Here is a 70,427-nt window from a genome sequence, read left to right on the forward strand (position 1 = left end):
GAAGTGCCCTGGTCTTCTCGCTCTCCCTCCTGGCCCTCATCATGGTTAGCCTATTTTATAACACCCCCCATCTAGCACTCCTGGAGAGGACCAACTGTGTGGGCCCAGGTTCTCTGGTGTCCCAGCGCGGAGAACTGACCCTGAAGGGACATGGAGGACACACCAGGAGGGGTCAAATAGATGTGCACCTCCCACCTGGAGGGAGATGGGGGCAGCGTTGCCACGGTGGTCCCTTGCCTCCCCCGGCCCCTCATGCTGCGCTGTCCCCATACTTCACTAGCAGCATAGCTTCCTGGTCTCTCTTGAACATACACCCCATTTCCTGGTCTTTGCTGCCGACTCCCCTCTGGGCACCTGACGGCCCTCCTCCCTCCTGAGGTAGCCGCTCTCACTGCCGAAGGTTTGGCCCCCACGTCAAACTACTAACCCAGGGAGGGAGGTCTTTGCTTTGAGACCCATGTTCTGACCTAGCAATCTAAATCACTACGAGGGTTTCTCACTCCATTTAATTTTTTTTGTTTTGTGTTAGTCAATGTCTTAATTACTATAGCAGAGTACGTTTCCTGCAGCAAGTGAAACAATGCGATGAAGAAGTTACCATCTCCCTCCGCGTCCCCAGCCCACCTCTCTGAGTGCCCTGTTAGAATCTCGTTAGCATGCCCTATATGTTTCTCTATGCACACACACACACACACACGCACACACACACACACACACACAACTTAACTTACACGCCTCAGTGGCCTTTTTTCTGTCTGGTTGTTTTTAAACAAAACCAGGACCCACATCCCATTTATGTTCAGCTCTTCCTTTTTCTCTCAGTGCCCATCTTGGCTGCTTCCGAGTCAACACCTCTCGCCGAAAGTCACCCGTCAGCAAAACCTGTTGAAAATGCCTGTCTGCCCATCAACACCGGGAAGACCACATTCTTACCTGGTCGAACCTGCTGTCTGGAGTGTTGACTCTGCTGGCTCTGTTCTAACACTGTACAGGAATGGAAGTTATTTCAAGAGCTACTTCCAGTTTTTGCCAAATACAAACACTGATCTGAGAGACACCCCAACACTTGTCTCATCCCACCTGAGTGCGCTCATTTCTGTATAGCAATCCCCCAAACACGGCTGCTGGGTAAAACACACCCACTTCTCATTTAGGACCCACCCACCACCTGATAAATAATCTCCTCAGAGGGCCGTGGCCAGAAACACACACGAGCCGGACGTGCCTGGGTCCTGCTCAGCGGGTACGGTGCTGTGAGTGCCGCCCTCCCTGGAGAACGCGCCCTGCGGTTCTCGGGGCTGCATGTCCTTCACCTGGGCGAGGCTGCATATCTTCTCAGTCCTTGTTCTCGGCTGATTTCCCATCGATTGCTTGTCTTTTTCTAAATAAGAAGAGGGTTTTGTATGGTAAGGATATTAACCCTTTGCTTGCCATATGATCTGCAAACATGTTTCTCGGGCTGAGTACTCTGGATTTCTGTAACGTGTCCTGGCTGTACAAAAATACACAAGTTTACAAAGTAAAATGTGTCTGATTACTCCTTAAGGTTCTGGGTTACAAAATATTACTTTGTAAATTTCCTTTGGTGATGTCATTTTTTTGTCTGCAGTCTGTGTAATAATCTTTCTGCCACTGCGTGTTACTCTGTAGATGGAGGTTCAGCCTCAGTGTTTGTCTCAGACGGAAATCACCTCCCGCATCTCTCCTGCTGTTTCCCGATCTGACCCTCGGCCTCAGTGCACAGGCAGGTCAGGGACTTCAGCACCAACTCACTTCACCCTCATTTGTCTGTGATCCACATCAGGCCAGAAGACTACCTGTGGGCCCACGGTCCTTCCCACTTTGCAATCTTCCAAATGCAGGACCGTATACTCAGAAACTAGTAAATCCGTAGCCACACTGGAAAGCGGAGCGGCATATTCTGCCTGAGAGTTGTGACTCCTTCCCAAACCACGAGGAGAAACAGAACTAGACTGAGTTGAAAAAGAATTCACAGCCCAGAGTGAGGTGGGAGCAGAGCCCACTGGACGGTTGGAGCCGGCGGGTTGAAAGCAGCCTTGCGTGAGCCCCTAAGACAATGTCCTGAGTGGGGGACATTGCAGCAGGCAGACGGAGGTGTCCCCCTTCTACAAGGGCCGCTGGTGGGAGCAGAGGGCACTCGGGAGCAAAAAGCTGCATGGGGTCATTTTGACCTTTGACTTTCCCTGGAGTCCCAACCGCTATAGTCTGTCCGCACGGGAAGGCGGAGACACCTGGGAGGAGGGATGAAGACTCCTCGCAGAGCTCACTCGAGTCACCCCTGAGACTGACCCTACAGGTGCTGCCTTGTCCACGCTCGGCTCCCCTTCAGGTAGAGCAGCTAGTGTCCCGTCCTATCTACCTGCCCAGGCACCTGAGTCTTCAGGTGACAGAGACATCCACCCTTGTAAAGCAGCAGAAGCCAGATGCACTGCTGCAGTTACGGGACTTAGTGCACACAGCAGCGTCTCCAGGTTCTCCCTCACACCTGAAGCGCAAAGGGCAGGGATGAGTTGACTGGCAGAGTGGATGATTCTGGGGAACCAATAATTCAGGGACCTAAAAAATCATTACAAATATTATAATTATTATCTACAGTGGTATCAGAAAGAGTAATGCATTCATAGAATTTTTAAAAAATATTTTATTTATTTATTTTTAGATAGAGGGGAAGGGAAGGAGAGAGAGTGGGAGAGAAACATCAATGTGTGGTCGCCTCACATGTGTCCCCCACTGGGGAACTGGCCTGCAACCCAGGCATGTGCCCTGACCGGGAATCAAACCGGCGACCCTTTGCTTCACAGGCCCACGCCCAATCCACTGGGCTACACCAGCCAGGGCCATAGGAATTTTTTGAAGACCCCACCAAAGAGAAACAAAGAGCAATGAAAACCTATTATAAATTTAAAATATGATTCCCCCCATCCCAACACAAAGTTCGAGAAGAATGCAGATCAGTATATGGACGTGGCTGAAGTGACATTAGTGAGCTGGAGGGTGCCAACAAGGGATCCCACAGGACACACAGGTGTGAGTGAGAGGATGTGGACACTTAGCCTGTGGGGTCAGCACTTCCCCAGGATTTCCAGGAGAGAAAAAGGGAAGTAGACAGAAGATGGCCGAATAAATCACAAAAGTTTTCTGAGCTGAAGAGCTACAAACTATCAGCTTTGACTCAACAAAGACTCAGAACACCGAAGACAAAGAGAAAACCCCAGTATCTTCCAGAGAAACTAAGCAGTTTACTACCAAAAGGAGGAAATCCAAAAATGCATCTGACTTTATCAGTGACCCTGGACACCAGAAAAATAGAAAGACTTTTGAGGGGCAAGCCTAGCATGAATTATAGTGAAATCAATCTCATCTTTGACCTAAGCATTTTATTTCTAGGTAACTTAGAAACATACTCAAACACAGCACAAAAAGACATGGGTAGGAATGCTCTTGGAAGCACTGTTTACATGAGTGAAACACTAGAACACAAATTTCTGTGCTAGGGAGAGAAATAAGTTTTGCTAAAGCTATGTGATGGGGTACTGGGTAGGCATTTACAAGAATGTGTATGGCTGATGTGAGGGATCGCCAAGACAGTAAATAAGTGATTATAGAATGGTGAGACCCCATTTGTACTGGATGATATTTTGACACACACAAGCACACCCACACAAGAAGGGCCGGAAGAACAAACATGCAGCTGTCACTAGACATTACCTCTGAGGCCCACGGGATTTGCTGGGGGTGTACAGATGTGCTCTCACTTCTTTTTTAATCCTCACCCGAGGACCTACTCATTGATTTTTAGAGAGAGGAGGGGAGGGAGAGAGATGGAGAGAAACACTGGTGTGAGAGAGAAACATATATTGGTCGCCTCTCACATGCAATCCCAACCGGGGACCAAACCCACAACCTAGGTATGGGCCAGGACTGGGAATCGAACTCGTGACCTTCCAGTTTACAGGATGATGATCCAACCAACTGAGCCACACTGGTCAGGACATGCTCTCACTTTTTATTTGGTAAACTGTATCTTTCAGGTTTTAGGCTGTGGAAAGAAACAAACTATTAGTAATTTAAAAAATTCTAATAAGCTTTACCCCTGCTCTGCTGAGGCTGAGACCGGGAAGCATGTGCACCACCTCTGAAATCAAGGGTGGCTGGAAAAGCAACTCCTGGCCGCGCGGTGGGGCCCACGCGGCGTGGCCCACATAGAGCGGCTCACCACCCTAGCTCCGCACGGCTGGAAAGCTGGTTCCTCTCCAGGACCCCCAAAGTGAGTTGCCGCTGTGACTTTACTCGGCTCCTGTATGAGAAATTGGAGGTGCTTGTTTTTCACGTGTGGTCCGAGACCACACATTCCCAGACATGTGAACAGATTTCCGTTTCCCCAGTTCCTGTGTGACTGACCAAGGGACTCACCGGATGCTGGCTGCACAGCCAGCCTGCAGGACTCTAAGCTCTGCTCCCTCTGGGCCTGGAGAGCTGTGTGCATTTCATCGTCGTGATGGTCAAAGTGGATGTCAGCTCTTCCAGAGTCTAACAGGAAGGGTGATCACGGAAAACATTCTTTTCTTGATTTGGATGGTTGGGAATTGTGCTGGGTCTGCTGCAGTAAGGAGTAAGTATATCCACACATGTGTCTGAGCATCTGTGTGTGTGTGCCTGCATGTGTGTGTGTCAGTGTGTATATGTTGGCGCATCTGGGTATGGTGTATGTGTGCCTGCACATGCATGTTGTATGCACGTGTGTGCTTGTGAGCACACACAAGACACCACACACATATGTGTTGTGTTTGCACACGTGTGTGGCTGTGTGTGCAGATGTATCACATGCTATTCCTCTCACCTGAAGTCTCTAGCTGTATTCTCATTAAAATGCCCTGGGGAGGTTTTAGGAAATGCCCAGCAGTCCACACTCTGGGCACACTGCCTGGAATCCGATGAACTTGCTCAGTGGCGGCCTGTGACTCCCAGTGTGTGCTGGGTATAGACTGACCTGGCTTTGGCCTCATGGCCTCATGGGGGAGTCAGGTGGGACACAGGTTCTAGGAAGAGGCAGAGCCCGTGTCTCAGGGGTCTGAACCCTGCCTGTTTTTGTAAATATCATTTTATTGTCACTCAGTCCCTCTAATTCATCCACAAATTGTCTGTGGCTGTTTTTAAGCTACATAGTGAGTGGAGTGGCTGTGATAGAGATTGTGAGGCCCACAAAGCCGAAAATATCTGCTTTCCGGCCCTATGAGAATGCGTTTGCTGCCCTCTCTCTGCACCCCTGTCCTGCCTGCTGCCCTCAGCTGGGCCCTGGTATCGAAGGCTTCGGGGCCTGGTGGGGAGTGAGTGGAGGGGGCCCAGGGAGGAGCCTGCAGCTCTCCAGGAGTGGAAACTTCTGCAAGGAAAAGTGACTTTATGCTGTTTTACGTAGGAGGGCTCTATAATGTACCTTTGATTATTCTACGCAGGTGGTAAAGCCCACATTCTTGGCCCATTCTGAGAGCGCTGCCTGTCCATTCTAATGACAGCGTGCTTATTGTGAGAAGTGCAAATTCGTAATAAAAGTATTGAAACTAATATTAAGTTCAGATCTGAAAGAGATTGTTCCCCGTGCTCAGTAAACTCCACATTATTAGAACTCTTGAGAGTCTTCTTTACTTCCAAATACGTCTTTCATCCAGAAAACGAACAGAGTGCTAACTCTTTACAAAATGTTGGTTTTCTTTTAGCTAAAGAGTCCCTTTTTGTACCTGGCAACAGAACAAAGTGAAACCCCATCCGAATGACATAATTTACCGTGTTCAGCTCCCTGAGAAGCCAGTGGAGCAAAGTGAACGGGGCACAGGGGGCAAAAGCCCCATTCGGTCTAATTTATAAGGACAGAATCTAATCCAATGCGTTTTCAGATTAATGAAATCCTGATACGCAGATGTGCATGCCAGTTACATGTTGACGTCCCAGCCCATAATACTCCTCTGACTTAATATTTGGACAGCGCACACAACTGAAGTGGCTTGGGAAAAGTAATACTAGTTAGTAAAAATCAGTATAGAAATGTGTCGAACTATAAAGGGGGAATCAAAAATGGGCTCCCGGCCAGGTGGCCATGACAGGTCTGCTGGCCGCGGGGCAGGGCCTTGGGGACCGAGTGCGGGAGCAGTCGTCCGATGTGGCCAGGGACCCGAGGGTGTCTGGTAACAGGTGCTCTTCACTGTTTGCTCCCTGTGTCTGTCTGTTAGTGGAGCTCAGATAAGACTCCTGGCTTCCTCTTTGGGTAAACATTAGGATGACCAAGGTCATTGTCAACTTTCTCCTGGCTGCTCAGTCCTTTTGATAAATCAGGCATATCTAGCCTCTTCCAGTAGAGGCTGACCTCGCTCCTGCAACTGGGATTTGGGGAGGGGCAAGACCTCTCCAGCTTAGCTCAGGCCCAGGGTAGGGTAGGGGGTTCATCATGTTACCACCTGGGTGGTTTAACTTGCTCTCCTGGGCAGTGGGAGTCCTGTCCTCGGTTCTGCAAGTCACAGACACTTTGGGGAAGCCTTCAGCCCTCTGCCACTCAAAGGCCATGTCCGAAGAGTCTTGAGGTACAGAAATTTTCACAATGGCCTAGGGTGCCCCTCATCATCCCACAGTGGCCCAGTGCCAGTGACCTCATCTGGGTGGGAGCTCACCAGGACTGCCCACTAGGACCCCCAGGCAGGCAGTCCCAGGCTTTGCTGCTCAGGGTGTGTCATGGGTATGGGCTTGTATTACCTGGGATACCTGTGGAGTCAGTTTGTAAGTGACAAGGTCCACTCCCCCGGTGCAGAGTGCAGCCAGGCACACTTTGGGGCTGTGTGGGTCATACTCCTAGACTGTTAAGTGGGGGCAGAGACAGGAGAGGCCCAGCCAATCCGGAACCCCATCAAGGAGAGTCACGCCAGGAGCTTCTCCCCTGGGGGCACAGAGCCTACCTAAGGCCTGCTCTCCTAAGCCTGTGCCCCTGGGTGACAAGGCTGTGTGTTGGGCTCACATCCTCTCCTTAGGTATGTTCCAGCAAGACAGTGTTTCTCAGTAGCTCCCCACCCAGTGTGGCCACCAAGCAGAGTGTTCATTCCTCTTAGAGCATTAAGAGCATGCGAAACTGGCCACTGAGGATCTGCACCAAGATAACAACTTGGCTTTCGAGTTTAACAAGAGGGACTGATTTCTAGACTTCTCTGCCACCGAGATTAATGGTGGCATTTCCTCCTTTCCCATTGCGGGCCCTCCTTCCATTGCCCGTTTAAGTCAACACAAGGGGACTGGTGCCGGCTCCTGTTTCATGGTATCCCCCCTTCAGAAAGGAGAACTCCTGCTTTAAGAGCTTGAGGACAGTGGGAGTCAGCTGGGGGCAAGCCCTGAGTGCTGGCACTGGCGGCTAGTCACTGTGGACCACGCACCCCTGGGGCCCACTGGGACACGTTTCCTCTACTGTCTTGAGTGGGGGTCAGATCTGCAGGAAGCCCCAGAGGGGGGGAAGGAGTGTCGCCATGGCTGGGAGGCCGCTCTGGCAGCTGGGAACGCACTGAGCCAGCCCTGCTGCTATTTAGAGTCTTGTCCCCTTGAAGGGTTATGAAGAGAAACAGACAAACAGTCGGCCTCAAGTGTTCCTTTCTTGCAGTTATTGATTAGGAAAGTGTTCACCAGGACCTTTCTCTATTGAGGAAACCTGAGTCCAAATCCCTGTTTCCTCATCAGATCACCAAGCTGCCCTTCTCCTTGAGGCCAGTGGTGGGCGTGGCTGACCAAGAGCCCAGTTGGCAGGCCACACACAGAGTTGGTGGGTAGGGTTGGTGCAGACTTCCACTGACTAACTGAGAATATTTGGGAAGTAGGCTTTGCTCAGGAAGTAGGTGGTCCCAGAGACAGAGATGTGAGCGGGTGAATTAAGGCTCCTGCCCCTGACCCGGCAGGGTCAGCTGAGCCTTGACCAACTGTAACCACGGGGCATTTGTGACTCAGGTGTGAACTTGAGAGTCAGAGTCTCAGTCCTAGTTGCAGCTCTCATTCTGTCTTCCTGGAGAGCCTCTGTTGGGCATGTTGAAAGCATGCTGAGCACCCTGGGGGAGGCGGGGGGCTGGGCCTGACGTCTGTGCAGCAAACTCTCCCCCCGTGTTTTGAAAGGCTGTCACTGGTGTCTCAGACCTGTGCTGGGGTGGCCGCTTCCTGCCCACGGTTCCCGGTGAGTTTGCAGGTGGCAGGGAAAGCTGCTTTTCTAGCCCTTTCATTGTGTAAGGGCGCCTTCCACCTGTGCATCTCGGCCTGGCCTCGCACCTTGTTAAATGGCAGCCCCTTGGCAACTCTGAAAAGCTGCCGTCGTGGCCCAGCTGCCTCCTGCCTTCTCGTCGAGTCCCCCTGACTGAAGGGGTCTCCATCTGACCGAGGTGGAGGAGGCCAGCTTTTCTCGGCCTTAGGGGCCGTTCACAAGTACCTGTTTCTCTCTGCAGCAGTTGGCAGTTCCAAGTTCTGCTGCTTTTTGAGAGTCTCTCACCCCTTTGCCTCGGGAATGTCCAGGGAATCCTGAGAGTTAGTTTTGGAGCCCAGCTCTGATGGAAATGGATGGAGAACTCATGCCGCCCGGAGCTGCTGGGAGGTGGGAGACAGGAAGGAGCATCGCCTCCACTGAGAAGTGGAGGGCTGGTTAGTCTGGGGAGTGGCCCTCGTTCCGCAGGTGCCCGAGCAGCTGGAGGGCAGGCCGGGTCCTCGGGAAAGCCCGTGTGTCCATAGAGGGCAGTCTTGGTTTACAGAATGGATACTCAAGCCTAGATGTGTTCATTCTCACTTAGCAGAAAAATATGCTATAAATTTGCCATTACAACAAAATCAACATGTCTTTTTTTATTAAGAATGTTACAGAGCCAATTATTTGTGTTTATGTCATGGCTGGGAATGTCGTTCCTTTAGGAACAAACAACAACCCCTGCTTTGCTGCAGCAGGAGCATGTGCTGGTTTGAAATGAAACCGAGGAGCTAAAAAAACCAAACGTTTCTGGGCAGTGAGGACATGTACAGTGTAGCCGATTCTGAACAGAAGGAAAGGAAGAAACAGGTGTGCCCTCCTCCTCTGGTTTCCTGACAGGAGAAGCGAATCCCCGTGTGCAGACACAGAGACGGCAGGAGGGCTCCGCGTTCCCGCGGACAGTCAGAGGGCGTGGGGGAACGGGACCTGTCCTTTCTTCTCTCAGACTCGGGGTGAGAGTTTGCTCCCCACGTCCACCGAGACTACCACCACCACCATGCTGCACTGGGGCCACCGGGCTGAGGACAGGGTGGCTGTAGGACTGCTTCATGGAGTCAGGGGTTGCCTGACCACCAGTGTGAGTCCTGTGAGCACAGACACTCTGCTGCTACAGGGAGGCTGCCCATTGACTGAACAACCATATTAGACCCAGCCCGTGAACTTAGTCATTCAGAAGAAGTTCATGTGCAAAGAAGAAAAGGGGAAGAATGTGCTTGCTGCTGGGAGTCTGTACAGTGCTTGGGTTGCCTTCTGTGGGACAGTGTCATCCGAGTCATCACTGATACTAGAGGAGACAGTCCACTGGCAACACCAGGGCTGTAGGCTCAGGTGTCATATGTGATGTTTATGATTCTTTGCACAGTGTGGTCCCCTCAGTTCCCTGATACAGGTGCCACATGTGTCCAAGTGTAGTAGAAAGGTGCTCTCTGGCTTTGAACAGGTCCCTGGGATAGCTCGGTGGGTAGTGCCGGCTCAGCGGCCAGCTTCTGGACAGCTCGTCAGGCCAACACCCGGACAAGAAGGACCAGCTGTCAGCACCAAACCTCATCCCAGAGCCGTTGCCATAGCCTGACCCTTCCATCATCTTGGCATTATTAGTAAGGTCAGTGCTTTAGTTATCTTTTGATGACTCTAGTAGCTGAAAGGCTTCCAGCGACCAATCCAGCAGAGCAACTGGACACACTGTGGTCTGTCTCCTTTCTACCTGCAGGCTGGAGGCAGGTCACTGCAGGTGTTGTTTCATGTGCTCAGTGACTTAAAGGCTACTGCTCTCTGTCTCTCAGCCTTTCCCTCATCTTCGGTTCTTCATGGTTGCAGAGTGGCTGCTGGAGCTCCGGATGTGGGCTACATCTCTGTGATATCAGAGCTTGTGATGATTAATTTTCTGAGTCAACTTGGTTGGCTCATGGTGTCCTGTTGTTATGTGAAACATCAGTCTATATATTGCTGTGAAGGTGTTTTTTTAAGATGTGATTAACACTGAAACCAGTGGACATACGGTCTATGCTGCGAGGGGTGGGTCTCATCCAATCAGCTGAAGGTCTTAAGAGCAAAGACAGATTTCTCCTCAAGACTGTAACACAGAGCCCCGCTGGTGTTCCTGTCCTGCCAACCTGTCCTGTGGACTTAGGACTCAAGAGTGCAAGGTCACCTCACCCTTAAATTTCCAGCCTGCTGGACTGCTGTACAGATTTAAAATTGGTCCAATATCTGCATGAGACATTTCCTTAAACTCTCTGACCCTCTGTTTGTATGAGAATCTACATGTACACTATCGGCCTTGGTCCTCTGGAGATGTCTGACTCAAACAGCTATGAATACACTTCTGTTCTCACCCTGTGGGCTGTGCCCTGTGGCCGCTCCTGGCTGAACAGCAGATGGGGAGATCTGACGTGTCACCTGCCCTGCCTCCGAGACGGAGGGGGAAAGGGAGAAGGGACTAGAGGGTCCTTCTGAGTTCTTCGCCGTGCTCTAAACCCCAGAGGCAGTGGAATCACAGAGGACCAAAGAGTCCGAACTGTCCTCACCCTCTCCTATGACTGGCGTCCAGAGATGGTCCCGCACAATGGGTGGCCCCGGGAAATCTAAGGTGACTCTTGGAGCCCAACGTGCTGACTTGGCAGTTTTCCCCAAGCTGTTTCATGTTGGATTGTTTTCAAAGTGCTCAGATAACTGGGGGGAAAAACCAAGCTTTCTCGCTATTTATTAATCCCTGAAATTCAGTTTCTGTTCCATTCCACATGGTCTCACGAGGAACGAGGTTGACACAGTTCTCACAGTCAGCCCTTTCCTCCTTACGTGGCCAGGTTAGAAGAAACAAGAGAGCAATTTTAAGAAAAATAAAACAATGACACAATTCCTGACTGGGCTGGAGACTAATTCCTAATTAAATCTGTTATGTTTCTAGACATGTAAATAATTTACTCATATAAATGAAATATAATATATTCGTAAATAGAATATGCAAAGTTAATTTAGCGTAGTATTGCTGATAAACAGAAAATCTTAGAGCTCAAAAGAAATAGAAAATGTTGTCTTTTTTTGCTCCACGTTCTATGCACAGGATTTGTTAATTAAGATTCTGAGAAATCACATGGCTTAAAAGTGCAGGTTTATTTTTTTTTCTTCTGAAGCAGAAAAATAGGTATCTCAGTTTGGCTACAATGTTATTTTGGTTGGGAGTGAGAGAAAGAGATGAAAAAGATCTTTATTAAAAAGGAGCAAAACCAATGGAAATGAAACCTTGTAAAAATAGAAGCCACAGCTGGACTAACAGCTTGAGAGCCAAGTGGATAATCTTCGCCTACAGATGTGTCCGAAGCTGTTCCTACCCGATGCTAATTCACTTGGTGTTATGCAAATTTAAAAGCATCGATTGTGAACCACCCAGAACCCAGCAGTTCTCAGGCCATCAGGGTCAGGGAGGAGTGGCATTCTTTTGAGGGCCTCAGGTGAGGTGGCAGGAGAAACAAGAAGGACCAAGGAAGATTCCTAAGAATCTCACAGGATCTGTGAGACACGTTGCATTTTCTGTTTGTGCCCGGGCATCTCCTGTGTCACAGGTGGTGGCAGAGGGGCTGCTCCCTGACTGGCAGGGGAGGGTGGTGACAGAATCTGAGTCTGGGGTTCCCTTGGCCCATCCGGGGAGAAGTAGGACCCTGCTGTGGATACTTCTGAAGGGAGGCCCATCAGTCCCAGATGAGGATGCAGGTAAGAAGCCAGATGAGGTGACAGGAGCCAAGGAGTGGGGGAGCCCATGTAGATGGAGAAGGATCTGTGCCCACGTGTGGGCTTAGGGAGTCAGGGTAAATCCTGCCCCTGCAGTTGCTTGTCCAGGATCAGCTCAGACACGTGGAGGGCTGGCTGGGAAGCTGAAGGTCCCAGAAAGCCCCGTTTGTCTAGAGAGGACAAGACCCAAAGCTAGCACCACCCCACCATCCCAGCAGCAGCACAGGGTCCAGGACCGAGCTGAGCTCTCTGGTGAAAGGAGACCTGTAGTCCTTGACGGCTTACCTGCCAGGATGGGAAAGTCTGCTGGAGTGGAACTGGCAAGGAATCGAGGCAAGGGTGCTGAGTGGATGGGCCAAGGCCAGCTCCAGGGCATGGCAAAAAGTGGCAGCTGTCTGGGTCCTGATGTGTGGGGTGAGGGTGGCTCTTCTGTCCCTTTGCTGCACCCAGGCTCTGGTGATCACCTCTCAGCCAGGACACCTGACTCCCTCAGAGAATCCTGAGGTATCCTGCAGGGAGAAGGAACCATGGGACTTTACTACCATGATCATTATAAGCTGGTTCTGAGCAGGTATCACATGCAGGCAAGCGATCACCTCCTGGAGTTCCTCTGTAAATCCATGTCACAAGTAGGGCATGAAGCTCAAGTCCATTGCCACCATAGGGCTCCATGACCACGCATGGCTGAGGACTTCACTGGGGCAACTTATTCCAACAAGGGCATGGTTGTGTTCTAGCTCCCATAGCTGAGCCAGCAACTGAGGTGGAGCGGGGAGCAGAGACCTCACACGGGGGGGGGGGGGGCGCTGAACCCAATGGGAGGGCCTCTCTGAGGCCTCAGTCTTCCATCCCTGCCTCCCTGCCTCCCTGCCTGGCACAGCCAGTTCAAAGCAACAAGATCCCTGATGAGGACGTGGAGAAATGGGATCCCTTGAACGGAGCAGAGAGGGATGTAAAATGGGGCACCTGCTGCGGAAACCAGTCTGGTGGGTCCTCAAGAAGTGAAGCGGGCGACAGCGTGGGCAAGAGAAAGCGCAAACCACCAAAACTGAGTGGGAGACTCAGAGGACAGATGTAAGCAGACCTCCCTCTTCCCCCCGAGTGAAAACCAAAACAAATGAGACAAAAAAGTGAGACAACGGGTGTGTCATGGAAGACACAGCATATGTGTAACGGCGTATCTGAAGGGTGAACTAATGTGGTGAGACGGAGCTCATATTTAAATCTATATTTTAAGAAGTATAAGGAAGCCCAACTCTCCAGACATATTGAAAGATGTCACCACGCTCCCAGGAAAAGGGACTTGGAACACTAAAAATCAAGTCAAACGTAAAATTGTTGTGATGCGATAAGGCAGCTCTGACAGGGGAATTTGCACGCGTCACACCGAAGTCAGACATGAAGTGTGACGTCAGCTACCTTTGCTTCCTCCCTGAGAAGCCTGTGAAAGAAGACTATTAAGGGCAAAGTGAGTAGGGAAAATTATAAAAATAGGAGGGAAAGTGAATGAAATATGAAGCCAACAACAGAGAAAAGTCCACAAAAAATTGACAAACCCAGGCTTTGTTCTTTGTAATGATTAATAAAATTTATAAGCCTTTAACAAGACAGATGAAGGTGGTGGGGAGGAGACATAAATCACCAAGAGCAGGAACAGAAGAAGGGGACGTCACAGCAGATGCCGCAGACGTTGTGAGGGTAATGACAATGGCAGGTGTTACGAACAGCTTTCTACTAACACACTTGACAACTTAGATAAAATGGATGCACCACTTGAAAGATACAAATAAACAGACTTAAGAAAAAACAGATACATTTCCATGGCCCTCTGTTTGTTATAGACACTGAATTAACAAACAACATTTTACAGAGAAAATAATGAAATATTTCCTTACAAAAGAAAATTCCAGGTCCAAATTACTTCACTAGTGAATTCTATCAAGCATGTGAAAGAGAAATAATATTAACATTAATCTCACACAAACTTTTTCAGAAATGAGAGGAGGAGATATCATTTCTCAAAGTATTTTATGAGGCCACTATAACCAGAATTTCAAAACAAATGATATTTTAAGAAAAAAATGTATAGAATAATATTCTTCATGAATATAGATGCAAAATAGTTAATAAATATGAGTACATCAAATTCAGCAATATGTAGCGAGAATAATACACCATGATCAAGTTGGGTGTATCCTAAGAATGGAAAATTAGCTAACCAAAAAATATCAATCAGTGTAGTTCACCACATTAAAAGATTAAGGAATAACAATTATATGGTAAATTAAAAAATGCAAATAAACCATTTGACAAACTACAACACCAATTTATAACTTAAAAAAATTTCAAACAAATGGGAGAAAACAGTAGAATTTTCAACCTGCTAAAGGGCTCTGATGCTTTCCACTCACAACTGTGCCAGGGGCCCCAGCCAGAGCAAGACAGGAATAAGAGAAAGGAGCTCCGAAGGGTTCAAAATAAAAACGTGTAGAATGAAAGAAGCTGAATCCCAATGCATTCGCACTAAATGATTCATTTATGAGATCCTTGGATGGGTCCGGCTGAGTTCTGTTGGTGAAATCAGGCACTCGGTGCCTGGTGTAAGGACTGAGAGGGGCTGACGGAAGGGTCCGCGTCACTCACTGTGTGCCCTCATCAAAGGGGTCTGGCCGGTCTGCCTATGACACTAGTATGTCACTGTATGGAGATCTCCCCCACTTCCAGCATGTCCACATCACTTTCCTCAGAAGGGCGAGATTATGAATAATTCTATTCTCTTTTTAACCTGAGGTCTGTGAGGTTTCTGAAATGACTATGAATTGTGTATGTGATACAGAACATTAAATAATGCAATGAAGTTCAAAAAGTAAAAACATGACCTAAAATTATCTCAAGTTGCACATGCTTCTGAATGAGCAGTTTAAAGGCTCCCTCTCTCCCGAGCCCTAGGAGAGCTCTTTTCCAGAAGAGTGATGTCCTTAACGTGAACTTGGGCGAGAGAGGGTTGGGGGGTGAAAGGATGCAGGGCGAGAGAGGCTCAGATGGCCATGGTGTTAGTAAGAAGTTGGACCTAAATCCTGAAACAGTGCTGGTACGGTGCTGGTCGGGGACCCCTCCTCGGATCGGATCTTGGGGGCAGGTGGCCTGCAAGTTAGTGCTTCATGCGTCACTCCTCATCTCCCCATTGTTCCAGGTCACAATACATACTGATACTTCCTTTCTTCCATGTCTCACAAAATCCTCACGGGGTCTTTCTAGAATTAAGTCCTCAAATTTGTTCTGGGCTTGGACCACCGTGGCTTGCCCTGCATTTGGCACATCAGGCGTCCAGACTCTAGTAGTTGCCCCCCTCCCAGGAGCTGCCACTCCCACAGTGCTGTTGGTTTCCCCCGTGGCCCACCCACACAGGCCTAGCTGGGGAGGGGCTTCAGCTCATGGGTCTCCACCGCTGAGAGCCTGAGGGAAGCCTTCTTTTCCTGGGATTTATTGTCAACTGCTGTGGCATAGGGACAATTGTCATTCCTCATTCACCTCCCCTCTCCGTTCCATCTCTCCCCTGCCTTCACTCTGGACACATGCTGGTGGGACAAGGTGGGCAATGGCATGTGTAAGGACCTTTCCCCCAGAGCCTCTGAGCACACAGAACCTTCTCTTCCAGGTTTCCCCTGGAAGTGATGGACATGGAGCTCAATGTGAACACAGGCCTTGCCAAGCAAGAGGCAGGAACACAGCTTCGATTGCACTGAAGACCATCTGTCCGCTGCTGCCTGCCCCAAGGGAGCCCTTTGTCCCTGAGAGGGCAAGGTGCGTGTGTGTACACATGCATAGTTGTGCACACAGGCAAGTGTGTGTCTGCATGCACGTACACGGGTAGGGGCATGTGCATATGTGAATATATAGATGTGTGTATGATATGTGCATGGATGTGTATATGATGTGCACATGTGGGTGTGTGCAAATGTGCATATGCATGGATAGGTGTGTGTTGGTGTGTATGCACTGAATTCTGTCTGTGCACATTTTCCCAGTAGGAAGCATGGACCAACTCTTGTCCCCCGTTCTGAGAGACCAGCCTCTGGGGTCTAGGAGCATTCTCTGAGCTGTGGGGGTGCCAGTTTCCTTGGACACAGAGACAAATGAGGCTGACTGCACTGGGGTAACCAATTCCCCACCTTCACTTGTTTGGTTCTAATGAGTGGCTTTTCCTAAAGAGAAACGGCAGTACCAGCAGGAACATGAGTGGGTTCTGTAAACTTGTAATCACATGTGTCAAACACCGCACGGCGTTTTCCCTGTAAAATGGAGGCAGGGCAGCCACACCGAGGGGACGCAGGAGATGCCGTTTCCTCTGACAGAAGTTAATTGTAAACTCAGTATCCCTGAAAGGAAAGCGGGGACCATTTTCACATGTCTGTCATTTATCCTTGGAGGACACAAAACAAATATGTTTTCTAACACGTGACGCCAGTATTACTCCTGCTGGTGGCCTCGGGCTATGTGCTGTTTCCAGTTGAGAACTGGAGGAGGGGAAACTGCTTTGCGTGCGAGGGGAACTCGCAGTGCAGGCTGATCACAACTGCACAGAACCAGGTGCTGCTGGAAAAGTGTGCTGGATGCTGGGGCGCCGGGGGAGCCGGGGCTGGGGCAGTGAGCATTGGCTGTGCCTGAGATGGCAGGTGACCGTCACTCACCTGGCATACGTGCCAATCCACTGTCGGCCAGAAGCTTGTTTCAGTGCTTCCTGACCAGGAGGTGTCATCACAGGTCTCCCAGAGATGTGAGGGTGTTAGAGGGAAAGACATGAGGAAAGTTTATCAGTGGTCCTCCTCCCTGAAAGACCTACCTGCCCCGGCCCATTTTGTGCAAAAGCTGACAGAGTCATCAAAGCAGCCACCCCATTAGGGCTGGGGGACCTGACACTGCCTGGGTTATAGCCCCTCCTGCAAATCTGGGGAAAGCCACAAGCCTCCTCTACAGTGTGAGCATGGAGAGCAAATGTTGCATCAAGTTCAGGGTGACAGGGCTTGAGTTCCAGAATACAGAGCTGTTGTTGATCCTGGGGGCAGCTGGGGGACCCCCTCCTGGCTCCTATGTCATGCCTGCAGCTCCCCTCAGAGGCTGTTACCCCCTCTCCAACTCTTCCTCTAGTGTTTCCACTTTGGCCCTTCTGGCTTTCAGGCACGCCCTCCCCCGCACTTTTCAGAAGAAGCTGGGTGCTCCAGGGGGGCCACGGTGTGGAACTGTTGCCTTGGTGAGAGGCAGCTTTGATTGGGATTTATACTTGGGGGTTTCCTCTCTTTTTTCTAGAAAGGCATCTCTGTTTGCTGGCCTTGGGGCCAAGCACCTGGATCTCTAAGCTCAGAGTAGCCTCCATACTCATTGTTGAGGGCACTCTGGGGGCCTTCCTGACAGGAGTCCAGTAAGAAGCCCCTCTAACCCTAGTCCTCACTGGCCTTGAGCCCCCCTTCCCCACTCACCTCAACCCTCAATAAAGAGATCAAGCCGCCAGGGAGGCAGCCTGGGGTGTGAGTGGGGAAACAGTGCCTTGCAGGCACTGAGGCCCAGCTCACAGTGCACCCTGGACCCTGGCATGGGGGAACCTCCACTGTGTGCACCAGCTCCACAGGGGACATCAGAGGCTGCGAAGGCCCCAGACCAGGCACCCTACCCCTCCTCACCCTCTGCCAGTGGGGCCTGAGTGTGGGCTTCCAAGGCCTCTTGAATTTTCTGCTGAGGCTACTGGTGAGGCGGCCATGGCTGGGAGGGAGTCAGGAGCTGGAACCTAAACTACATCCACTGCCCACTCAGCAAGAGCTGGAAATGTGGCCCAGGGCTTTCCGATAAGAACATTCTAGATCCCTGTCCTCCCACTCCTTTCCCAGGAAGTGGACTTTTCAACTGGACCCTACCCGACCCCTGCCAAGAAACTACAATGTTCCTCATGCACACTGGTTCCCAGAGGGCTGGTGTCTTTCCCTCTCTCTCACACACATATACACACACTCACACACTACACATGCAGACCCATGCGAGGTACCACTCACACATGGCATGTATGCAGACATATCCCACATGTACCACACAGCACACGGGCCATGCAAACATTATATGCACACACACCACACAAACATATGCCACATGTTTGCAAACACTTGCCACATAAACAGGGATGCATATAGCACATAGGGCATGCAGACATCATATACACATACATGCACACACACATATCACATGTATGCACACAGCACACAGACAATCTCTACCCTCCTAAAGGAGGCCCAGTAGGTCCCTGCCTGCTGGATCTCTGTATTGAGGTTTGGCCCTCCTCTTGGGGTGACCCTGTCCCTGGAGTCCCCACGGGACCATTATATGCAGTTAATCTGCACCTGGTGCTCCAAAAGGTTCCCAGAGAGGCTGCAGGGGCTCCCAGCTTCTCCGCGTGTAAGGACGAATGCTTTATGATGGAGTTTTTAAAGAGTCATCCTGTTTGTAGCCCGGGATGACCAGAGTCTCTTTGTGCCACCCTCGTCCAGCATGAGAAAGGAGAGTTCACCAGGCCAGGTGACTCATTAACGCGGCTTTTGTGAGTCTGGGGCTCTGAGTTTGGCCAGGTGTGCCCGCTCTACGGGTTAACGTGCTCACCTATAAATAACAGCGGTGACAGGTCCCCTGTCAGCACCCGCTGATGGACGGTCCCCTCTCCCACCATTACAGCCTTGTGACTGTGGGAAAATTAATTTAAGTGGTAGTTAATTTCTAATGAATTCCACCCAAGCGGTTAATATGGTCCCTCCGTGTTATGGTAACCTTCATGGATCATTGCATTATGTAAATAAATCCTACTTTATGCTGGTTTATTAGAAAAGAGTGCAACTGGGGAGTCTGGCTAAACCTGCACACGCACATGCACACGCACACGCACACTCTCGACAGGAAAACCTCCAAGGGGACAGAAACACAGACCCCGTCAGGGTATTTTCTGGAATGCTGAGCTTCTCACTTTCATCTGGTTGAGTAAACAGCTCACTCTCACTGCTCTGGATGAATATCTCCAAACTCGTCTTGCTGTATTTTAAAGAGAAAGAGGAGGATTTTTACTCTAAAACCCATGTGAATTTCAAAACCAACTTCAACAGGGGTCTTCTCTGAAACCTGATTCTGAGGACAAGGCCTGGGTGGGCTTTCGCTCGGGGCCGGGCGAGGAGGGTGAGGCTGGGTGGGCGGGGTGAACCGGGGGAGAAAACCACTCAGTTGGTAGGTGGGTCTTGTGGCCCAGGTGTGAGGCCCCACAGGGAGGGGAGGGCGTGGGTACTTCCTCAACATCAAGTGAGTGGAGACGGACTCCTTTGCTGACCGCCCAGGACTGGCCCGCGTGCAGAAGTGGCTTGAAGCTTGAAGCAGAATCTGACGAGGCTGGTACCCACTGACTCTACCCCAATGGCACTCTGAATTTACTCTGACAGCTCAGCGTGGCCTGTCTGTGCTGCTTAGCACATGCAGCTATATCAAAACACCATGGAGAGGGCTTAAACAATGCACACTTATTTTTCACAGATCTGGAGGTTGGATGTCCAGATCAAAGTGCAGTGGATTTGGTTTCTGGTGAGGCCTCTTCTGGGCTGGCAGAGGGCTGCCTCTAGCTGTGTCCTCACATAGGAGAGAGGACATGCTCGAGTGTCTCTCTAGATAGGGGCCCTGATCACACCAGACCAGGGCCCATCTTCATCACCTCATGTAAAGTGAGTCACTTCCCAAAGGCCCCACCTCCAAATGCCGTCACACTGAGGGTTATGGCTTCAACATGGGAATTTGGGAGACACACACATTCAGTCTCATAGCACTGTGCATGCAATGAATCTATCTAAGCTCTTAACTCTCACTTGTTTCATGTATCTGGGGTTGACTAGGCTCAGCAGGGTGGTCCTTGTGGGGGGTCTTCCGCACAGTGGCCACCAGAGGGTGGCTGAGGCCAGGTTACCTCAAAGGCCCTTTCATCTCACACCTGCCATCTGACAGGAAAACCCACACCTGAGCTCCTTGGGCCTTTCTCCCTGGAAATGCCTTCTCCTTGTGGTAGCCTCAGGGTCACCAAACTTTTTACATGGCCACTGAAAAATACCAGGACAAGGGCTCCAAGAGAAACCTACAAAAGGTACGTTGTTTGAAAGCAAGGAAGATGCTCTGACTGGAACCTGCCGCGCTGGACCCTGATCTTGGACATCCAGCCTTCAGGGCTCTGAGTAGTAAATACCTGTTGTTTATAAGCCACCAGTCTCTGGTATTTGTGACAGCAGCCAGGACAGACTAAGTCGGGCTTCTCCAGGGAGGCAGAACCAACAGGATATATTTTAAGCAGTTGGCTCATGTGATTTTGGAAAGTAACAAGTTTGAAATCTGGAGGCTGGGAACTTGGGCTGGTGCCGATGTTGTCATCTATTTCCAGAAAACTTTCCTCAGTACACGTGTTCCTCAGGCTAGGATGGCCACCATTCTTCCCCAAGAAACTCAGGCAATGCCCAGCACGCTGCACACCTTGCTCCTGGGCCCAGCTGTAGGTGTCTCTGGTTCTCAAACCCCAGTGGGTCTGGGGGGGCCACAGCTGAGGTGTGCCCTGGATTTTGCAGAGTGATTCCAGAGTGGAAAAAAAAATGCACGACAAGGCCAGAGGTTTGAAGCAACTGTGCATTGTTTGCTAGTAACTGAGTCAGAAAAACAACGGCGTAGGATCGAGTCCTGTAAATCAGAACCGGCACTCTGGCAGCTGTCTTCCCACATGGAACTGGCAGACATCCACTTTCTCTGCGGCGGTCTTCCACTCTCCTCCCCGGGGGCTGCTTCCAGCTAATGCATACTGACAGGTCTGTTGGGGCTACAACAGCACTTAAAATGAGACATTCCATGGAAAGCTCTGGGAAGTTTCTGTGGCCATGGTGGAGTGGGTAACTCCAGCTCGGAGCATCTCCCTCAGCTAACGTCCTCATCGTGGTGGGTAGTGGGCAGAACCTGGAGGGCCCTGGCCATTCCCTCCTTCCTATGACAGAATGGCCCTGCTCGGTCTCCACAGGGAATTCCTGGACCTGCCTGCAGATCTCGCCTCTGCCCATGCTTCTTACAACATGGGGCCAGGGTTTCAGGTGGATTCTCAGCTCTGTCCACTCAGGATTTAGGGGTCAGATGGACCTGCTCAATGCTGGCACTAAAGGAAAGCCAGCCAGGCCTGCCGGGAAAAGGAACCTTGGATGCTGCCCAACTTGATCTCAGGTACATCTAGGTGGCAGGCTTTATCTTGGGTCATACTAGGCTGTTGAGGGCCTAAGCTGATCTTTTCCCCTCTAAACCCAAAAGCAGCTTCAGCTTTCCTGGGAGGCCTTGGAAGGAAGTCACCAGAAAACCTGCACATTCAGAGTGGCCTCCACGTGGAAGTCTGCCTCCCAGGAAGAGGTTCCTCTAAGACCTGAATTCAGTTCAAAGCTTTGTCATTGGCCACAGTCCCTTTACGTGCCTGCAGGGATACTTCTGGCAAATCTGCAGAGTGAGTTTCTGTCCTGTGTGACAGCCACCAGCCCTGGAGCCTCTGCCATGAGCGCTACCCACTGCCACCCTCCACCAGCTTGCTCCCAGCACACTCCCCTGGCCTGTCTCATCAAGCAGTTTTCTCCCTTTGGGTTCCAAAGGCTGTCTCCTAGCCTCTTTCTTCTTGGAGAAACCTCCCACACACCCTTCTAAGTGGCTCTCCACTGCCACTAATGCAGCCCGGTGGCTCCAGCCCCACTCTGGGTGAATGAAGGAGGCTTGAGGGTGTGGCACCTCCTCGAATCCTCCCAATCTCTCCACAGCCGTTACCACCCCTAGCTTACAGGTGAGCTTGGCCCTCTGCAGTCTGAGCAAATGTCTGTTCAGAGAATAGAGGAAGCCAGATGACCCACAGCTGGGAAATAGCTTACATACGCAGGTAGAGAAGAACCACTGATACCAAGTTCAGGCATTTCAGGGGCAGAGGATGGAGGAAAGCGGGTGGGGAGAGAGAGACAGACAGATAAATGGCTAGGTTAATTGATTCAGGTTTCCTCCAGAAACCCTGGTCCCCAAGCTATGGGGCTGTGAAAGTCTAGAACTTCAGGCATATCATTAAAAAAAGAAGAAAGTCCAGATATTTCCTGGGGCTGAGATCTGCGAGAAATTAAATGATATCCAGACACCCTTCCTACCGTCCTCTATAACAATGCCTCCAGACAGCTGTAGTGCCGTCGGCACCTGGCAGTGACAACGGGCTGATTTATCAGCAGAGCTGAGCCAGAGCTCAAACATGTTAGAAAACAACAAGAAAGCCTACTTTAGAGGACAGAGTCATAGCCCTGAACTTGGCTCATAACTATACTAAACACTGAGGCAAACAGCATAATATGTACTTTAAGATAGTATTTACATGAAGCCACATCAAATTTTGAAAATACCGAGACCTGAAAAACCATATGAAACTCTTCCAATAAAAAGTATTAGAACATCACACCAAATTACTAAAAATTCTTGGAGAAGGCATGAAAGTTTATAGAAATAAAGCACAACCCAGCAGCAACCCCATGAGGTGGGTGGATGCAAGAACAGCGAGGCCACCAGGTGGATAGTCCTGCTCAGCCGGCACAGGGGACTGTGCACTCTCCCTGTCCTACATCCATAGCCTTTGCCCGTTTGCTCACTGGGCCCTCTGTCTTTTGTCACTTGGGAGGCATGGAAGGCTCCAGATGCAGATGTGAGGACTGTGAGCCACTCTAAGTTGGTTATCAGTTTCTTGTCTCTCCTTGCACCCGAGGTGCAGAGGACTATACGGCCCTGCACACGGCTGACAGCGTTTCTCCTTCTTCCTTCACAGCTAGGGGCAGCCTCTGCCAAGAAAATGAAATCCCACGGGAGAGGTGCTTTAAAAGGATGAGAGGAACAAGGGGCATCTGGTATTTGATTTTGTCCTCTGGCCCTTTTCTGTCTGACTGCCTGGAATGCTGAATGTAATAGCTGGGGCTCCAGCCACCATTTTGTGCCTTGAAGTTGCCATGAGATTGGAAACCAAGCACCAAGAATTACTAGCGACAGAGAGGACAGATACTGGGAAACCCAGACACCAAGAGTGCCTGCTAATGTCCTTTCTTGACGTGAGGCGATTGTTCGGTGATTAAACTGATAGAAATTATAAGTGCAAAACTATGGCTTCATTTTAGAATAGAAGACTACATGTTATTAACATGGAAAGAACAATTAAACCTTTAGACAGAAATCTTAGGAGAAAGCCTCACTCAGAGGATGAAGTGCTAGAATTTCTGTACAGTAATTCATGTTACGTTTAGTATAATGGCATCACTATGTAAGGAAAAACATGTATCACTCTCTGAAGAAAAGAATGAATCTTTCATGGTGCGGCCAGAGGAGGCAATCTGTTTGCACCCCGAACATGGGAGCTGCTTGGCTGGACCCCAGAGGCTCACAAGAGCTAGCTTCCTGACGGCTTGGCTTGGCTCTGAGTATCAATGCAGCCAAAGTCAATTTCTCATGCAATGCAAAACAGATCTCTTTGTTCTGTAAATTTCTCATTTTCTCCATGCTTTTTAAACAGAAAAATGACAAGCAGGAATCTGGAGAACAAAAATAACTGGCCTCTAATTGGGAATCTCAGCCACTAAGTACTAATTAGTACTAAGTACTAATGCTTTATAAACCAAAAAAGGAACAAGAATATTAAAAAATCATATAGATGCAGAAGTCAAAAATGATGCTTACAATATCTTATACCAGCTTGTTGGAGAAATCAGGGCAGAGTGACCTGGGGAAAGAAAGAGGACGCTCCATGGTTGCTGGTGTGAGACTGAATGGGTGTTTTGGGGCTGAGGATCCTACTTGCTTCCGGGGAGAGAAACTGGGTCTGGGGTTCAGGAGGAAGGCTCCCATTACATTTTGAACAAAGTGAATACCTTATTAACAATAATTTAAGTTACAATTATTCAAAAAAATATCCTATACCACTTGTAGTGGATTGAATAGCATCCCACCCCCCTCCACGCCCCTTGAACTTATCTCAGAATGTGACCTTGTTTGGAAGTAGGGTCTTTGCAGGTGTCACTAAATTAAGGATCTTGAGATGAGATCATCCTGGATTAAGCAGAATACATTTCTGTTGCTTTAAGCCACAAGTCTAATAATTTGTTGCAGCAACCACAGGAAAATAATAAGCTGCTTTTCTTTCTTTCCCGCATGATCTTGGTCTCTAGTAAAGAAGTATACTTGAAATGCAATTAATAAAATCAGTTAACTTCTTCCTAATTTTCCATCTTAAATTTGTACCCGACTAGTAAATATTTTAGATTTCTCAGGCTATGTGGCCATTGTTGCTACTACTTACACCTGGCTGCTGCGGAGGCACAGACAATACACTAATGAATAAACAGGATGGCTGTTTTCAATAAAACTTGGTTTACAAAAATGGGTGGCAGACTGTTTCTGGCCTGTGCAACATAATTTGCTGCCTCCTGACCTAAACACACTTTTTTGTTATGCCATGATTGTGGGGCTGTAAATGCTGGCCCATCAGGTATGGGGAAGATGAGTTGTAAGAGGGCTTGGTCAGCACAACTGCTCTGACCTCAGATCAGAGATTAGTTAATTTCAGGAGCAAGCAGTGATTTAGAACTCCAGGATGCTAGCAGTAAGCACAGGTTCACGTGCACATGGGCCTCATTGCTTCACCAGAAGCAGAACTTGCCTGCCCCTCAGTATCTCAACAGATTCACTTATGTGGACACATGTCACCAGCACTGTGTGCCCTGCAGAGCCAGATGCTCCCAAGGCAAGTACACCTCACACTCACCTGTCAAGGAGGAAATAATCGAAAGGTGTCTGGTGTACATGAGCATACATTGTGTACATGTGTGCATACATACATGAAATAGCTAGAGCCCTAGACAAATCCAGCATGACTTCATGATCCACACTCTAGTGCCAGAGGCGTTTGGTCCATTGGACGGGACATCAGCCAGGTCTTCAGAAAGTCATGGGCTTGGCTTTGTAGGATGAGCCAGTTTATAGGGAGAGTGGATAACAGGCTGCCTGCTTACAAGGAGGCACGATCATTCGAGTCTACATTCACTTGCTGAGTGCCTACGGTATGCCAGGCTCTGTGGCAGACTCTAAGGGCAAAAGTGTTATTGAAAAACAGGTCTCAGAACCCTGCAGGGAGGAGTGAGTAGTATCAGACCCCTTTGCAAACTTGAGGCTTCAATAGAAGCTTCTAGTCCAAGGCCCAACACCAAGGAAAGAGCAGAGCCAAGACCGGGCCCAGGGCCAGTGGCCCCCTGCCTTTCCCTGGGTTGCTCCTGAATCAATCAGCACTCACCTGCCATGCTGCTGTAACCACTGAGCTCTCCTGTCTTCATGCCACAGGAGGGACCTCTTGCTCACAGAGTGGGTACGTAGTGCCCACATTCACGCACACATTCCACTTCTGTATACATGAACACATGCACACTCACGTCTCAGACCAGGGGTGACAAATATTTGACATCCTGAATACCTTTGTATATAAACAATTAAATTGCCCATGACTAAAGGACTGCTATGAAGGTCTTCCATCCTCATCCTGGAGACAGGAATGTTGAATTTGAACCCCGGGAAAGAAGGAGTATGCTGAATGCAGACACGGGGCCAAAGGCGACTCCACAGGTGGGTCTGCGATGAAATCCAGTTCTTTCTAAAGAACTTGCATTCTGATATTTGGGGTGGGAGGGCGGGTAAACCCGTCTTCCCTCCCCTCTGTCTTCTGTCCTCCCACCAGCTTTCCAGCTGGGGCTCTGGCCAGACTAGATCTGGATAAAGAGTGAGGAGCCTGGAAAGTGGAGCCAACAAAACCGGCAGATCAACACTCTTAGAAACCAGAACATTTACATTTAATTTTTTTTTCGGTAAGTTAACACCATCTCTCAAGGAAATGGTACAATTTTGCATGTTATTTTCACAGCCAAAGGAGTTACATCTGTCTCTGCTTGTGCCTTGGGTTCGTTTTGCAGTAGATGAACCACCGCCCACGCCTCTTCACCCGGTAACAGTCCCGGCAACGCTTCCTCAGGACGCCCTTGGTCTTGAACCCCAGAGCAGGCTGCAGGAAAGGCAAGGGGCAGCAGGAGAGGGGTGAGGCCACCACTTCGCTGGGCTTAGCTCCTGCTGGGACTGCTACGCGAAGGGGACCCATCAGGAGCGTAGAGAGTGCACGGGACGTCGTCGTGCAAGGACTCAGACGTAAGAGAGGGTTCACAGCAGAAACCACCATTTTCTTTATAAAAACAGTTGCCATGTTGTGGCTGAATCTATGCAAAAAAAAAAAAAAAGGTGGTAACAGTGTCTCCCATGCTTCCTACTATTACAACTTTGTTTTGTCTACTTCACCGTCGCGTAGGCATAGGAGCTGAGGGTTAAGGGGTGCTACCACTCTCCAGTGCAGCAAAAACCTAACAGCTCTGCAGGAGACATGGGCTCCTGGTGGAGCACTTGGCATACCGCCCCTTCCCGGGAGCCCGGGCGAGACTGACCAGACCTTAACCGTAGGCCACGCCCCCCACTTTGAAATAATTAAGCCAGGTGGAGGGATAAGCGACTTGCCCTGCCCTGTTAAGACGCCGCAGCAGTGAAGCCCGACCACCCACCCAGGGGGTCCGGGCTGGGCCCTAGGGCCTAAAAAGGCCAGTGTTCACGCCTCATCAGTTTCAGGGAGGCGGGCACCCACGTGTAGGAGGGGTCCACATCCTCAAATAGGCGGAGTAACCGCTTCTCCGTGAACTCCGACCCCGCTCAGGTTTAGTAAGGGGCAGAGCTGGCCTGGTTTACTGGGCACAAAGCACCCGGCTCCCGGGCCGGCGCCCCACCATCCGACTCCACGGAACTCCGGCGGGGCCGCTTCTCAGGTGAGGACTGCTCGGGGCTTCTCGGAGGAGGCGCACTGGCTGGCGTCGCGACACTCGGCCCCAACAGTGGCGCGTGTCGCTCGCAGTTCGCACACCGCCCGCGAGGTTCCGGCGTCCTAGGGATGGATCCGGCCTCACGCCGCCCCCGCGCCCTCATGTGACCGCAGCCAACAGGGGAAGACTGAGGCCCCGTGGTCGACGTCTCTGGGCCGATCCCGTCCTGTCGGCAGCCTCTCGACCCAGCAGCCGGCTGCAGAGGAGACCCGAACCCCGGCATCCCGGGGACTGCAATACTCCTTCCTAGTTCCCAGCCGCTCTATACCCGCAGGGACCCCTCACCTGTGCAGAACGGGCCCCAGCCCTACTAGCCGAGTTCCTCCGCCCGCGCCAGCGTCCCAGCCCGCGCCTGCGCAACGGGGCGGAGACGCCAACTCGGAGTCTCCTCCAGAAAGAAAAACGGCGCCGGGGTCACGTGGCAGCACCCGTAGTTCGGGCCGCAGAGACCGCGTTCAACTGGGTTCCTTCCTTCCTTGCCTTCCAGTCCCCGTCCATAAGAGCACCCAGCAGGATGCCCCCTGCAACCAGTCGCCTACAATTGGTGGTGATGGTGGCGGGGAGGAATGCAGAAATGGGAACTAAATGTATATAGAACGAGAAAGTTACAACGAACTAGGCCTGGAAAACCGACAATAATAATGTAAAACAAAAATCTAGGAAAACCATATGCTGATATTACGTGAACACCCTAGGAAAACTGGCGAGTCCAAGGCAAACGGACAATGGTTCTAACTGGTTGCAATTAAATACCTTCTCCTACATTTTATTATGAAACGTTTCAAAGAGATAAAAGTTGAAAGACTTATGGTGAGCACCATGTACACCCACGTTCCACGAAGAACGATCAACCTAACCTGTCTTTCAGGGGGCGTGTTTGCGAACCCACCCGTCTTTCTGGGCACGCGAAGGCGACCCGCAGACGTGGTGTACCTGCCCAGGTGACCTTTGGTTCTGCTCCAGCACCCGACCGTAAGCACCCTTCCTTTCAGAGAGGTTTTCAGGGCATCAAGTCTCTCGTCACCTTGCTGGGCTCTCCTCCACATACCTGGAGTGGAGTCCTGGCTGTGGGTGTACTCAGCTCCTGGAGCGTGGCGGTTGAGCAACTCAGCCCTGAGCTAAGTCTGCCCGCCTCCCTTCTGTTTTCGCCCATGCCCCTGGGTCTATGTACAGGCACTTTAGAGGAGGCAGGAGAAGCACAAAAGAGAAGCGCCGGGACGCCGGCCGGGTCCTGCCCAGGTGCTCTCTGGAGTAATGGACCTGTCCGGTGCTGATCACGTTGAGACCGGTAGCGGGAGGAGCGACAACGGTTGTGCTTTAACGGTAGCTTCACTGGCATTGTGCTTCGGGAATCCCCAGACCGGCGGTCCACCACCACCGCTCCCCACCCCCCGCCCCAGGCAACAAAGAAATGCGCACCGCGCGACGGGAATGCACTTTCAATTTCCTCTCTAGGCAGGGATTCTTCACCAGTATAAACATAAAATGTGTATCCCCCCTGATTATCGATTGCCATTGAGTGCAAACAATGCATCTCCACTTTCTACCCACCTCTGCCTTTCCCCTGGCACGAATAACAGATAGGGTTGTGCTCAAATTTTCCCTCCTTGTCCCAGTTGAGACCTGGGCCGCAGCAGCACCCGGTAGGACACACCAGACTCGATCACAACGCGCTTGCGCACCTTCCCTAGGAGCGATAAGTCCCGGCCGTTCGGGCCCAGCAAGGCTTTGCGCAAGCGTCAGCGCAGGCGCGTCGACGCGCCGGGTCAAGGGTCAATCTACAAGATGGCGGCACTATTGACCTTCTGCCGGCTTCTGGGCCGTAGCGGCGCGGCGGCTCTTACCCTGCCTCGGGGCGCTAGATGTTTCGGGGTGCACATCTCGCCGACTGGGGAGAAGGTCACGCACACCGGCCAGGTAACCGGTGCGGCGCGGAGGACGCTTGAGTGGGCGGAGTCCAGGTCAGGCTCCCGGTTTTCCCGCTGTCCCCGGTGCCCCGGGTCCTCCCGGTGTCCTCCGGGTCCTCCCGGTGTCTTCCGATTCCTGGTTCGTGGGCAGGGCTCGCGGAGGACAGGCGACTGAGTACATTGTGGGTCCCTCGTACGACACAAGCACGGTCGTGCTGTCGCACGCAATAACCTGGGTAGATTTAAAGGCCGCCTCGGTGCTGTTTGCAGATTCTGTGGTCCGAGAGTGTCCCCGAACTCTAAAATGAGACTGTTACCCAGAGAGTAGCTGCGGGGAGGCTTTCCATTGTACTCAAAGCGACCGATTCAGTGGCTCGAATCTTGTAATGTTTGTATGATACTAAATAGTACACTTAAATAATTTGAGAGTCTGCTGTAGTCCAAAACACGAAGACGGTATTAGGCCATAATTGTAAGCCAAAGATGAGAGAGTAAGTACCTATATTATTAACGTGTCACCGGGAAGATTTAGAAGGGACAGAGCCACGGACCGTTTGTAGAGAAGGGGGTGCACCTCCTCTGTCTGAATTTGCCTCCTTTGCACTCCCACTTCACCTTGCAGCCTTCCAGTTCAGATTATTGCCTATTAATCTTAGGGGTCCTGCTGAAAAATGCCCCTGGTTGCACAGCTGTACTTTGGCCCCTCATGTTTGATCCTGAATGACGTAAACATTAAGAACACCACTTTTCTGTAACGTTTATGATTGACATGAAGTGACCTCTTTCTGCATGAAGCTGTAAAAATCACATATGGTCTTTTTTCTTTTCAGGCTTATGATGATAAAGACTATAGGAAAGTTCGATTTGTAGGTCGTCAGAAAGAGGTAAGTATAAGAGAGATAAGATCTCATGAAACCTTTATATAACCAACAAGAAATAAAAAATAATATGTAAGATTTAAACATTTTCCCTGATTTGTGAGCACCCCAGAAGATTTGGAGTTCTGCATTTTTCCCCTCAATGTTCCATGTGGCTATTTTGGTTTTGGTTCCCTTCTGCCCCCGAAATGTCACAGTATATAACAACATCTTGTAGTGTAGTTCTGGTTTACAGATAAATGAGAGTGGTCTTTTTCTTTATTTCTGTGCCTTATACTTCTGAGACCCTCAGATTAGAATAAGTTTTTTTCTCTACAGTCAGAGTCACTCCTTCCCCTCAGTCAGCCTGTTGATTCTTCTCGGTAAGCTTCAGCTTTCCCTAAATTGTGTGTCCCCTTCCCTCTGATGTTGGTTACATTGTCCATGCCCAAAGTCTGGTTTTCTGTCTCCATTCCTTCTTTGTGGGTGTCATGAGGGCAGATGGAGTTCAAAGCAGTGGATGGAGCAGTTTGGAGCAAATTGTTCCTGGGGTTGGCCCTGCACCCCTATCCGAGCTTCCTATCTCAGCTCTTCTGGTGCTTTAGCAGGCATCTGGATTTGTCACAGATTCCTCTCCCATGGAAATTCTCCCGTGGCTCTGGTTTCTGATCGCCATAGCAGAGGGCAGCCCGGAGCCACTTAAAAACAAAGGTATTGAAGGCAGTCGGGTGCTGACAGTGTTGCCTCTCCATTAGCCTTCCTCTCTGTCAGCTCTCCTGAGCTGGCTCTCCTTAACGGCTGTCCCAGCTTGGGTCTCTGGCGCCTTTTCTCTTTGGGATCATGAGTGTCCAGGGCACATCCTCAAGTTGTGACGGTGCACAGCACATCTGTAAATGATGAGCTGGTATTCTGCTCTGGCTGTTATTCTTACAACAACAATTTGGCATTGAGTGGCATTTTAAAATTATTTTCATTTCCAAGAGATATTACTATTTTAGAAAACTTTAGACACAGTGGAAAATCACACAGAATGCAGTTTCCATATATCCCTCACACTATTCCCCTGTCATTAATATGTAGCATCAGTGTGCTACATTTTTTACAAGTGATTGATTTAGACATTGGGTGAGTATTAATATATTAGTTTCAACTCGAGTCCATAGTTTTCATCAGGGTTTACTCTTAGCTGTACATTCTGTGGGTCTTGACAAAGGTATAGTGTTGTGTATCCACCATTACAGTATCATACAGAGTAGTTTTATTGTCCAGAAAACCCTCTGTCTTCTACCTATTCATCCCTGCTGTTTAGCATTTTCTCCAAATTTACTTAGTTTAAAAATTAATTTGGATGAAAACTTCAGTTTTTACTGTGATTTAAAAATAATATATGTGTGTATACACATGTATGTGTAGCTAAATATAATTATTGATATTAGTGCCAAAAACACCCAATGTTTTAAATCATTGAACTGGGGCTTTTAGTTTATTTTAAACTTGTAAATTTCCATTAATTACAGTAGAAATTACAATTAAGGTCAAAATTTTACAGAACATTGATTATTGAACTGGGTTATTATTTCCTTTTTTACTAGTTTTAGTATTATTTTGTAGAATTTGTATTTCATCTCTAATGGATTTAATCACAGTTTGATGTAAGGCAGTAAACTCTCCATACGAACAGTCACTCCCAAAAACATAAGTTTAAAAAAACTCAGCTAACTGACAAATGAATAATTTAAACTTAAGTATATTTAGATGCAGATGAATTGATCAAGAAGTAAATATTAAGAGAGGTTCATATATATATATATATGTGTGTGTGTATGTATGTATATGTATATATTTATGTTATTGACCTGGAAGACTAATTTTTACAGTGGTTGGGCAATTTAGGGTATGTGATAACGGTGTGTACTTATGAAAACACTGCATTTACCAGTAATGCAGAGTGTACTGGGTGCGTGACATGTTTTCTGTACTGGTCTTGTAAGGTCCAATACTGCTTTTTCCTTCCCGTGTCCTGTCCTGGGGCAGGGCGCACGCTGCAGCCCTGAATTTCAGCAGACTCCGAAGCTGGGCCGTGGTTGTGTGCTGTGGCTGGGCATTGACTCCTGGGCTCTTTGTTTTCCTGCAGTTGAGCAGAGTCCCAGAATGTTAATCACGGGAGGTCGGGGTCGCCCTGGAGCTGCAGTTCTGAATGACAGGGGCAGTCCTGTGTCAGTCTCAGGCGTCAGGCATCAGCTGCCCTTCCCACAGGAGACAGCCGGTCTCTTGGACTGCGTGATGGGAGTTTGTTAGTGTGGCCTTTGTGACACATTTGTCACTGAGGTAGACACCGTATTATTTACACCCCGAGGCTTCATTTGTATGGCGAGTGGTTTCATCTGCAGCGGCAGTGAGTGGGCCATCTCTCAGCACGGGCCCACTGTAAGGTGTGGTGTAAGGGGAGCGGAAGACCTTGGCGGAGGCTGTGTTTAAAGGAGCTTGTAAAACAACGAGGCGGCAGCGCTGCATGCTTGTGTTTGTTTTAATGTCGACATGTTTCCCACTGACTTTCTGCTGTGTTTTCGGAAGTAGAACTTGAAGGAAAAGCTTTTCAAAATCATGATCTGTAACTGACAAAGCTTTTGAAAAATAACCAAACCTTTCTACAATGTCCACATTGAGTGAGATCAGGGTGTTTGGTACCGTCTGTGTTGGTGGCAGACAGGGCCTTCTCTGCGTGTGAGGGGCGTGAGGGGTGCTGTCCCTGGATTGTGTGTCCCCTGGACAGTTGGCTGGCTTTGGAAAAAGTTAACTGAGCTTGATTGTGTTCTTATTTTCAAGTTTTATGAAATTAGGTATGCCCCCACCCTGCCTTATTTGTGAGGATTTGTTTGTGCCTAGTCTTGGTTTTCTTGTCTTCCCCAGAGCAGGAGGCCCCTGGTATGGAATGATCCAGCATGGGGTGGTGGGCATGCCCAGCTGGAAGCCACCTGGCCCTGGGTGGCCCGGACTGACCTGGCTCAGTGGTTCTCACCTGTAATGATAGACAAGTACTAAGATTATTCCCAAGCCAGATCGCAGAGTAACCTTGAGCAACATTTATTAGTCTGATGCTCAGCTTCACACTGCTCGTTCGTCTTGTCTTTATTAAGCTGTCTCTTCCTGTAAACTTGTGACGGCTTTTAGGGGACCTGGAAGGGGAAGGACGGTGCTGTCCCTCTGACATTTGGCCCTCAGTGTGGTGTGTTCCAGTTGAATGACCCTCTGGCCTCCAGAAAAGGGTGACTTTCGAGGTGTGCTGTTGCTGTTGTCATCCACCCTGGAGTGGCCAGCGATGTGGAAAAGATGCTGCGTTTAAGAGGCACCACCAGGCAAACTAATCCTCGGGAGCCAAGTGTTGGCTACAGAGGTTGCCTGTGATCGCTGTATGTGGCTCCAAAAAGGAGAAAGCTCGGAGAAGGTGCTGCTGGGTTTCTGCACAGGATGTGCGGCACTTGGAGTACGGGAGCCCTGGCCCTCGGGTGTGGGGCTGGTGATCACAGGGCATGAGTTGTGGGGCTCTGAGTCCCGGGTTCGGTTCTTTCCCTGTACACCCAGGCACTGATGCTGCAGCTTCCCAGCACAGTGTGCCTTGTCTTTTTGACAAGCCCTGAGGACTAGAGCTGTTTTGACTTTGACTAGAACTGAGGATGGCTCTAATTGAGGCAGATACAACCAAGACATACCTCCCACCCAGCGTTCCAAGTTTTCACAGTAGGGCATGGTCAGACAGAGGAAGTCTGAATTGCTGTAGTAACTATGCCATGGAGGGGCTTGTTCAATGATGCCCTCCACCCACGCGCCTGGCCGCTCAGCGTCAACAGTTAACCCCGGATACCGACCAATGCGGCCACGCCTGTTTCTGCTGTGTTTCTTGCCCTCTCTGTTGTATCGTCAGGTCTGAAATTAATTGTGCACACCTCCATGAGGGGTTGATAGTGACAGGATCATCTCACCTGAAACCACAGAGGTTCTTTCAGTCCATTACTCTAGGTGGCCTAAATATTCTGGACTGCGTTGTATTCTTAATTGTACAGCTTGTTTGACTCTGAATGCAAATAAGTCGCATTTATTGCATTGGTGACAAGTGTCTCTGACCTTTAGGTTCCCATTCCCCTGTACACATACACAGTCTCTTTTTGCATTTGTGACGTGTGTTTGTATAACCCCCCTTTCCCTCACACACACGCTGCCCATTTTCTGCCTTGGACTCACCTGTCACAGGACTCAGGTGTTTCTTCTGTGAAGTCGCCCACAGCCAGCTCTGGCTGACTTCACTCCTGTTGTGCTGCTTGGGCCTCTGGTCCTCTTGAGTGCGCGTACTCGGACTGGATCCAGTGCTTTGTCGGATTGGAGCCGGGTTCTTGGTCTGCGTAACCCTACGGGGCAGGTGATGTGCGTGCTTTAGGTCATTAACTCATAGGTTGTAAAGCATGGTGTTCTCTTCTCGTTAGTAGTTTGAGGACTTACATGTAGGAAAAAAACCAAAAACACACCTTTGGTTACTCTGAGGGAAGAAGAAATGCTTGATTCTTTCCCTTTATTTACCAGTTTTAAAAATAATGAGTTGATTCCCTGTAGTGAGGAAATTAAAGAAGTTTGAAAATATCATTGTGGAATCATGGGTTTTAGTGATTTGTTCTCAGTCCTTTGCAGTTACAATCTCATTGTTCCTCAGATTCCCATGTCCGGTTTATTCCGATTGGCAGCGCCCCCAAGTCGGCTACCTTTTGGCCTGCCTGTGGTTGTCTCTGCTCACCTCTAGTCTCTGTCACAGACGCACGGCTCCGACGCTGCACGGTTCGTCTGCAGCATCTCCTGCCCGGCCCTGGATCCCGCTGTTGTCAGAGCTCTGGTTTCTTTAGTGTGAAATGGTGGCCGCGTGGACTCATCGCCACTGGGGTGTCCCTATTCCCAGTGGGCTGAGCCGTGGAGCTGTGTGTGTGTAGAGAGAGGGGGACGGCAGAGAGGGGAGAGGAGGGGATAAGTGGGGCAGAACGTTGACAGTCTGAGGCCAGGCAAGGACGGAATGGGGGTCCTTTGCACTGTTGTAGTTCTTGCAACATTTCTGTAAATTTGAAATTTTATCCAGTGAAAAATTAAGTGGGCTGTATATGCATGTATTAGTTACTTGTGTATTTTGAAGATCTGTAATTGTATTTCACTGGAAATGTACAGAATATAATTCTGCCTGTGCTGACAGTGCATAAATGTCTGTGGGGCAGGTTTCTATGTAAATTTAAATGAAATTGAGTTTTTGTGCTTGTCTATACGAGGCTTTTTTCTCCTTGTCCAGGTGAATGAGAACTTTGCCATTGATTTAATAGCTGAACAGCCCGTGAGTGAAGTGGAGAGTCGCATCATAGCGTGTGACGGCGGTGGGGGGGCTCTGGGCCACCCGAGAGTCTTCATAAACTTGGTAACGTGACCCATCGGCCTTCCTGTCCTGCCTGGTCCTGCTCTCAGGGGGGCCGCCCAGTGTTCCTCTGACCACACAGTCTCACCACCCTTGCCTACAAAACCAAATGGCAGGGCCGAGCACCGAGGCATCTTTTCAGATGTGACGTGCCCTGCAGGGCCCTACTTAGCGTTACCAGCACCGACTTACTGGCTTCCTCTCAGACACGTAGGAGTCCGTCTTTCTGGCTGAGCCTTCCTTAGCAGCCCATTCTGTTGATACAGACACACTTGGGGCCTAGAGAAGAGACCTTGGGACATTAGGGCTGAGAAGGAAGCCACAGGCTAAAGCTCGGATGTGCATGAGGTATGAAGGAGAGGGAAGGGCGCTGGCAGGACCTACCACCGCCCCTTCTGCTGGTGGTGTGAGGGAGCTTGGACCCCGGACCCCATCCCTGTGGGGACCCCCCCCATGTTCAGGTCAGTTGAAGTCTGTACTCAGGGTGAGACTCTGGCTGTCCTGGAGGGGTCAAGCCAAGGGCAAGAAGTGGCTGCTGTGCTAACACTCTGTCCTCGAAGTGGCCCTTTGAGATGCCCTCGTGTTCCAGGGTGGGGCCCGAGGCCAGGGGAGGAGCCAGAGCTGGACCTAGGCTTCTTGGGCACCGAGGCAGTTCTTAGCACAGTGGTGATTGGGTTTACAGGTGGTTCGGGCTGACAGGGCATTCAGGTGTTGTGTGTGCTTTCAGTGTCTAATCGCTAACTATTAGATTTGAAGTAGAATATGGAAATATGAGGTTTTCCTTCTTGAATTTTTTCAGGACAAAGAAACAAAAACTGGGACATGCGGTTACTGTGGCCTCCAGTTCAGACAGCACCGTCACTAGAGCAGACCGTGCACCTGGGTCTTGGGAGGCTGTGCGTGTGAGCGCTTCCGTGTTCGAGTGAACGAGGAGGGTTCCCATGCTGTATGTGGGGTGTTCCTATTTTGAATAAAGGGTGTTGTCCAGGATGGCTGTTGACAAGTGTGGTTCTTTCACAGAAGGGACTTTTGGAAAATAGTGTCACTTAGAAGTGTGGGCTGGATCGGGGTCCCCTCCTGCCAGATGTTTCTGGACAGGGACTTTAATCCATGTGGCCACACCAGGTGGCTGAGAGAAATGAAAGAAAACTCTACTGTTCTCCCTTCAGCTACAGTTACAGCTTCTGCTGCTGTGATCACACATGGTGTCCCCAGTCTGCCATTCTAACCTCCAGCCTTGGGTCTCTTGTAGAAACAGCATGTCCAGATACAGTGTCTAAAGTAACTGACCAGGCAGCAGCCCCCTATGACCATGGCTGGGTTTCCACAGTGCAGCTGAAGCCCAGCCTTCCCACCCAGAGCATCTCTGCGCAGGGGACATGGGGTCCACAGAGACACTGTCCAAATGGAGTGAGCCCTGGGCTTCCCTGCACTGAGCATCACCAGTCTGTTAGAATCAAATGTCCTTTCCCGCAGAAACAGCGTTCCGTCCCTTACCATCCCCCTTACTCCCACTTCATGCTTGGACAGCAGGAGTCCTGGGGGCTGGAGCGGGCTCTGGAGGGACAAGGGACGCCTGAGGTCAGAGAGCCACTCATGATGTCATCAGCCACCTTGCCTGACTTCTGTCATTGATCCACTCCCACACTGAAGGGCAGCCTCCCCTCAGGTACCAGTCCTGCAGCTGTCTGCCCCCCTCGCTGTCTGAGTGCAGACAGGTAGTGATGAGAGTCCCATGATCCCAGGGCCTCACTAAGGGTGCTGGTGTCTCCGGGGCATCACAGGGCCCATGTTCAGTGCTGTCCTGAGGGGCACCCCAGTGCCCAGGTGGTCTGTCCTGAGCCTCTGCCTGGCCATGCGATGGGTCACACTGGTCCGGACACAGGCAAGGGGCCTGAGCTGTGACTGTGTGTGTGCGCCAGTGACCTGGTGTGATGGCAGAAGGTGTTGCGTGCGTTTTTCTGTCCCAAAGAGGTTGGTGATTTGCAGCAGCCCCTCACTGGGTCCTGCAGACACCTGGTAGTGCGGGGGGGTGGGGGGTGCGTGCCCTTACCTGGGGCTGCTCTCAGAAATCCCTGCCGCAGTGGCCAGAGGTCTTACGTCAGGGTGTCCCCAGCCTCACGGACTTCACTCCCTCTGAAGACACTAAGGAAGGCTCTTCCAGTCATCTTGAGCTCCTGATGGCTGCTGGCTTCCCTTGTAGACACATCACTCCAATCTCTGTCTCCTTCGTCACATGGCCTGTCTCTGGGTCCCTGTCCACATGGCCTTTTTATAGGGAAACCAGTCATTGAGTTTGGACCCACCCACATCCAGTGTGACCTTACCTTGTTACACCTGCAGAGACCTGATTTTCAGATAAGGTCTCATTCTGCGGTTCTGGGTGGACATGTGTTTGGGGGACACCGTCTCCTAGAACAGGGTGACAAGGTGTACTCCCTCTGACTCACCCTGTCACCACTTGCCCTTGGTCAGGTCTGACATAAGGTGGAGTGTCCCCACCCACCACCTCTGCTAGGACTCAGCCAAGAATGCACAGTGGGACAGCTTCCCTTGGTAAGGGAGAGGTAATTGGGGACCCCTTTCTTTTTTTGGAAAAAGAAAAATGAATAAAAACTCAAGTACTTGGTACAAGAAAGTAAAAAAGGTACACCTACCAGTCAGTGTTATGACATAAAAAGCCAAATGGAAGCAAATGGAAACCCATCGGAACAGGAGCATTCAGTGCAGTGTTTTGTCAGCTGGACCAGATGCACCTGAGGAGAGGTGGCAGTCCCACGTCCCACAGCTGAGGCCTGGCTCTGCCACAGAGGTGGTCCCACTCCTGGCTATGACGAGAGCTGTTGGCTCCGGGTGTGTCGGTGCTGTGTAATCCCGCAGCCCTCAGGGGTCTGTGTGAGTTTAGGGGAGGGCTCTGACCTGCTGACTGCACAGCAGGCACTTCGTTTGGGACTTGGGCTGTCCCACTGTCTGTCTTCCCCAGAGCCCTCCAGGTCTCGTTATTTCCTGGTTTGCAGGTGAGCAAATGGCGGAGCGCTGGCCAGGTGTGGCTCTGGGCCTCTGTTAGGGCACAGCCTTGTCCTGGCCCCTCCGAGACCTCATCAGGGTTGGTCTTAGCACAGACCTGTGGCCCCGCCCTTCCCGGCCACACGGACTGGCTTTCCTCTGTGGGTTCACTGAAAACAAAAGTAAAAATTGTATAACCACATGGCTTTTATGAAGAGAAAATGTATTAGAATAACGAGTTTTGCACAAACAAGTCTGTGCTCTGCGCGGGAGCTGTCCCAGCTGTGGGGTCACATCAGGGACTTTGCCTGCACCCAGAAGCGGCCTTATCCATGGACTCCACGGTGTAGGTCCAGCACCCTCCTCACCTCTGTCCCCTGTGCCTGGCACCTGTGTCCCCAGCTCCTCCCAGGGAAGGACACCTTTACTGGGGCTGAACTCGGGGAAGCCAAGCAGGCTACAAATTCCACCGCAGATCCCAGGGACTCTTATGTGCAGATGTGACTCTAAGTCAAGTGCCTATTTTCCAATCACAGATGCTGCTACAAAAGTCAAGTGAGTTAGAATGAAGAGAGTGACTGTGCTGGAAGGACCAGTTGCAGTTTGGGCCTGGCCTCCTCACTGGGACCCCCCCAGGAAGCAGCGGTGCTAGGTGGGGTTGCATGTCTCTGTGCTGTCCAGCAGCCGCTGTGTTTTCACAAAACGTGCACAGGATGCACGAGAACGTTCCTAACCCAATGGATCCTGCTGAGGGGTCACTTTCACAGCAAGTTCTGTTGGCAGAGTGAATCTCCAGGAAATCGACAGTACGTGCTGCTGCGGACAGCAGGGGAAGTGCCGTCATTCAGGAGTGAACTAATGGGCCACCAGCGCCCGTTCTCCACGAGTGTCCAGATGCAGGTGCTTGTGGTTTTCAGGCCTTCGGACATCAGGGGACTGTGTGGCGAGGAGCAGTGTGCTCTCAGCTGCCTGCTCCTGACTGGGGAAGGTGTCATCAGAGACAGGTGGTGTCTGGGGAAACAAACACCTCTGACATCACCCTGCAGAAGTCACAGTTCAGAATGAAAGTTCTTGTCAGGGTGTATGCAGCAGCATGTGGGGAGCAGGCCAGAGCCCTCGGGGACCAAGTACACCTCTCAACCTGGCTCCCCAGCTCCAGGTCTCTATAGACTGCTTGGGCCGTCCCCCATTGCCTCAGAGTCTTCCCCAGATATCAGTACTGGGGCGGCCAGCCTTGGCCAGGGAGCCTGTCTTTGGGGGTTGAACTGCATCTCATTCCCCCTTAAGGCATTGAGTACAGGCAGCGTTAAGGCTCACAAATGGTTAGGTTTAAGTGGCCAAGCGCCTGTGAGACGAGAGAGTGGACAAGAGAGATCTGGGTGTGCAGGGGGAAGGCTGGCCTGTGAGGTCACACCTGTCCCCATCAGGGCCTCTGAACCTGGTGGGGTGCAAAGGGCATCTGTACTGGAGCCTCCCTTGAGTCCAGGAGAGAGGAACTAAGGCCACTGAAGTTGTTTCAGTGACAGACACAGAGGAGAAGTCACTGAGTAGGAAAAGGCATCAGAGTGAAGGGGAAGGATGGCTCCTTTGAGGAGGAATCTTTGAAGTCACGGAGGTGCATGGTCATTGAGGGGCAAGAAGGCCTGGGGGAGCTGGGTCGGTCCTGGGCTCCCCCTCTCCGGCCAACCCTAGAGGGACATGGTGGTGGGGACACAGAAGCAATGGGCCTAGTACCCACCCGAGACGTTTCTCTGTTCGGGGTGGGCTGGTGAAACCCCCATGGCGTGGCTGGACCTCACCCTGTGTGGTCCCAACTCCTCACCCCCATCACCCTAGGGAGTCCCTGCTTCTTCATGTCCTCTCATGTCATGATCCTGAAGTGAGGAAGGCCAGAAAAAGAAAACCTACATTTTCTTGGGACTTTGTAGTTGGACAGACTCTTTAATTTCAGGTTTTTACTTGGATCGACGTTGCACAGCCCTTTCGCCTTTATCCCCTGAGAGTTGGCAACACTGAGAATGTTCTGACTTGTGACACGATCCTTTAGAGCTTTATTGGAAAAGGGCATTAGCTTCATAGTAATAAATTAATAAAATGGAAGCCATTTGCAGTTTGGCGGCCTCTGCAGAGGATGCAGAGAGACCTTGGAGCTGCTGGAGGATCACTCATAAACAGCTCTGTGAAGTGTTCACGGCCGCGCTTACGACCTGCCCGGAAGACGCAGGAGGAGCCAAGCAAACTGGCCCTTCCCTGAAAGGCAAGTGCAGGGAGGCCCCTGTGTGTGTGTGGACACCAGCCTGTGACCCAGGCCCACGAGCTGGTACATGCTTCTTGGGCCTCAGTCCTGGTGTGGGCCCAGTGAGCCCCTACCCGGATGTCGTGAGCCCTGACCAGTCCACCAGAGGGCAGTGGTGCATAACCATGTCCGCTGGGTCCCTGCAAGTTGCCCTGGGCTGTGGTTGCCCTTTGAGTGGTGACACCCTGATGCATCTATGGCAGGGAGGCCATGACCATATGGAAACGGTGCTGCTGCTCAAACCTGCCCCAGGGAAGGCAGGGCTGTTTGGAGACTGGAGTCATAGCTCCATCGCAAGATTGGACAGCAGGGCCCAGGTGGGAGGCTGGCCCTGGCCTTGACCCCAGGCAGGCCTAGGACCCCCAGGAGCCTTCTTTGTGTGTCCTTCTGGACACCCTGCTGGGTGCTGTCTGGCAGGGCCTGCTGACCCCCTACCCTGTTGGTGGTTTCCTCTGGCCACCCTGGTCCTGGCATGGGCAGGGAGGTCTCTGATGAGGAGGTGACTGCAGTAAGATCTCTGATGCTCCCTGCGAGGCCTGCGTGGCCCTGTGAACCCGGTGGTGCTGGGTTCCACGGGGACTTGGCCTCTGGGAGACTCTCAGGAGGCACCTCCCTATCTGGAGGAAGGTTGACCTGGCCTAGAAATGACCTTGCCAGGCCAGGAGCCTCAAAATGAGATGGACCCTTTTCCTGGATGGGTGAGGAGGCAGGGGGCTTGCTTGTGCCTGACTTTCATCGCTCTTCAGCATTTTCTTTTGGCATTTCTCATAAAATGGAGCCACTGATGCTCTGATTCATCGGACTGCCTGGTGGTGAATGGGGCGGGATGCTCCAGTGGAAGAGGCCTCTCGTCACTCAGCCCCTGGGGACCGATGGCCAGCCAGTCCCTGCTGCTGGCAGCCCCTCTGCTTGTGCTGAGCTGTGTGTGGTCCCTCCGAGGCTAATACCACTATTACGGTCCTGATTTATTAGACATGGGGAGATTTTAAATTTCTTTTTTGTGCAGTCATTTAAAATTTAAAATGATAACATCTAACCCAATGAAATTTCAGTTGATCATTCTCCAAATGCACAAAGTCTTATAAGGTATGAATTAAGAGTCTTAAGAACTCTTATAACAACTTAACCTGCACATTGGTGATCTGCTTTGGGGGCTGTCACATCAGAGCGATGTCCTTAGGGATAGAAAAAAGAAGACGGAGAGCAGGCAGATCCAATTTTGAAAGTCATCTCCGCTTAAGCTCTGGGACCGTTTCACGCACATTGAATTCCTTCTCCTGTTTTGTAATAATTATGTTTTTCCTATTTGACTTCTCCCTTTGGGGATTTTATGCATTTTTATAATTTAGTGACTTCAGCGGGGAGAGCCTGTTTTTGGCCTTGAAAGATGTGCCATGTCATGGGGGGGACTTCGGGGGGGTGGAGCCTGCATCCTGGCATCGTCTTGCCCACCACTGTCATCACACCAATTTTTAGCGCTCACCAACACCCGGCCAACAGGTGACAGCATGCTTCCTTTTCCAGCAACACTCTCAGCACACATGGTCCCCGCTTGGACCGTACGGTCAGGCAGGAAGGTCAGCCTGGGAGCGCAGCTGTAACTCCTGACAGGCCCCCGGGCAAGGCGCCACCCAAGGCGGAGCCAGGCCCTTGCAAATGGTCCCAGCAGAACTTGGATCCCAGCCTGTGGCGGCCAGTGTGAAAGTTGCCATTTCTGAGAGTCCCGTTTCATTTTTGGTAACGTGCGGATCAAAGCACCTCCTCTGAGGGTGGCTGTGGGTGCGACGTTGTCCTGCCAGCTCAGATCCCAGTGCTGGTGAGTGTGGGCAAGGGGGTCCCAGCCTTGCTGTCTGAGGCGCAGGGCCTCGGATCCCTTTGTTTGTCACGTCTGCAGCAGGACCTGGGGAAGGCCGATGAGTCTGGGTTGGCTGGTGGGCAATAGGAATCATCTCAACTACAAAGTCAGAAACAGCAGAGTTAGAAGTAGTTGGCCCACTCTGTCTGGATGGTGATTTGGTCAAAACACTCAAGGGAATTTCTCAGTCGGTGAAAGGTTGGGAAGTGAGTCGCAGGCCAGGAGAAAGCCAGGGGTGGGCCCTGAGCTCAGTCACCTTGCCTGAGTTCCCAGACCACGCCAGTTCTCTACTGCTTCCGACCTTTTACTGTGGGGCTCATTTGGAGAAACAGATGGAGATGTAGTTGACATTTAATTGACACTTTAGTTAACCGTGGTGTTACTGTGTTCCTCCATAGTTAACCGTGGTGTTACTGTGTTCCTCCACTTCTACAGGCGGGTCGCAGGAAGCAGTGGTCTGGGTCTGGCTGGAGCAGAGCTGCCAGGATCAGAGGGCAGCATGCCCGGAGTGGAGTCCTGAGAGCTCGCATGTAGTAGCTCTGCTTTTGGACAACACCTCGTCAGCCCAATGTCACCTTCCAGGTGTGGCAGTGGTATCCACGGGGAAGTGTAGCTGCCTACCTGACACTGGGGTCCCATGCTGCCACCCCCACCTGCCCAGCAGTGTGTAGCAGTCTTGGCCGTACTTCTTTCTGTCCTGGTGTCCCAGTACCCTGTGGTCCCTCACCTTCAGAGCTACTCTGGGGGTCCAGGCACCATACCCTGCTGGGTCCGGAGCCCTTGTCTTCTCAGACACTGAATCCTCGGTAAGATCCAGTCTGATGAACCAGCTCTCTGCTAGAAGGCAGCTCAAAGCTGTGTTCTCCATTTCATTTTGCCTTGATTATTTATAAAGCTAAACAAGAAATTGTTGACACTAGTGATCGTTAATGTGTCAATGTTGAATTCGACTTTGCATTGAACGAGGTGACTATGCCAAGCCAGACGGGGGGCATTACCCTCAGCCAGTCTCCATGGGCACATGTTGGTCTGAACAACACAGAGTCACAAATGAACTCATTTGCCAAATGTCTAGAAAGCACTGACTGTGGGATTAGTTCCTGGAACATGATGGGAGGCATCTCCTCCCAATGAAGGGTGAAGTCAGTGAGGTGAGCAGAGACGGGACAAGTCACCGCACAAACATCTGAGAAAATTGGGCCACCTGGCCCCTGAGTTTGGGGTGACACATTTTGATTTAAAGGCAGAGGCAGCCTCTTGTCCTGCTCCTGCTCCCCAGAGACCCCGATAGACTGGGACTGTGTCTTCCACCGTGCTCTGTGAGGGGCACACTCCTGTGTGACTCGGAGGGAGTCCCCGACACGGAGCAGAGGGAGCGTGCTTGTGGGCTGAACCTGCGACTCAGAGCAGGGGGGCTGGGACAGGGCACGGTGCCTCGGTGTCTCTGGGGCCTTGCGCTGGGCGGCGTTGCTCTCTGATCTCAGTGTGGTGTTCTCATTCACAAAATGCTCAGCTGTGGTGTTAAGCAGATCTGGGGAATTGCTAATTAATAACTTTATTTTACTTGAGCTCCACAAAAAAGAAGTCAACCCTTTCATCATAGCCATTGGCCTTAAAAAACGCAAATGATGTCCCCTGTCATTTTTATTCCCTGCATTTTTCTCAGGTTCCTAAGCAAGCATAACTTTTTTAAGGGTCTTGTATGACTGGAGAGATTGCTCAGTTATTTTCATTTTACAAATTGGGCTACAGCGCTGAAAGAATCACCGCTGTGTCCAGAGTTACAGGGTGTCCCATGAGCTGTTAGTGGGAGGCGTCTCCGGTCCCAGGAGGGATCGTCCCATGGCTGGTGTCCTCTTGCCGGCTCCGCACAGCCAGCTGTGGGTTCTGGGCCTTGTCTGCCTGAGTGTGTGTGAGGCTCACGCAGGATCAGCCCCATTGTAAATACAGCAAATATTTCATTTAGAGCAGTTCTGGCCAGCTTCAGGGCTGACTTAGAATTTCTCTCTCTCTCATTCTCTGTCTCCCCCTGTCTCCCACACACCCAGAGTCACGTACACAGGTGTGCACACATGGACCACAATGGTCTGCGAGCCAGGGTTTTGTGCTTTGTGTTGCCTTCCTTGGCTGACACTGAAAATGCCTTTACAACCCGAGCTGACACCCCGTGAGAACAAGCCACTTCCCGAAACCTGGAAGGCCCTCTGGAAGTTGTGCCTTCAGGCCGACCTCACTGACCTCCAGGCCAGTAGCTAAGGGGCAGCCCTGACTGAGGGCTCCAGGGGCTGTGGGGCCTGGCCCCAGCGGTCAGTAGAGTTGGTGATGCACCATGGAAGATTCCAGAAGACTTGTGGGCCAAGAGCGAGTGGCTGAGCTCCAGGGAGGCCTCAGCGGTGCCCACATTTGCTGTTACTTGGGGTTGGTTTCACTGGTACCCGAGGTGCTATTCTGCCCAAGTTCTCCCCAAAAAGCTCATAACAGATGGATGATTGTTTCCATGCTTTAGGGGGATCCGGCCTCGTGAAAACCTGGTGAATCGCTCCAGCCCACACTCACTCACTTGTAAGGTGGCCGCCTGGTAAGACAGCTGCCTCGCATGCTCACCTTTCACTGGTGTGGCTTAGAAAGTGAGGCCCAGTCTTGAACCTCACTGAGATGTGGCTGTAAGACCAGGAGGAAATAACACAAACTCCTCAAGATCAGAAGAAAACACATCTTGTAGAGATGACTCCATCAGTTTAAGTTGCCATGAAAACCCTAAATAGACAAAAACAAGCAAAACTCTCACTCCTGAAAGTCCTTCCCGTTCACCTTTCTTCTTGGTTCTTCATGCCCTTCGACCTGACAACCCAGTGCAGCCTCCAAACAATGCCCCTCTTTTCACGGTTTTTCTTGAAAAGTAAATTCAATAAAACATGCTATTTGTGATACCAAGGAATGGACTTGTGTTTTTAAAAATAAATTAATAAATATATTTAAGTGGTTTGTCTTAACTTCCAGTGTGTGAATAGCAATAGACAGAGTCCACAGAAATCAAAGATCTCTGGGGTCCTCAATAATATTCAAGACTATCAGGGTCCTGAGGCCAAAATCTTTGAGAGCAGCAGCCTTGGAATCTGCTTGCCCTCTTAAGGAGTTCTTGTTTTCTTCATTTAGGAACAATGCCCTTTCTCAAAAGGTGCTTTGAGGAGCTCCTGACCATAGGGGGCAAAATAGTGGAAACCAAACACACTGACAGCAAGCATGCAGCAGTGACATCCTCCAACAAAGAATGTCCGTCTGTCCTCTGAACTCAGGGGCAATGGGGGGACTTCGCTGTGTTCAGTAGCAAATGCCCTTTTACTCCATGAAGTTCTTTAAAAATAGACCCATGAAGCACATTGATAAGGCTGTCATGTGCAACAGAAACAAAGAGGAGAGCTACAAAACCAGGGGAGAGCCATTGTGCTACCAGTCAGTGCCTGCTATCAAGTTTTCATTCCTCCCAACATTGTGGTTATTTGGTTAACACTTAGCAATGCATTATTGTAACAAAGCTTATTATTTATTTCCCCACAAGCATTTTAGCTGTGATTTCTTGTGTCTGGTACAAGGTTCGGAGTTATCCTGCTTGATGTGGGAACTCTATACTTGTTGTGGCCAATATACACATTTGCATAACAATAGCTACACAAAATTTAATAAAGGAAGAGCAGTTGAAATGCAAGGTAAGACTTACCTGGTGCACACGTCCACGTGGGGCCTGGTGTCAGCATCAAGGCCTGCAGCTCTCTGCCGCTGTGTGCTGCTGTTCCGTGCCTTCCTTAGCCTGAGTGGCCTCCTCCTCCTGTGCTGCAGCGTGAACTGAGCCAGCATCTCCTCCTGCTGAGGACAGAAGCCTCTGAAATGGTGTGCCAGTTATCAGTTCCCACCATCATGCTTCATAACATACACCCGCCTCAGTGTCTTGGGAGGTGTGAGTCTAATTTGCTTATTGGTGTTCAGGTAGCAATTGGCTGGGCCCAGTGGACAGTCCTCCCTGCCATGGCTGGGTCTGGGGTGCCCAGCTCTCTGTTGGGTAATCCAGGGCAGTCTCAGTCTCCTGATTAAAGTTCCCCTCCTGCACTGGCAGCTTAGCCAGGTGGTTGGCTGCAGGAGGCCATGACTCAAGTGCTGCATTCTTAGATGGTTCCCTCCTGAGGGTCCAGTGAAAACCCACCCACCCTGAGATTCCAAAGGGAGGAAGTCAAGGGGAGGAACTGACCACACAGGTGACAGGAGGACTGAGAAGCAAGAAAGGAGGAAGGGGCATGCTCAGCCCAGGCCCATCTACTAGCCCAAGCCTGTCTGGGGGAAGCTGCAGCCTGGGAGGAAGCAATGCCCCAGGCAGGGAGTGTGGGAGACACCCAATTCTCCTGCCTCACCCTCCAGTAGGAAAGCACTGGCCAGGGTGGCCCTCCACCTTATCAGGAGCAGGATGGGGAGGGGCTGGGACCTGATTGGACACAGCTGCTCCTCAATCCCAATACCTGGCCTGGCCTGGGACCTGGGTGGGTGGGACCCTCCCTAGGACAGCATGAGGGATCCAGGTGAGCAGGTGGGAACTCCTGCCTCCCATTTCTGCCCAGTGCTGGTGGCATTCAAAGTATAGTCCCATCTCTTGGTGGGCAGCCACCTATGCTGCTTTCCCATCCTGAGGGCCCTCTAAAGCTTGTGGCCAGAGCTGAGAGACCTGGCAGCAACCTCCTGAGAGATGGAGTGGGATGTGCAAAGCAAAGGCAGGACCATGGTGTTCGATTGAAGCCGTGTGGACCATCTCTCTGCAGCCCTCTCCTGCTCACGACTCTCAGCTGCCAGGATTCCGCCCTTCTTCATTCCAGGGGACAGCTTCCAGCTGTCAACCTCTAGGGCCACTTCTTCACATCCCCTTTACTTTGGAAACAGTTAACTTTGCAACACAGTCATCATGCAAACACAGTGCTCCCGTCTCCCTGTCTTCATCTCCTCCTGAAGCTCTTTATTTCAATGTGAATGGCAGGCTATGGGCCACAGTGCTGTGTTTCCATCACTCCCCGCCGCTCCCCCGGACGGCGGGAGTCGTGGGTTCGCGGCAATGATGGTGCTGATGCTCCTTTAATTTAGTTGTGTTATAAACTGTCGGCAGGCTGCGTTCCTTTGCACGCCCTCTGCACGCTCTGTGTGAGTTATGGCAGCTTGTTAATGAAGGGAGCTTGTTTGGCCGTTGGAACAGCCATCATGTGCCCTGATGGCTCCCCGACCGTGAGTGGGATGATTCCCAAACTTTGTCTGCTGAGTCAGCAGGTGCCTCCCCTGTGTTCTCTGCCAGGAGACGATGCCGCTGAGGTCTGAGCCCTGCAAGTCCAGGGACTCCACAGGAAACGTCCGTGGAGAGGGTGTTCTGGGTAAAACTCATTGCCAGTGGAGCTGAAAATTCCAGAAATGCATCTCTCTCTAATCTTTCCATGGCCGTGGTCCTCAAGGCTCCCTTAGGAGGGTGAAGTGGGCCCTGGCAGGGGTGCGAGGCCAGCAGGTGTGGAGTTGGGGTACTCAGCTGTTCTGAAACACAGAGAGAGGCGTGCGGTTCCAGAAAGGGCTGCAGAGGGGAGACTCTCTTCGGGGTTTGTTTCGTGCTCCTTTCTCTCTGCTGCCCTCCAGCCTAGTCCTGGGTCCTGGAGCTCCTGAGACCTGTCTGTGCTCGCCCTTCACCTCCTCTCCCAGGAAGCCCCTGCACCTGCAGCTGTGGCCCAGCCCTCTCCTATCAGGATATTCTCCTGAGCTATGTAGCCTTGAACTTCCTTAGGAAACAGCCTGAGGGTTAAGTAGGGGCTCACAGCCCCCACACGTGCGCCTTGCCTTTCCTTCTGCTGACTGGGGACTGACTACACCTAGGTCACATTCTCCGGGCACTGACAGCCCCACTCTTGGGCACTTGGGCCTCCTGGGTCCCCTGGCCAATGGAGTCACTTCCTCTTAAGGGCTGTGTCTCCATCAACAGGAGTTAGGGACCAGCTGCCTGGCTGGTGCCCCCACCCTGCTGTCCTGACAGCGTATTCCTGCCAAGGGTCCCTCAGAGGAGTCGTGCCATGAAGCTGACCGCAGTATTCCAGTTCCGGAGCCAGCAGGAACTTCAGTCTGTGTGAGACTCTGTCGGCCTGTCTCCCTCTGAAGGAGGCACTTCGGGCTGCGTGCATCCTGAGCAGGGGTGACTCTGGGATGAGGAAGTTTGTCTCTGCTTTCTCCAGGGCTTTCTCTTACAAGCCACCTGTTGCTCTGGGAGGCTTGTATGTAGCCAAACTGCGCTGCCTGAATCACAAAATCAGTTATTTCTGTTACAGAAAATGCCATCCTGAAAAACACCTCTGACTGCAAATGCTTACAGTATGTAAGAGCTCAACTGAGCTCCATTTGTGACTCTTGTTCCAGTTACATCAAGTGGCCCAAACCCTCCCTAAGGTGGATCAGCTCCACCTCCCATGAACCTTCCAGTCGTCCTGCTCACGCTGGAGCCACAGGCCCAGAAGGCATCTCAGAGCCAGGGGGCTCCCCCAAGTCTGCCTTCAGATCAGAGCTTGAGAAAGTGCCACCACCTGGGCCCACCTAACATGGGGCTGTCCACGCACTGTGAGGGGCCTGGGGCCCTGGGCTCGTCGGGACTCCTGGCACACAGCTGAGTCTCCCTTCAGACACCAGGAGTCCACCGCTCCTCCTTGTCCTCCGACAGCTCGAAGAAGCTGGTGGAAGAGGCAGCCCGGCAGCCCTGGCCTTTCCCTTCCCCCTGGGGAGGTGACCACACAGGGAGCCCCAGCAGCTACAGCCTGCTCATCCTAGCCTCTTGAGAGCCAGGGGTCCCCAGTGGCCCCCGGCCCGAGGGCAGAGTCTGGGTTCCAGTCGGGTCACCTTTTCCCATTTTCTGCTCAGCCATCTGAGGACATCGTGGAGACAGGGGGCTCCCTAAGTAACAACAGGCCAGCTGGTCCAGGACTATAGGTTGTGATGACCACTCCCTTGGCTTGGAGTCACTGCCCTCTGCCTCTCAAAGGCCCTTGTCCACCACCCGCCCCGGGGCTGGCCTACCCATCCTTGCTTGTCTGGCTGATCTTGCGCTGGACCAGGCTATGGTTGTGCAGAATCTGAAAGCATGGCTCACTGAGCCTTGCTGTCCCTCCTGGTCTTCAAGGTCCCAGTATTCTTCTTAAGGAGCTGCCCTCAACCTGGGGTGCCCCTAAACCCTCCCCTCATGACTTCCCCGATGAGCCCCTGCCCCAGCCATATGCACTCGGGAGTGAGACAGGTGGGCAGGAGCAGCTAGGAAGGCCCATGAACTCGGGGGGGTGGGGGAACCCAGGGGCCTTGGCAGGTTGAGGAAATGGCTCTAGGCAGGAAGGTGACACACAGCATGCCCTTTTTGGGGATCCTCATTCTTAGGGCTAGCCCAGCCCCGCTGTCTCCATCTAGACTCTGTGTCTCGGGCACCGACAGCTGTGAGATTCTCAGGCAGCCGCCCCTGCTCCACAGGCTCCGTTTCTCTTCCTTCCATCATCCACGGCACTTGCCCCAGCACCAGCCACAGCTTTACAGTTGCAATGGACTCGCACCCCATGCGGAACACCGTCTGGCTCTCCTCCAGGCAGACGATTTTCTCCCGTCCGGGCTGTGGATGTTTGGTTCTGCCCCTGGAAGGGCCACACAGCCCTGGTTCCTCTCATTATGGCGCCGGGTCCCAGACACTTACTTGTCCTCCAGCCATCAGAGGGAATTAAAATGAACAGCCGTCCTGACATGAGGGGAGCCTGCCTGAGAGGCCGATGGTTACCCACTCACAGCAGGAAACTCGCAATCAAATTCTAACAAAAGGTCACATTTGCAATAAGTAAAAAGGAAATGTAGGTAATTGGTTCTGGAGCCCGTTAATACCTCTGCAGGCCCTGAGAGGCAATCTGATGGACTTGAAACCTTTTTGTTCAGGTAATTAAAAATGAGATTTCATTATATCATTAAAAATGAGGGCATATGAGCTGTTTTCTCAGATTCTATAATGTTATCAAGAGAGGAAAGTAAATCCAGCTGGGCAGGTGCTTGGGTCTGTGAATAAATGTAAGGTACCCAGGCTCGCAGCGTCCCCAGCCCCTCCTGGCTGGGATGGAGGTAGCTCAGCGGGGTGGTGGGAATAGCACCGGGTCAGGCGTGGCTGGAGAGTGAGACCCTGCAGTGGAATCCGGGGGGCAATTGGCAGATGGGACTTTAAACCACTCGTGAACTTCCACTTTATCTAACATGAGAGATTCTTCGCAGATCCGCTTATGGGGGGAAATGGGAGGGAAATGGGGGGCCCACCTCCTTCAGCCTCCTCCGGCCTTCCCCAGACAAGCGAGCCTGGCTGCAGACCACACAGCTGTGATGTTTGTGGCTGGTTCTGCCCGGGGAATGGCGTGGCCGAGTCCAAGGCCCGACACAGATGATGCTGCACGCTCTTCGGTGTCGCAGCAGGTCCCCCGTGTGTCATGAAATCTCATCATCTATAAAAACCAAGGTGAAATGTCACATCTTAAAAACGCAGACGTTCTTTGAATCACATTTTTGTGTGTAATTATTTTTTCTTTTTTTCAAGCCCTGATGTGCCTGCTCTGTGGAAGGCAGGCGGGAGGTCAATTGTGTTTGAATTAGTGTGGCAAATTCAGCGTTGCTTCACTGTTCCCGTAACTGTGAATAAAGGTCCCAGTGCTGCTTGGCTACTGTGAGGGATGCTTCGTGGTCCCTGCTTGCTTTGACAGCCTCAGTCCCACCGGAATGGTAGCCACCCACATGAAGTCCTCCCCGCCTGCATGCGGAAGGCCAGGAATGTGTCTCCCAAGTAAGTGACCCTCCCACAGAATCAGGAGCTACATACCCAACTATCATCTTTCATGTGAAACATTTTTTTCCTCTCTCTTTCTTTTTTGCTTGAAAGAAGAAAAACCATGTTATACCAGGTCTTTATTGTTCACGGCATATTTTCTTGGTAGATGTAGTTCTTCATGAGACCCACTAATTTGTAAATAGGTCAGTTAGTTTCCCCTTGGATTTTAGGGTTAAAAATATGAATACTGAAGTATATATTTTTGGCTTTAACAAAAATACTTATCAACTAAATTCCAATTGTATATAAATAAAATACTATGCCAGAGAAATTGTGAAGTTTTTCGTTTTATTTATAAGTTTTTCCTTTAACCAGTAGGTGAAATTAGCTTCCAAGTTTGAAGATGGCCGACTCTGCAGAGTATTTTTTGTAATTGGAAACCACGCACAAATGAATCACAATTTCCCAATTTTTTCCTTTGCCTTAGAGGGAGTTGCTGGTTCTGCTGGACCTTGGAGTTTGCACTAATAATACTGATTTGCCGAGGTCACTGGCTATCAAAACTCCATCCCAGCAAACCACGGTGACCACCCCTCCCTCGCCTGGCCACCCTGTCCTGCACTCTCTACTTTCACACAGTCACCTGGAGCTGTTTTTTTTTGACCCATGTCTCTCACTTGTTGTTTTGCTTTATCAAAGGGCCAGACACTCATGGGCAGCAGGGACTGCCCCCTGCAGCCTGGCTCACAGCCTGCATATGGCTTTCCCACAGAGAGACTGGGGCCCAGCTCACAGGTTCACAGAGACTCAGGAGGGGTCAAGGTATTTGCTTGAGCTGTTTGCTCTGGCTTGTGGGATTCTGGCCTGGTAGGGGCTCTCTGCCCACCAACCAGTACATGGGCCTAAGGGCTCGGACCCTTGGAACCAAGGCATGCCCCTTCAAATTCACCCACAGGACCCAGATGAGCAGGCAGCCACACTGGCCCCCAGTGCACAGAGATCTGGGAGGCAGCTGTCTTCTCCCTACCTGCCTAGCTTCTCACAGACCCTGTTCAGATGGTCCTGGGTAGGCTGCAAGGAGAAGGGGAAAGAAGAATGCCTGAGGGAGCTCAGGGTCCTGGTGGGCCCAGGCCCCTGCATTTCAGCCCCTGTCTGACCTCTCCTGCAGCCCTGAACTGCCCTGCCCTCCCAGACACAGGGGTTCTGGCAAAGACTGACTCAACCCCGAGACCTGCTTCCCATCGCTCTTCACCTCTCCCGACCTGGCCAGAGGTTTGCCTACTGCCCCACAAGAACTGTCCCCTGCCCCCCGGGCTGCACAGTCACTCATGTTTCTGTAGGCTGAGCTGACATACCAAGGGCTTGGCCATGGTCTTACAATGCTCTTCAATAAATACACTGAAGTCATTTTAACTTTTGAAGTACAAATAAAAGAGAGGATAAACTCAATGAACAGGCACATCTACTTGGCAAGTTATGCCCACATGTACATACTTGAAAACAATTATTTAAGATCAGTCACCACTGGAACTCTGTTAGTTTGAAGGACAACCAAATAAATGGAGTATAAAAATTAATTCATCTTCCCTAAGAATATGATATGATCACTTCAAAATGGGAAATAGTCTCTTTGTTAACAAGACTCAGGATCAAGGCAGTTTGCTACTTATACGCCCAGTGTGTAGTGACCACCCCACAGCCCTGCACTGGCCTGATGCTTCACAGCCTCCGTGAGTCTGACGTGAGCTATGGACGGTGCTAAGCCAACCACTCGCATCTAAGTGAGTTTCCCTGTAACATGGCTGTAGAGTTTCTACATTAGGTCAGCTGTTGTCACTCCTAAGGTATAAAGAAAATTCACATTTTTTTTAATATTGGGGAAATTATTTTTATTTTGCCATGAATCTAAAAGCCTAATAAAATCAGATCTTGTCATTTTTACCAGGGAAACTATGGGGACAGGCTACGTGGAAACGGAGCACCCCTCCACCAACTCTGAGCCCTGAGACCCAGGACTCAGAACCTATAAAACCGACACGTGCAAATACTCAGTGACACAAGGGGGCCCCGAAACAGGGGCCTGCAGCCCACCAGGCCCCAGAACTGCCCTGCTGGCAGTTCATCTTAAACTGGAACTCTCAGAGTCCACCTTTGAGAGTTTCAAATGAAATTTGTCCAAGCCAAATCCAGTTTGGTTTGGATTCTCTCCCACAACACCTGGGGCAACAGCCCGATCCTGAATGTGGCTTGCTCAAAGAAATTGTTGGATTTTCCACTCCAGGAGGGCACTTCCTCTAGGTTCCTAAGAAGTAATTCAGACAGTGACCTAAATAATTTCTCAGGTGAAGAAGACATCATCAGATCCCTATACTAACTGCAGCTTTGCTCACAAGGGCATTGATCTCACATGTGACCCTTGCACGTGTGAGAGCAGCTGGCTTCATGGAACCGCATGGTTCATTTTTTAGGAAGGTCGGCACAGTCGCCCCACCTGTGCCGCTGGCAGCGATGGCTACCATCTCGAATGGGTGATTTATTTTTCATGGCGACAGGGTTCTCCAGTGTCTGATTAGAGGAGAAGCTCATTCTTCCTATTTTCCAGTAGGCTGGATTTTGAGGAAGATTTCAGCTCACCTGGGGGTTTGGATCAGAAAAAAATTCTATGGCTTATAAAGTCATTTGTTCTTTTTGCTGTGATTGTATTCACAGTGGAAGGGTGAGAGAAAGGTCAGCAATAACTCTGCTGTTGCATTTTAGCTTGGAAAAAAATGTAATATTGATCCATAAGAAAATGGAGAAGCTCAACTGTGAGGCCTCACTTGATCTTCTGCGACCTTTCCCCCGCCATGTTGATTTTACACTTAAATGTTATGTCTCCTGTTCAAAAGGTTTGTCCTGTTTAGTCTTCTATTTAATTAGTACATGGTTGTCTTCACTCTCTCTAATGTGGCGACAAGATGTCTCCTTGGGTTTCTTGGTGGGCCATTGTCCTTGCTTGGTATTTTCTCTGCCACTGAAACTGACTCACACAGAACCCCACCAACAGGCACTCGATACCCCTGTCTTCTTGCAGGCCACTGGTCCTGTGTAGGTGAGGGCCCGTGGAGAGGCTGGCCACGTGTGCCAGGGACAAAAGTCTCATGGGAAAGCCTGAGTAGCTTCCTCTGTGAGGCCAATAAGGCGGGAACGTGTTCCTCGATGGGAAGCCAGGGTGCAGGGCTGGCCCCTGAGAGACCACGCTGCCCCGAGCTGAGACACAGACCTGGTGCCAGCACTGCTGCGGGTGTGCCGAACACTCTCAGGGGCTCCCAGAATGTGGTACGTAAACCCTGAGAGGTGTCCAGTGTTGGGCCCCCATCACACAGAGGCTTCAGATTATGTTCCCACAGAAGCCTGAGAACCACCCCACTCCACGTGTCAGGTGTTTATGGGCACACACCCTTGCTGAGGCCCAGGGAGAGGGCAGGTGTGGTGCCCATGATGGGGTTCGAGTGGAGAGTCTGAGACCTGAAGGTGGGCAGGGGTCAGGATGTCAGGGGCTTATTGGCACTTTGGGCAAGTTGGTTGGGGCCTGGACTGGGTTAAATAGTGGTCCCCCAAATTCATGTCCATGTGGAGCCTGTGAATTTTACCTTACTTGGAAGTGGAGTCTTTGCAGATGTAGTCAACTTAGAGTGAGGCTTTAGTGGATTAGGGTGGGCTCCAAAACCAATGTGACCACTGTCCTTATAGAGGGAAGTTTGGACACAGGGACACATAGGGAGAAGCCATGTTAAGACACAGGGAGAAGACACGTGAAGACAGAGGCAGAGATTGGAGTATGTGGGCCACAAACCAGAATCACCAAAGATGCTGGGAGCCATGGGGCATGGGGAGAGGCCTGGGTGAGGTCCTCCCCTAGAGCCTCCAGACGAAACCAACCCTGCTTGCACCTTGATCTTAGACTCCCAGTCCGCGGAACTGTGAGAGGACATATTTCAGTAGCTTGAAGTGCCCTGGGTTGTGAAATCTAATACAGGGTCCTCTTCCTGAGCAGAGGGGTCACTGGGGCTGTCTCCGTGGTAATGAGGGGTAAAGGCAGCTCCTTCCCTCTGTGTCCCTAAAGCTCCCCATACATACCACTATGAGTTCTCCTGGAGGTCATAGGTCGTACACAAAAATTGGGGGTGCTGTCAGGCACATGGTGGGCACACGCTCTAGGTTCTGCCAGGTATTCAAGGCCCTGACACTGCCTGCTGCCCTGGGAGTGTCCCTGTCTCCTTTGCAGACCAGGCAAAGCCCCGGGCAGTGGAGGGTCAGCATCCTGCAGAGGCACAGCCTGGGAGCCTTGCAGGCCACGGGGGCTGGGTGGGGTGGCTGCTCCTTCTGGAGTGTCTTCACCCGTGTGGGAGGCTGAGGCCCCTTGAACAGCTCATTTGCCATTTCCAGGGAAATCATGCCCAGTGCTTGTCACCCTGCCAGACCCAAGGCTAGTGTGAAGTGAGAGTTTGAGATACCATGGCCTGGTGTGGGAAGGAGGAGCCCAGGCCACAAGCTCAGTGGGTACGCAGGATCCATGGACACTGGCCTGAGGCTGCTGGCACCCTGGCTCCTGCGCAGGCCCCTTCTTGTGCCAGCTCTCTGGGCTCTCCTCTGTGGGCCTTCTGGGATCTGTCCCTTCTCAGGGGACAGCAGGGGAGGAAGGACAAAGATAAGCCCTCTTGCTGCAGGTTATCTGGTTGACCCTTGGAGAGGCTGAAACGGGAGTGTTGTCATCCTGAGGGCACAAAGGGGTTGCTGGGCGGGGAGCAGGCAGGGCCCCCAAAAGACAGCCCAATGGGGCCTGACGGCTGTCAGCACGTTGTCAGCAGGGAGGCTCCCAGACACCCAGACACGCTGCAGGGCATGCATGAGTGCCTGCATGAATTTGCCTCTGAAAGGAGCTCAGCAGACACAGCCACACACTGAGCAGGCCTGGGGCAGGCAGTGGCTTGAGGGAGGGTCCCACAGAACAGAAGCAGGGCGGTTGTTTTTGTAGATGCGGCATCCCAAACAATAACAGAGACAGGGAGCCACGTTGGTTGCAGGGCAGTCCACGAATGGGCTTCTCCTCGGCTTTAATCAAATCCGGCAACACCAAGATTATATGAGGGCTTGATGGTGTGGGAAGGAGGAGGCCAGGCCAGATGCAGCTTCTGTGTTTAAAAATAGAGACATGGCTCACTTTCTGTGAATTCTGCGTTCATTCGTAAGTAAACAGGCTCCTGCCCTGCAAAGACTCCAGAATAATCTCCTTTTATTCCTGCCACGTGCAGCCTGAGCACGTCTCAGTCCCAGAAACATCAGGTGCTGGCTTCATCTGATGGGTCCAGGAGAATCAGAAGGCAAGTCTTTCCCAGCCGTTGCTTTCTAAGTTCTTGTAACTGATTTCACAGTCGAGAGAGGACAATTCAGTGCAATGGGACAGCTTTAAATGGTGGTTTTTGAAAGTGACTTCTGTGCATGAGAGTTTCCACATGGTCATGTTCACACTTACTGTGCATTCAGGGGGCTGTCAGGTTGGGTGGGAGAGCTTCCTTCTGTCTAGAATTTAAGGTGTTTGGGGGAGCACCCTAATATGCATTGTATTTTATTAAGCAACTTACTCACACTTGTGTGGCATAATTAGTTCTTGAATACCACTTAATAAAAATGACTTAGGTTCAAAGGGATTCAATAAATGACTTTATTCATTGGGATTAGAACTGGTTTTTATATCATTATAAAGGTGTCTTGCAATGTTTTATAAGATACATTTTATTATGCATATCTCACATATGCATTTCCCAAGTAAAAACAGTATTTCAGGGTTGAAGAGTTGTGATGTACAATCTTTTAAAGAGAAGTCTTCTAGATTATAAATTCCACTCTAGCTTAAAAACTTACCAAACTAATAAAAAATGTAATACCCAGATAGGCGACTGAGGGGAGAAATGTTTGTAACTAATTTAAATCTTTAAATTATATCCTATAAACTCTGCTAAAAAATGATGGAATTTCACGGAACCGAGAACTGTGTTTGCGATCTGTGCAGGAGCGGTTGTGTCAGCCAAGCCCTGGAATAGTGTGGACTATGACACAGATCCTTAACGAGGGTAAGCACATTGATAAATTTAAAGAGATAAAAACCGTAGTTTCTGTCACGATGCGGAGGAAGTGAAGGAGGGGGAGAAGTAGACCCCAACGCTGACCAGTCAGACAGACATAGGCAGGTGCGGCCGGCCGTGGACGCCCCGAAAGGAGCGAGTGTGCCGTTGGATCTGAGATGCTTTACTTCTGTCCACTGAAGGCCACACATGAAAATTCAGTGCTATGTGCCCTGATAGTGGCATTTTGCGTTTACCCCTTTTCCCCTGTGAAGCCTTGCTTTTGTAATGATGTCTCAGTAGAGAAACAAGACATTAGAACAGCTGAATGGAAACATTAGGCCTCTGGGAACCTTCTCTGGCCCCTCTGGGGACTTTCACTGGCTCCTTCTCCCCCAGACAAAGTGGCTTCTGGGTTCCCACTTACGGACGCAGTAAGAAGGCACTGTCTTTTTCAGGAGGAGTCAAAGCTCATGAGATTCCATTGGCAGCAGTAGGTGCAGGTGCGCAGACGCCCTGCGTCTCACACTGGAGCCCGCACAAATCTGTGGTCAGAACCCTGAAAGGTGCTGGCGCCGGTCACCTACACTCCTTCACCCACGCAGCGCTCCCATCATTGCCAAGGGGCTATGCCAGCTCTAAACGGGTTCTGGAAATTCAAGAAACAAATAAGCAACAGGGAATGTCCCCCTCTTTTCTGGGGTGCCATTTGCTTAGCGTCACTGTTCCCTGAAAAGCAGTAGGATGGTTTTCTAAGTTCAAAGAGGACAAGGACCCTGGTAAGAGGGTGCTTGGCAGAATGGTGGCATTACTCTAGGTTACTAATAATTAGCCTACTTTCCATGCATACGAAATCTCTCTTTCCCAACCTAGCTCTTTGCAGTCAGTTCTAAAGCACACAGCTCCAAGGTCATTGACTGAAGCAACAGAACCAGGTGCTCGAGGAGTGCAGACCTGGTCTGCTCCGGTCTGTGATGACAGGAGTCTCCTTTGTGGGATCTGTTCCCTGACAGGGAGCTGAGCGATGGATGCAGGTGTAAAGTTGAAGGTCATCCCCAAACTTAATGTCTTCAGGAAGATGGAGAGCAAAACTCCTCCAGTGTTTCCCAGGGGTTTCCTGCTCTCTAGCTGCCTGCACCCCTGCTCTTCACTGCGCTGATGCAGGCCTCTTTCTGCTTAATTCGGCCCAAGGTGGGATGGGCGTGTGACTCAGGGTCCTGGCCGTAGGACACGTGTGTAAGGGGGAAGCGGGCATTGTCCCTGAGTGTGGGAAGTGCGCTTGTGTGCATGGATATTCCCAGCTCGGACAGGTCCACTTACTGCTCTGTGCACTGGCTAATGCCATTCAGATGGGTCTTGTCATTCTCAGTGACTCGGAAGAAAAGTGACTCAGCTGGTGATCCATGCCAGGAGGCTGGACCCCACACTGCAGAGTCTGGGGATCGGTCAGGAAGGGGAGTCTCCAACCCTCCACTGAGGCCAGAGCTGCTTCTGAGCCATCTTTGCCCAGTTTCCTTTTGAATAAACATTTCATTGGCTTAACCGCTGTCTGTTCAAATCCACATGAGGAAACATGGGGCTGCAGCTGATACGGAGGGGCAGCATTTCCAGGGCTGCTTGCCGACTGGTTGGTTTCTTAGGTTTCAGTCACAGGGAGGGCCTCTCTGTTAAAATGCCCTGAGCTGAGGCCTGAGGGGCTGTGGGTGGTGGAGCCAACACCGTGGGGGACAACCCGTGCGGGAGAGCAGAGCGGTCTGTGCTGTGGACGCTCTGCTCCGTGGGGGCACGTGCGGACTGTACCATGGCAGGGGGCCCTGTGGTCTCAGGGAGTCAGAGTAGTGCCAGTGTCGCTCAGGGGCCCCCCGAGTGCAGCTGTCTGGGCTTGGTCGAGTGTTCAAAAGCAGAAGGTGCGTTCTGGTGAGTCTGAGGCTTCTTTCTTCTGTTTTGCTTTCTGTTGGTTTACTGCACTTGGTGCGGTGTGCTGACCTGAGTGGGTGGCGGAGACGCTGGGGTGACCCCACGACCCTTCCTGTGTTCTCGCCTCATTTGACCCCTCTCCCCTCTGCGTGTGTGGGAGCTGGGACTCCTGTGTACCACACAGAATAGAGCAAAGTGGTATGTGTGCCGTACTCATGATTCCGTGTGTATAATTACATTGCATGACCACTGGCACATGACCACAAGCACATGCATCAGTGGCTGCTCGTGGTAACCCATGCGGTTGTGTATATGCATTTATATGGAGCAGCCATGCACACACGTTCACACATGTGCTACGATATACATGTCACCACATACACACTGCCACGTGCACATGGCCACATTGCTGATGACCTGTATTATAACACAGGTAAATTACATGACCACGATTCTCTGCACAAGGCAGCATGTGTATGACTACACATCTGTCATCTTGTGAGGACACTGTCCCTGCTGGCTCTGAGGAAATTCCAGCAGGCAAGAGCTGAGGGCCCAGCACTCAGTCTCCAGAGTATGCATGCACGTGTGTGCACACAGTCACCCTCACACATGTACACACATGGTGTGGACTCTGTGCTCCATAGGGACACACACAGACTCACACAAACACACACACTTACATATGCATACCATCCCTTACACACATACACTCTCCCACACTCACTGACTCACATACTCAGGCCCAGGACTGCTCTGCTCTGAAGGGCAGATGCTACTGACCCTTGTCTGCAGACAGAGTCCTCCATCCCGCATCCTGCAGGGTGGGGTTGGAAGGCCGGTTTCCAGCCAGTTCCAGAAGATGGGGCTCAGGGACAAAAGGGGCAGGTCTGTGAAAAGCAGACAGTGTTCTTGTCAGTTTATGAGCAAATAATTGTTTTTATAAAAGAGAGAGTTTTTTCAGGGTGGCAAAGGATCTGAGCTGGGATGTCTTGCTCAGTAGGCGTAGGCCAGCACTGACTCCAGTGGTGTCTGGACAGGGAGATTCTGTAACACTCCAGTCACCGACTCTCTCATTGTCAGGCTGGACTGTGGGATGTGCGCGTGTGTGCACATGTGAGTGCATGTATGGTGTGTGTACCATGACCGTGTCTGTGAGCCTGTGAGTGTGCGTACATGTGATTGTGCTTGATAATGCATGCATGTGAGCATGTGTCCCGTGATTGTGCACACACATGTGGGAACGAGAGGGTGTGTGCATGTGAATGTGCATATGTGCACATATTCTGTGTGTCACGGCTGACCAGGTATTTGATTCTTGGGTCCACGTAGAGGTGGCAGACTAAAGGCCAGATCAGATTTGAAGTGTGGACACACTAGATGTGCTAGAATATCCTGCTGCTGCTCTTGTGCTGGTCTCCCACGTCCCGGGAACCAGCAGGGCCCTGAGGAGCCCAGGCAGCTCCTGAGTGACGTCAACTCTACCTTTCATCACCGTCCACTGCTGCCGTTGACACCAGGTTGGGCTTTCCAGGACTGCCTGGCCTCCAGGTCCCTTCTGCCCCATCCCAGCTTCTCAGGGAGCCCAACCCCAAGGGACCTGGAGGGGAGGAATATCTATCATCAGCCTGGGAGCATACCCGGACAGGGCCACAGCCTGGGGTTCAGCCACACCCGAGACTCAGGACCACTTTGCTGAGCTACCGAAGCAGGAAGGGGGTGCAAAGAGGCTGAGTCTGAGTGGTGCTGGCGGTCACCATTTGCCCACGAAGCACATGCACCCACAGTATTGTGAATGTGGGCCACCATGCCGTGAGAGCCAGGACACCACACTTCGTGTTGGTGAAGTGGATGGACAGGGTGGGGTCACCCACATAACAAGGTATTTGTATTTCATGCACTTACAAAGACTCGCCTCATGGCGCCTTAGAGAGCTGCCTCCCACCGTGTACTCACACCTGCACACATGGCACCCACACACGTGCACACACATGCTTGCACCACCCACATTTTCTGTGGCCTGGGTTTGTAACACCGTGGTTTTTCTGGGACTTGCTGGAGCTATGTGTGGGGTATGACATGACATTCCCTGGAAGCTCCAAGTTGCAGAGGGAAGCTGGGTCTGTCTGGACCTGCATTTCTTCCCTGGGTTACCCTGGGACGCAGACTTGCTGGCAGTGACAGCTGGGAGGCCGGGGAGGTGTCAGCGCAGTAACCTTTCCTCACCTCTCCCTGTCGCGTCTGACCTCTGCCACTGTGGTATTTGGAGGCCCCCCACCCCCCACCATGGGCCCTGCTTTAGGATGCGAGCCAGCGGCTGCCAGATGACACACGTCAGCTGGCCAGAGCGGTGCTCGACCTTGTAGGCATGCGCGGGGGGGTGGGTCCACAAGTGGGCGGTGGGGTGTGCGTCACTCAGCGGCCATCTGGCACATTCCGGAGGCTTTGGTGACTTGGAGGGGGGGTGACAGGTGACACCTTGCCTCATCTGAAGGCCATGCCTCCCTCTGAGGAGAACCAGGCCTGAGCAGGGTCCTGGACATTCGTTCACTAGCCATCAGTTGGCCAGGCCTGAATGTGGAAAAGGCTGACACCTCCCTCAACTGGGGAGGTGGAATGTACGTCTCTCTGCTGACAGAGGGGCGCCACAGGGCCTGTCAGGGCCTGTCCAAGCCTGCTGGCCTCTCCCCTCCTTTGCACCTGGCTCAGGTGCCTCCTGGTACTTCTTAGGTCCATTCTGTGTGCTGCGTGTCATGCATCACTGACCTGCCAAAATAGAGGGCCTGAGATCACACCTAGAACTTTAACTCTTCACCGCCTGCCCCATTTGTGCAGGCCCTGAAGTTCCCCACTTGGTGGGGTGAGCGTAGGCAACAGCTCTGGTTGCGGGGAGAGGTCGCAGGGAGGGGCCCGGAGGGTCAGCAGGGCTCCTCAGGACCAGGGACACGGCCAGGAGTCTCACTGCCCACGTCCACATTCCTGCACTGTTTTGGTTTGTGTGCGACAGGCATGCTATTTCATAACATTGAAAGGACAATAAAATACTTAGAAATTAAAAAGAAATAATTATATATGAAGGCATTAGTTAGCAGTTGCATACTTTTCAAGTAAATAATTTTTACTTTCTGTTATTAGATACGCAATCTAATGTTTTTATGAAATTAATTTACTAGACAGAGTTCTCCAGTGATTTTCAATGTGTTGGTGGGTAGGAGTAAGAGAGGCAGGTGGCGTATTGTCATGAAGGTATTTTCTCACGTAAAGGATGGTTTAATGCGGTCACTGTGGTGTGTGTGCTTTCCTCGCTGTGTAGGACGAGTGTGTGAAGGGACGCTGGGTCAGTCATAACAACGTTGCCCCGTCACAGGGGGCATTGTCTGTGGGCCTTGAGTTAAAATTATACTTCAGCTGTGAATTTGTTCATAATTCAAGTGTTTCTCTTTTATGTGTTTTGGGGTAGATGGCTTTGAGTTCACCCCAGTTGGAGTTTGTTGAGCTTCTTGAATATTAATATTCATGTCTTTCATCAGATTTGTGGGATTTCAAGCCATGGTCTTCAAATCTTATGTCTCAGACTCCTCTGGCCTGGGCAGGGTGTAGCCCCTCCCTTAGGGATGTTGTCGTGAGGGGCTCTCATGATGCCCTTGCTTGCTGGCTCCCTTTTACCTGGAGTGGGAAGTACGACTTCCTCTCAACCAGGCTCGTTTACTTAATTGGCATGAGGATATTTTCACATATGGATTCATAGATGGGTTCCTGTCTGTAGTCATCACTGGATTCACGAAAATATCTTGATGATTGGAGAGAGGGGTAGGAACCTGCAGTAGCTCGCAGACTTTCTGGTTGTACTTGCTCATGTTCCCTTGGCTAAAGCACATCACATGGCCCAACCCGCAGTCTGGTCCCGCATAGGTGACATCCCAGGGAACGGGCTTTTTCCAGGAGGGGTCTCAATGAACCCTCAGAATTGGTACAAGGGCTCGTCACTATGGGGGAAGCATTTGGGTATCACGCCTGTTGGTGTGTAGCATTGGGAAGGTGGCCACACAAATACAGCTTCAGGTGGCATCTCTGGGCAATGAAGAGTCTCACTCACATCCTGCTTTTCTTTAATAATATAACAAATATGGAATAGACAGCTCACTAGTTCACTAGAACTAATATTGAAGCCTTTTACAGATACTTTGCATGTGAATAGCTTGCAGCAAGTTTAAATGGGTTGATTAAAAGAAACAATTGGCATGCCTTTAGTTTTAATCACATATTTAAAGTTGAATTATTGGCTGCAATCAGATTTTAGAACTCAGACAGTGGGAGCTGTGGGGATAGAGGTGGTTCCCACAGCCTCCCAGTGACTGAGTCCTGCAGTAAGACCTTAGGCTGGGATAAGGGGGCTTCCTGCCCACAGAGGGGAGCAGTGGGAGGGTCTGAGGCTGGTCCTTCTCCTGCAGTGCTTGCAGTGGGTGGGCAGCGTCTCAAGCGGGTCTGGGTGCTGCACACCCACCCATCCTCCCGCCGGCCTGGACAACAAGCCAGAACTATTCATACAGTGGTGTGTGCAGAGAGGGTGCTGTTCTGACCTTGCTCTCCACAGGTCTGCTCCCCAAAATAGCTTTGTTGAACACACTTGGTTGCTCTCAAGTGCAAATGATTAGAAATCTCTTAAAGAGACCTGGTGGGACCTGGAGACACACTCATGGGTGGTCCCATTAGAATGTTCTCCTTGAAATTCTTGGTTGTCTTTCTTTTTACTCATGGAAGGAAATGCTCAAGACTACGGAATGGGCAGAAGATATGGAGGGAAACCCTGGCAGTACGATGCCGGACCCTCTGGGCTGATCGGACCCCGTGGGTGTCCTCCTCTGCCTTGTCTCTGGTCTGGTATGACTCTGCAGAGAGAGATGTGGACACGAGGACAGCAGAGGGCCATAGAATGGGTGCCAGTTGTGTCCAGTGGAATACGACTGGTGTTGCTCTGTGCACAGACTGGGCTTGTCAAAGTTCTTCACCATTGCTGTGCTGCACGGAACTCTGTGGTCCTGTGGCTTCTTGTCCAGGTCTCTCATCACAAAATTAGTTAGGGTGGTGATTCGTTCCCTTTGTTTTTGCCTGAGAGTCACCAATTCACCTGATTAGAATTTCACCTCTTTGTACTGCCCCTCCTATTTTCCACTCTTGCTGCCCTGATTGGCCTTCACCTCTGGTCATTCTCTTCTCACAGGCACTGACCCCCCAGTGATGACCCTCAGGGAGAGGACAGGGCTCATGAAATGGGCCCACGAGGTGACCGGGCAGGGGAAGGGGACAGGACATTTGTTGAGCTATCAGGACATGTCCATTCTTTGTGCCCAAGAGACGTCTTGAGAGAGACAAAGGGGAGGGCAGGGCATCTGTTATCAGAGTGTGGCCTCCATTTTCCTCCTTAGGACACTCTGGTGATGGTCTCCTGATGACGCTGCTTGAGTTGAGGACGAGTCCTTCCTTGAGAGGCTGGCACTCCAACAGGGCTGAAGGGGCTTTTTCTCAGGAAGTAGGAGCCAACAGCTGGAACAGCCACTTGCTGATGATCCATGACTTCAGGTCTCTCTGGAGAGAATAAAGATACCTGCCTCTCCTTGGGCCACACCCCGACCTGGGGACTCTTTGAGGTCACTGTGTGGTCACTGCATGGTATGCTCAGCCTGAGGGTGAGATAATGTGTTGCTAGCACCCTTTCCGAGGGACCTATAGATCACTCCCACGAGGGCCCTGCCACCCAGGACTTACGGCCATGGTAGAGCTAATGGCACTGACTATTACTACAGAGGAAATGAATGGCGATTTCACTTTGCAGTTACATGTAATTGTGCTCGGACTGTGTCAGCTTCAGGTTTAATTGGTGTGTAGGCTGCGAGGCATGCATTTTGGCATGTGTAATTTATTTAGGCAATAAAATTTACTGTTAACTGAGAGAGGAAAATAAAGAGAAAAATAATATGTTTCACACTGTAATTACATAATAAAGTTTGAATTAGAAATTTTGCTTGGCTCACGAGCTTTCTCCACACTGGGAAAACTTGCAAGCCAAGCCATCTCGGGGGCGGGGGGTGCGGTTCTGACGATACCCACCGGATGGATAGATGGGGTGGGTTTGAAAATGGAGCCATCTGGAAAGATGGGGCCCCTGGGAACCGACCTGCACTGAAGTGAGGAGAGGTGGCCAGACCTGGTGGGCTGGAGAGAGATGGTAACACTGGGGCTGATGAAGGTGAAGTTAATTTTCTTCTGATATAAAAATGAATCTTTGTGAAAACTGCTCATTGGACAGCAAGGTTTCTTACTCGGGAGGGGAAAACAACAACATGAATCAGTGCAGCTGAGCCATCCGTGTTTATTCTGAAGATCAGCCATGACACCAGTGTTGACAAGTATCCTCAATCTAAAATGTAAGCAGCAGAGGCCTGGCTTCCATGGGATGGGTACAGCAAAGAGGAGCTTGGAGTTCTTACTCCTATGGGGTGGGCAGCGCTGGGGCCCACCTGTTGGTGGGACCATGTTCACAAATGTTGGTGAGCTCAGCCCTCACTCAGCAGCCCTGTGAGGTGCAAGTGATGTTGCCTATTCGACACAAGAGGAAACTGAGGTACAAGGAGATCAAGGGGGAGACAGAGGTCTCCTGGGTCCCTCTTGCTCCACTTGCAGAGGTGGTGAGCAGTCCATGCTGTGTGGACCAGCATCCCCAGGGACACTGGAGCCTCCTCTCCTCTTCGACCAGTGGCTTGGTGAGGCAGGGACACCCTCGGTAGCCCTCGCAATCTTGAAGTCTCAAGGAACAACCTGGGAGGCAGTGTACACCTACGACACGAAAAGAGTCTAGGGAGGTGGGAAGCCTCCTGGCAGCTTGAAAGGCAACCTGAGAGACAAGCAGTTGGCTAGACAGAGCCCACTCCCCTCGTTGCTCCCTCAGGTGGTCTGGCCATGAGGCCTCTGGTGCGGAGCAGTTCCCACCCCGTCCTCTCGCCACTGTAGTGCTAACAGTTCCTAGCACCGAGGAATGCCTGAAGCAGTCTGGAATCCAGAAACAGCCAGAGGGCCTGGGAACTGGGGCCCTCGTGGCACTCAGCCACCCCCCAGGTTCCAGGATGAGAGTGGGCGGAAAGAGGCCAGCAGGGACCACCACCTGCACAGTCTCCACCCAGACCTCACAGGGACTCTCACAGTTCTAACCCAGAGCCCCAAGGCATCTCGGGGTCGGTGCACCCAGAAAACCTTCCCCTGACAGGTGCTTTCCTGGAGCTAATCTTCCCGTAAAGGCTTGTCAGTGTCACGCAAGAAATAATGGCAGAGACAGGGGTAAAGAGAACAATTGGGGAAAAATTAATCAAGATTATGCTCCAAGTGAGGGCCTCAAACATGATTTTTACTTTTTCTTGAATTCCTTTGTGTTTCCAAATTCTCTGTAGAAGGATCTGAAGGAAGGAGAGGGATTGCAGTCACCCCAAGGACACAGCCTGCAGTGATTGCTGGGCACGAGTCACACAACCTCAGCTGTGTAGGTCCTTCCCCCATAGTTGGTAATGGGGAAGAACATGGGGTGGGGGTGTTGAGGAGGGATTCATTTGCTCCTTCTTTTGGACACAGAAGAGCGTTGGGGTGGTCCTGTGGGCAGGGTCAAAGGGCAATTTGACTTGTGCAGAATGACCTGGGCAGCCATCAGTCCCTTGGTGGAGCTAATGAAGTGTCAGTGTGGATTGAAGGAAGAAGGGGGTTGCCTTACTGGTAAGAGCCCCTCACCTCTCAGAGCAGGGGCATCGCACAGGCTGGCTCTGTGCGCAGCTGGCACACCCGGGGGGGGGGGGCGGTGGCCCTGACAGTGTAAGAGGGGCTTGCTTAGGGTGGGGCCACGAGTGCACCCACCAGGGGACCAGCCTCAGAGGACGATTCACTGCTGCTCCCTGTGGAACCCCAGAGGCAGAACCGCATACTTGCTTCTCTCATGAGGAGCAACTTTTGCTAAGACGTCCCTTCCAAGGTCATATCTTTTATTTACGGCCTTTGATCTTGGTTACACCACCCGAGTCCTATGATCTCTGAGCTCTGCTTTGCTCTGGGGGGATAGTTCTGTGCTCTGGAAGAGAGCCTGGGGGTCTGCTGACCCCAACTCAAGGACTCTGCGTGACTTGTCTAATGTTCACAAATCACAGGAACCTGTGTCTCATCCCCTTTGGTCCCAGGGTCACTTCCTACTATAATGACTAGACAACTCATGGCTGCTGCTTCACTCAACAGTGTTACTCTTCTGGTGACATTTCCCCAGTGTCTCTGGGCAAGATGCAAAATTAGCCAGTCCCTCTGGGCTTGGTCTTAGTAACTCTGTGTGCAGGCCCTGTCCCCTGCGGGGAGGGCCCTCGGACAGGCATTGCTATGCCGCCCCTGGAGGCAATGCCATCTAACAGGACACCTCTGAGCAAGGTGAGCAGGGGGTTGCACAATTGCCAGGCTTTGTCATCCAATTAGATTTGTGAACACAAGATCATGGTGTCAGTTTACAGCCTTGCAGGTCTCTGTGGAGAACATGCCCAGGAATTGTCTGGGTTATTCTCTGCCTGGACTAGTCTAGAAAGAAGGTCCTCTGCCAACCCACACTTCCATTGTTTGCTGAAAGGACACTGAGCCATGCCTGTGTCAAAATGCTTGGAAAAGGGACAGGCTGATGTGGCCCTGAACTTGACAGCTGGAGAGTGAAGTTACTGCCAGATCTACACTGTGTCACAATGGCACAGTTCCCTTATGTGCTCCTCCGTGCTGGGTTCTCAGGAACACAAGTGGTGAAGACAGGATTCAGAGAGTAGGATGGATGCAGACAGTGCCGCTCCCCACTGAACCCCACGGTCAGGCCCATATGAATGCAACAGGAAGCACAAGCACCTCAGGAAGCACGGGTTCGAGCTGTCCGAATCTTTCCACATGGACAAATGCCTCACACCTGTGCGGAAACCCTGTCCCCATAGTGAACCCCATGATTAGAGAACTGTGGAGAGACCTCTTGACCACATTTCAGTCAAACAGTGACATAGGTTGCTTGGAGGTGGTTCTGGGGCATCTTCTAGGTGTGAGGAGGCAATGCTGCGGTGAGAGGTGTTGACAGGTCCCAGTCACCTGCTCATGCCACTTACCCAAGACTTCTTGACCTGGCTGTACTTCCTGGCCTGACTGTACCTCTCAGTCTGACTGTACCTCCCAGGCTTGACTGTACTTCCTGGCCTCACTGTACCTCTCAGTCTGACTGTACCTCCCAGGTATGATTGTACCTCCTGGCCTCACTGTACCTCTCAGCCTGCCCGAGCTCTTTCTCCTTACCACTTGCACTTGTTTGCAGGCTGCAGCTCTACTCACTGGGGCATGTGTGAAGGTGATTTGGCACAGGCAGTTCATGTGGCAGGTCAGCCGATGCCCTATGGTCTGACACTCAGCCTGTTTCTGTTAGAGACCAGTAGGAGCCAAAGGACGCTTCCCCGAAGGGGTGTAAGTTTCTGCTGGTGGCATGGATTTGTTTCTGTCCTGACCACGTGCAGAAATGCCACCGTGCCCCCTTTCCCCCAGATATGGATAGGGAGGCTTCTTTGGTTCAGCTGGGCTGACAGCCAATGTTGGGAGTGGGGGAACAGGTACTGTGAGGGCCTCCTGACTCTGCTGGCTGCTTGGTGCAGTTATGTGGGTCAGAAGGTCAGAGGGTCAGGGCTTCTTGAGAGACCGCCATGGTCAAGACACCAACAGGAGCATGGAATTGGGACCCCGGTGGCCCCATTCACTCTATAGTCCCTGGGGCAACCTGGTCCTAGAGCGGCTCCACTGATTCCCACTCTGACGTCACAGGAGGATGTGGGAGCACTGGCTTTCTGAGGCGTGTGAAGTTCAGTTTAGGCTATTGTTACAAGGGCCGGATTGGTGGTCCAGAAATTAACACTAAAACAAAGAAGTAGCCTTTTACTATCATCTTCTGAAATGCAGCGCCTTTGCCAGTCTCGCCCAGTGCTTTCTGCTTTCGGTAAGTGCATCCAAGGAGGCACATGAACCAACCAAACTTCCCAAGTGGGACCATTTGTAGTGTTCACAGGGAGCTCCCGCTCAGGGGAATTCTAGGACAAATCCTGTTGTAAATGAAACACCTTCCCACAAAACTTCTAACCGCTTCTTAATGCGACATGTTTGTGAGCTCCACACTTCAACTAGTTGGTTTGCTTGAACCAGGCTGCTTCGGCCTCGGCACTTTTGGCACCTGGGGCCCTGCCACTCTCTCTGGTGTGGCCCACAAGGTTCTGTTGAACGCCCTTACTACCAGTCTCTTAAAGCTGCCGTAATGAAGCTCTACACTCTGGGTGTCTTGAAACACCAGAAATCTATTTTCTCACTGACCTGGAGGCCAGAAGTCTGAGCTCAAGATGTCAGCAGGGCTGGTTGTTTCTGAGGCCTTTCTCCTCGGCTTACAAATGGCAGCCTTTTCCCTGGGTCCTCCTACAGTCATCTCTCTGTGCATATGGCCTACTCTCCCCTGGTTATAAGGACACTGATCATGTGAGATTAGGGCCCATCCTTATGGCCTCATTCGAACTTAATCACTTCATTAAAGACCCTGTCTCCAAATAAGATCACTCCCTATTTGTGTTGCTATAACTTTTCTTCAGCCACAGGACAGCAGAGTCCTGGATATCAGGCTTATTCTCCGGCCCATGCATGGGAGCAACGTACTTCCCCCTTTGTAATTAAGACTGGTCATTCAGTCCCTGAGCCATCAAGTGAGGAGCCTGAGTGTCCAGGGCCCTCCCAGGCTGACTAGGTTACACCCAAGGGCTGGTGAGTGGCTATGACCATCAGGTGACCACTGAGGGTTTTGTCAGTGTTGTTCTTCCCAGTGAAACAACCTGTGGACTGTCTCCAATAACCAGTGTAGGGACAATCTGCTCCCAGGTCATTGGTATATATCGGTAACAAGGAATGTATTGGCTTTTTGCACTGAAGAAACTACAGCTGGAATATCAGCTAAGAAGCACTCATTACCCTTGTGCATTTGTGATAATTCCTGCCTTTCCTCAAGACCCAGCTGTCCTCCGAACAGGTGACAGGGGAGGGGGCCAGTGCTGGTTAGTGTTCACGTCCATGCATCTCTCAGGATTTTGACGATGGCTAGTCCTTGTGATTCTTCTAAAACAGAACTACCTCAAGTACCATTCTGTGAGAA

General features: G+C 51.2%; 2 protein-coding genes across 5 annotated transcripts; one reads left to right on the forward strand and one right to left on the reverse strand.

Moving 5' to 3' along the window:
• Positions 1-25,904: 25,904 nt before the first annotated feature.
• Positions 25,905-28,663, reverse strand: MRPL36 (mitochondrial ribosomal protein L36). Of its 4 annotated transcripts, none has more exons than XR_005068921.1 (2): positions 28,543-28,663; positions 25,905-26,343 (listed from the first exon to the last, which is right to left on the reverse strand). XR_005068921.1 is itself a non-coding variant. In XM_037062961.1 (2 exons), the coding sequence occupies exon 2, from the start codon at positions 26,328-26,330 to the stop codon at positions 26,007-26,009; it is 324 nt and encodes a 107-aa protein (XP_036918856.1). In that variant the 5' UTR covers positions 26,331-26,343; positions 27,277-27,378; the 3' UTR covers positions 25,905-26,006. The 4 variants fall into 4 exon arrangements, 3 of the variants coding, with proteins under 3 accessions (XP_036918856.1, XP_036918858.1, XP_036918857.1); XM_037062961.1 differs by lacking the exon at positions 28,543-28,663 and adding an exon at positions 27,277-27,378; XM_037062963.1 differs by lacking the exon at positions 28,543-28,663 and adding an exon at positions 27,307-27,377.
• A 72-nt stretch (positions 28,664-28,735) lies between these two features.
• Positions 28,736-36,185, forward strand: NDUFS6 (NADH:ubiquinone oxidoreductase subunit S6). Its single transcript, XM_037062960.1, has 4 exons — positions 28,736-28,908; positions 29,729-29,782; positions 35,076-35,198; positions 35,995-36,185. Exons 1-4 carry the CDS (start codon positions 28,777-28,779, stop codon positions 36,058-36,060), a joined length of 375 nt encoding a protein of 124 aa, XP_036918855.1. The 5' UTR covers positions 28,736-28,776; the 3' UTR covers positions 36,061-36,185.
• Positions 36,186-70,427: the final 34,242 nt, after the last annotated feature.

The sequence above is a fragment of the Sturnira hondurensis genome, unplaced genomic scaffold (assembly GCF_014824575.4).
Source record: "Sturnira hondurensis isolate 20B ecotype Veracruz unplaced genomic scaffold, ASM1482457v3 Scaffold0014384, whole genome shotgun sequence".
Lineage (NCBI taxonomy): Eukaryota > Metazoa > Chordata > Mammalia > Chiroptera > Phyllostomidae > Sturnira > Sturnira hondurensis.

Coding starts and splice junctions, on each gene's coding strand:
- MRPL36 (XM_037062961.1), bottom strand. CDS start 26,330: ATGGCAACTGTTTTTATAAAGAAAATGGTGGTTTCTGCTGTGAACCCT.
- NDUFS6 (XM_037062960.1), top strand. CDS start 28,777: ATGGCGGCACTATTGACCTTCTGCCGGCTTCTGGGCCGTAGCGGCGCG. Junction 28,909..29,728: donor AGGTCACGCACACCGGCCAG/GTAACCGGTGCG, acceptor TTTTCTTTTCAG/GCTTATGATGATAAAGACTA. Junction 35,199..35,994: donor CGAGAGTCTTCATAAACTTG/GTAACGTGACCC, acceptor GAATTTTTTCAG/GACAAAGAAACAAAAACTGG.